Source organism: Nyctibius grandis, chromosome 22 (assembly GCF_013368605.1).
Source record: "Nyctibius grandis isolate bNycGra1 chromosome 22, bNycGra1.pri, whole genome shotgun sequence".
Classification (NCBI taxonomy): Eukaryota; Metazoa; Chordata; class Aves; order Nyctibiiformes; family Nyctibiidae; genus Nyctibius; species Nyctibius grandis.
In genome coordinates this window covers 2,568,308-2,640,396 of record NC_090679.1, presented here as the reverse complement: position 1 = coordinate 2,640,396, position 72,089 = coordinate 2,568,308, and positions in this window count along the sequence as shown.

Below are 72,089 nucleotides of genomic sequence, written 5' to 3'. Positions count from 1 at the left end.
CTTCTGCACATCTTTTTGTGTGACTGCTAAGTGAAATCTGCGAATAAAACCAATATCCGAACCAGAAACCTTTCCTCTGCCATCAGTCTGAGCTCTCACAGCAGTTCTCTGCTGGGCCACGCAGAGCCATTCTAGCACAAGTCAGGCAAGGGGCAGGCAGCAGCTCTTTGAAGGGCTGCTCTCTGGTACCAGCATAGCTGTTGTGGGGCCATATTGGGAAACAATCTGGATTTTAAAAATCCAGACATTCCTTTTTGCCACCAAAGTTATTTTTTTCTAACTGTAATAATTTCAGTCATTCTGGTTATGACAAACACTTGCACCAATGCAGTGGAGAGCAGGGTAAACGGATTAGCAGGCACCCCTGAAACAGAACTGTACCTGAAAATACCACATGATTTTGACTCATGATACTATTTCTTACATCTTAACTCTTGGATTTGGAGTTGCTCTTCCTCAGCACTGGAATTCAATCTCTTTGAATGTATCTATCAATCAACAAAATATTCTATTATCAAGTTGTCAGCTAATTCGGGTTGGATATAAATACTCTTAATCCTACTTCATCTCTTTAGGACAAAATTAACCTTAAGTGCACAAACTGCCTTTTATCTTTCATACAGCATAATCTTCAAATAATTTTTTCATTCACCACCTTCAAATAATATCTTTTAATAATTCTATTTAAAATTATTTATTTTTGTGTATTCTCTTCTTTATCACTGCTGATTTCCAAGACTGTGCATGTGCACTCTGTTCCTCTTCTCAACTAGAGGCACAGGGAAGAAAACAATGATTCTGTGACATCAAACTCACTTATGCAGTAAAGAACTGTGATGCTACAAATACTTGATTGTGGCAACCTGGAATGAGTCACAGCCAGGGAAGGATGATGACAACAGAAATGCTTTTTCTTATGCACACATCTTGGTAATTAGCTGCAGTGGACAAAGGCACGCAGCAGCAAACGTGATGCTTCTTTAGTTTAAAGGAACTTCATGAATTAAAATCTGTCTGGAAAAGCACACGATCAATAACACTGTGGTCATTTGCCTGGATACAACTAAAAACTTTACCCAAAACTTAGGATACAAGGAGACTGTGGATTTAAATTATTTGTTATGTAAACCAGTGTGAAATGGTTGCAATATAAATTGTTTGGCTTATAAATTTTAAGTCTGGAGCTAAGAACTGAATCATAATGTGATGTAAATCAGTCAAACCCCAAGAACATTAAAGGCTGATTTACACCAGCTTAAGATTTACCTCCATGTATTAAATCAGTCTTTGCACAGACTGATCTCAGAGTAGTAATGAACTCACAGAGATGAGAGAAATGAGCCCAAGTTAAAAGAAAACAAACCAAAAATGATGCAGGCACATTCAAAAGCTGTTTAATAGCTTTCACAAGAAAAAGGCAATGGGGAATGTCCTGCCTCTACTGCCATTCATCTTGCAGAAACTTACACTCAAACAGTGTAAAACACGAAGGCAACAAAACCCATCTACTTTTAGTTACTCTCCAGTTCTCTCAGTGACTTCCCGAAGGACATCTCCAGCTGCCAGCTTGGGTCTGCCCTGCCCAGGGAGATCACTTTGAAGTTAGTTACATAGCTGTTGTATGAAGAACAGAAGCACACAGGGAAAAGATTCACATCGGGTTCCTGGCAAACACTTTGTTTACTGTTACTAAACAGTGTCTACTTCAAGGTACAGAGAAATTACAGCCTTGATTTTACATACATATCCAAACCTCTGAAGGAATACAGGTGCTCTTTATATAAATGTTTGCCTGACTGCTAAATCCAGTGAGAAGCGGCTCCTTCTATTATTTGTGTCAGTTTTACATCTACTTCTACTGAGTAAGTGAGAGGCATACATTAAGAAAAATTCAAAATGCGAGGTAAACTGGAGTATGTGGTGGACTTGGCAGTGTCAGGTTAACAGTTGGACAGGTCTTTTCCAACCTAAACAATTCTATGATTCTATATAAATTACACCAATTACGAATCAGTCAAAAAAGGAGAGAGGGAACTGAAGTACTAAATAAGGGAGTAAAAAGAAGATCAAATAAATAAACCAAACATATAGTTAAGTATTTCTCTAACGTTTTTCTTGCCACTTAGTCTTGCCACTTCATTTATTCTGACAGTCTTACATCCTTCCTCTAACTCTACCTGAGTGTGAGAACAGATGCAATTGCTTTGCATGGCCATGAAAAAATTATTTCTAACAGTGAACCTTCCTTTCCCCCCCACCCCCAAAACAGGACAACCGTGCAGTCCCCAGATTTAGATGCAGATACTTAAGTAGAATCTCTTCTGAGTAACCTTAGATGAATTTCAAAACAGATGCATGGAAGATGTCACAGCATCACATTCCCCCCGAGTAACAGCAGGTGAAGATGTGGAGAGTTAGTTTATTTTGCTGCCTTCAGTGACTCCCTCTCTCCCCCGCTCCAAACCAAACACACAGATCTAAAAATCTCAGAAGATTTAAACCATTTCAACAGACCTGTTTCTACTAGACATTTGCTACTGCTCTTTAACTGATTTGAAATTCACCAAAGAGCCTGTGTCAAACTATTTATCTTTACATGTTATTTTCAAAGACATGCTCTTACCCAGGTTTCAGTTGTTTAGATCACTGCTGGCTTTAGACATAGCACACACCTCTGGGAATTACACTAACAATATTGCCATATTTAAAACTTCATGTGATACCAACGTGACTACATTTGTCTCCAAAAGCAAATATTTTCAGCTAGAGAAACAGAGAAAGAATGTAGAATGCCAAATCCAGAAACTGGGAACGCTGCTGTCTGCTAGCATAATACTAAAGATCCTGCAGTACTGCTTTCTGTATTTCTATAATTTAACAGTGGTTTAAAAATACAAGAAAAGCAGAAAGGAAACTGTCTGAAGATAAATGAAGAACAGGTAGTAGAATGATTCTGTGAAGGATCTCTGGATTGTGACCGTCAAAGAACAAAGAAATGTGACTATTGTGAGCAGTTTCAAACATTTAACCTGAAGTAATGGTTATTTCTTCTAGGTGAGAAAATGACAGCACACAGAGAGAAACCTAATTAACATATTCTATTTATATTAACATGGTCACAGTTCCCACTGATTAGTGTTGAACAGAATTTACTTCAACAACACAGAGTATTACAGTTCTCACTAAAGCCCTGTCTTCAAAGATCTTTTAATCTTATTTAGCGACCTTGCTTTTCTAAGGCTGTGGCCTACATGGAATTATTTCTTTGCCTGCCCAGAGATGATATGAACACGCCATGGTATATTCCAGCTACAAGATTGCTTCCGATAACACAATACAACTAATACATTTGACCTTGCACACCCATGCACTATAACCAAACAGTATCATTTTAGCAACACTAGTCAAGAATCGCTGTAGAAGCAGCCAAGTACTTTTTACTTTCCTTCTATAACTTTCAGTAAAGACAGCACCCAGAATTCTTAATTACTTATTGTTTCAGAGCTTCAAACATATTTATGTGGCATTTTGTTTTATGCTGGGCCACGTTCCCAAAAAGCATTCAGTGTTATTTATAAAAGTCCTACCATTCACATTACTTACTCGTGGCATCACGGCCACCAGCCTCAAGGATGAGGCAATCACTGCAACTGACACAGCAACGCAACCATGTATTAGATGTTAAAAAGGTTCCTCTAATGGTTTCTAAAATAATAGTGCAAGGCAGAAGATCTCTTCAGAGATAATATATGGTATTTACAGTAAGAAGGCATTTACATTCGTTATCTAACATAATAAGAAACTCAGTATTTATGGAGAGGAAGAAGCACATAGTATTCTGTACATCCCATACAGACAGTAGGTAATCTTAACTGCATCCTTGATGTATGTATCAGTATTCTCCATCTCATAGCTTGCAAATTGGCATAATTCCAGCAAGTGTTACAAGAATTACAGAAGTCAAACAAAGCTTCCTCATCTGAATGGTTACTGAACAGCAAGTAATTGAGGAAGGCTGAAAGCAAGCATTTGTTTCAATTTTAATGAACATCTACTTTGATCAAAATACAGTAAGAACTCAATGCTTTCCAAACAACTCTGAGTGAATCAGGGCCTGAATATCTATCTCTTTATGCATTATTATAACACACTGGTATGTGCATTCATAGTTCAAGTGGTGTTTTAAAAACTTATTTTCGGCATACACCTATATTTCAAATGTAATACCAATAAGACGATACATGGACAATGTTCTAAAACTGACACGATGTATAAAAAAATGACACAGAAGAATGGACCCCAATTTTACAGGAAATGCATCAAAATTCAGATCACAGTAAGCTTAAAAGCGTGATTTAATACTTGTATACCTAGCATTTACAAGCAGCTGATTATTTTTTTCAGTGTTGCTATCCCAGGTTATCAGATGGTTGTCTGCTACTATACAACCTATCAGGGTATGAGCTCCACTATAACCAGTAAAATAACAGTTTGTAGACAACTTACCAAAAAAAAAAAAAAAAAAAAAAAATTAATTTATATCAGACTCCCAACTGTGATTAGAATGTCAGTTACAGCTGCTGCCTTGTTATAACACCCCCACACTTCTTAGCTCACAAGGACAAATTCAATGACAGAATGCCCTGCATTCATTGTGTAATTATCAACCCCACACACCTTGGAAACAGAGTACAGCTCCAATATGTGTATGACTAAAAACATTACTGTACGATTACAGTCTGGAACAATAAAATCATTTCCTATTGTAGTTAATAGACTATTATAACAGGGAAACAATGGCAATATAAAACCTTTTCTTTATCTTGACTTTTTATAGAAAGATTTACCATTGGAAAAATGATATGATTCAGAAAAGTTGAAAAAAAAAAACAAAAAGGAGTCAAATGCTGGAAGAGGAGGGCCAAGAACTTGCTCGTGAATTGGCAGGCTGCCGAAAGCACCTCTGTTGGGGAATATTCAACTTTAATCTTTATTATGGAATGATCACAAATGGACTGTTTCAGAATACCATCTGTTCCCACTGAAGCATCGGATCAGCAGGCTGCATGCTTCAGTCTGTCCTTCACCTTTTATTTGGGATTTTCATCAAAGCTCTCATGTTGGAAAGCGAGGGGTTTGTTCAATGGAATGCTGGTGTAGTGCCTAATTTATATATATTTTTTTTTTTTTATTTCTATGGTGTCTGTATTTTGACTTTCCATATTTCTCTGAGGTAAGCTCCAGATAAAATCCGTGTAGTAAGAGAGCATTTATTTCTGACTTCCATTTTCCCTTTGCAAAAATCTAAGTGTCGTTACCAGCTGTAGTGTCCAGAGAAGCTCTTATCAGACATGTTCCCCCCAGCAACCCATCCAGTGTATCGCATTGTTTAGATGTCTGTATCTCTGCATCTACACAGCATGTGTATGAGCAGATCTGAATTTACTATTAATTCCAGATGTTAATGTATAAAACACAATAAAGAAAATATTGGCACTAATGGAATGCAAAAGGACTCAACTCAGTTCAGCACTACCCATCCCTGTGCAGAGGGCACTCTGCCGCACAGCTGGCTAAGCCACTGCAAAGTCATTAGCCCATCAGCAATTAATTGCTGATTCCGTTTCACATCTGGCCAGACATGCAATATTGCAACTGGACATGCTCATGGGGTATTAGCACTCCCAGGAGGGGGCAAACAGAAGAAAAAGGAATAAATCCTTTTGACTAAGCTAAAGATTAGAAAATCTTCGAGGGATTAAAAAATGGGAGAAAGGAGAAAAGATTTATCAGCAAAGCGAAACGTGACAAAGACACTAAGAACTGAAAACGATGTAAAGGTTAGCATAGCTTGGCTAATGTGTAATTTTCTCCTCCGAACACAACTAGTGGATATGTGGTGTGTATGTACCATGACGGAGTCTGACCATAGGGGTTAAATGTTTGTCTGCAAGTTCCAAACTCAGTAAAGACATTTTGCCATGAAAAAAAAAGTAACATTTTTATATAAATCATGTACTTGAGAAAATGAATAAATGTGAACATTCTCTGTTATGTTTCCAGTTTTGCCATTTTATTGAAGATTCAGGGATCACTAGTCTATCAGCCCACAGAAAAACCCCTCTTCTCCTACTCCTGCAACCTTCCTCCCAAATCAACATCACAGCAAAGGAAACTGGAATTCATTTCAGGAACAGATTATTGATCCAGTGGATAAGCAAAATTACAGCCTACCTTCACATTTCTTAAATGCAAAAATCTTTAGAAAAATAATTCCCAACAGAATCACATTTTTATTCTTTTTTTTCCTTGTGACCTCAACATCTAGTGTTTCATGCATACTTACTGCTGAGTGTAATTAAATTCTGACAGCATTTCTACCATTTTCTCTTACTAACTGAGATTGGTGTATTCATTAAGACAAACTTTGGAAGAAATAAAAAGCATGCTAACGAAATCCTAATTTGCAAAGGCGATAAGAAATTACTTTAGTCTCTTGCTAATGTGATTACGAAGGATGATGTTCTACGTATGTTTTTTTTCCTCAAAGAGAATTTTAAAGTAGATTCTTGTTTAAAGCTGGGAATATTGCTCGTCTGAAGCTGTCCTTGTGCAATGCACACAATGACAAACAGAAGCGGCCTGGGAGGGAGGTGAAAGTATTAAGTACAGGGAGTGAAAAAGGATTTCAACAGATTTTTTAAAAAAAAAAGTTTTAAATTTACAGTCCACATTAAAGGATGCAAATCAAGCAATAAAGCAGATTTAACTTCCTGTTCTTTTAAAATTAAAAGAAACATGTAAGTTGTATTTCTCATTAGCTATACCATTTATAGTCCATCTTAATTTAGTACACAGACAGCAAGATTAGAGGAAAAGTCTTGTCTTTATTGGTGTAAATGGCCATGTTTGCTGTGGCTTCAGTCAGTCAGGGTTATACCTGACTTCAATGATGTACATAATGTCAGACTGAAAATTTTTCCTTCATTGCCACAGCAATTCACCTGTTATAGGTTCTGCAGTTTTGGGGAAGGCAACTACTCAAACATCCACTCAATTCCCCCAGAGCTCAGTGACCGTGCTCAACATTTCTGAATTATTAGATGAACCACGACACTCACTACTTTCTACCAGCAAAAAAACGCAGTGGCTTTCAAAGGAGTGCACGAGTGGAGAGCGCGAGCAGCAATCTGCATGGCAGCAGGTCTGATCCATCCTAGGCACTGACATTATCAGGAAGTTTGTACAAAACATGCCTGAATTTAAAGTGTCTTTTGTAATGCTGCTTTCAACTATGAACTTGTTCCTGTGGCTACAATACTGGGTGACTCACATTAAGTTACCTTGTTTTCTGTGTGAAATTACTATAAAGCAGTTGAGAGAACTGAGAACATGATAGGAATTAAAACCAGACTAATTCTATAGAAAATCTCATGAGATTATCAGATCTCAGGCAAACAGTAGACCAGAGCCCCACTGCTGTGAAGCGCACGTCATACACAGCCCCGCGGCCACGCACGCACCGCCGCAGCACGCTCCCTCCGGAAGGAATCCAGCCCAGACACAGACAGCAGCGCGCTGTCGCTCTGTGTCGAAGGAAACCGAGCTGCCTACTATGAAATGTAATTTGGAGCAGTTTACAGTGGTGATACGTTGAAACTGTTAGAAACTGTGGTAGGAGAAAAAGCTAACTGCTGACAAACTAACCTGATACGAAGTAAACTAGGATGGGAAGCCAATGCATGATTTAAACAATAGGTTTTCTTAAACAATGTCATACAAATGCCCTAGAGTACAGAAAGGAATCTGCTTTGCTTTCAGAAACACCCAAAGGCATTGGCCTTTGGTGTAAGAGCCAGCATTTATGTGTAAACTTAGGGGAAGAACATTCTTGCATTTGACAATGCCTTTTTAAGGTCTTGCTATCATTGAAAAAGATAAATGAATAAAAGAAAGCTTTCTGAAATTAGATGATGCTAGATCATGTTTTATCTAGATTAACTCCCTTATCCCTTTCATGACACAGATGCACAAATGCTTGGAGTGGCAGAGAGTAAAAGTCTCACACGAAAGGCCAGCTTGGAAAAAAGAGAGGAGAGGACACATACTACTTTTTTTCAGTAGCAGTACTGAAACTACGGCCTAAGACATCTTGCTACTGAATACATCAAGTCCTTTTAATCTTGTGTAACATATCTGAAATCAGTCAGAGGTAATGCTGACTATCCTTGAATTCATCCTGCATTATGCTTATGGAAGCTTAATTAAATTAACTGTTTAGTGTGCACAAGCTCATTACAACTTACTATACTCTGTGTTTAAAAACCAAAAAGAATAATTTTCGTTTGGAAACACATGCTTTCATCAGCTGCACTGGTGATCTTCAGAATAAAAAAAATTTAGCAGATTATTGACTATGGTTTTATAAGTCAGTTGCGTTAATTTAGAATTCCAAGAACATACAGAAGTGCCCTTAAATTAATCACATGGGTCACTACTGCGTATGTTAGAATGCACACTCCCTTTTCTCTGATACATGCCTCTGCACCTCCATCCCATAAGAGACAGATAGCTTTTCACCTCCATCAGGATAATACACATGCATTGCCATAATATCAAACCCAAATACAGGATTTGTTAAATATGCTTCTTTTAAAATTACTCAAACTCTTTCTCATCCCATTTAATCACTGCATTCTTCTTCACAAAGGATGAATATAACTTCCCAGCTTCTGCTAGTCTGGAAATAATACTGGACAAGTTTCTAAGTAATTGGCTGGGGAGTAAGCTTTATTTTTCCATCAGCAATGTTAATGAGAAAAAAAAAATAAAGGAAAAATCCTGCAATGCTAGCCTTTTGTACATTTCATGCCTTTTTGTTAGCTGTAATGGTGAAAAAGGCTGAAAAATTTGTGGGGAGTGTTTGCATGTCAATTAGAATTAAGAAGAGAAGAAAAACCAGATGATTAATTATTATTCTTACTATACGTCTCTGAGCCAAATTTAAGCAATACAAAGTGAGAAGTAGAAACAATATGGCTTTAAGGAATACAACGGTTTAGGAGCTGCCAGAAGTGTTTTACATCCCAGTATACTCACTTGCTTATAGATCCTTCAATTCTGCAGGTCAAAGATTCCCGGGACCCTGTAAATTACACTTATCCTAAGCATTGTACATTCCTAAGTGACTACACATCTACAGCCTCTTCACACTATTCACTCTAGCTGGTGCTAAATATTCCACTCATAGGCCAGCAATAACGGCAAACATCTCCCCAGAAACCTGCAGCTTGCTAAAACATGTTTGCAGGTGACACACAAGCCTGCAAAGCCACTTAACAAGAACATTCCTTGCTCAATAATGACATACAATGTAATTTAATTACATACAATGTAATTTAATAGAAGATTGCAAACTGGTAAAATAGAAGGAAGAGTGCTGAATTTCCCTTTCTCTACAGATGGTTTGCGGGGAGCCCAGCAGAGTACTAAGAACACGTAACTTCCTGCATGATGCTAGAACTGCTTTCAGCACATGAGCTCTTGTCTCTGCCACAGGAATATCAATGGCAAGACAAATTGTTTTGACCAGCTGAAATAATCTAAGCTTTAATCAACAGTGCTGAAGGACAGTTATAGGCTTTGCTTATCCTCTACATAGTTTCAGGCAGTTTGGAAATAAGTGCTTAATATTAAACAATTAATTTCTTTAAAACTGTCACATAAAAGAGATGCACGGGGTCTTATTACTTGAACTTCCAGGCAGCAGCATTGCTGAGGTCTTGATTCAGCCCCATGGAGTTACAGATAAGGACAGACACTGAAGACTCATTAAGAGAAGCTTTGCCTGCCCTGTTTTGAATCACATAAAATACCTGCTGCTGCAAAAGAGTTCTCAAGACATCTTAACTTGTCGGTTTTGCTTACCCACTCACGCAGCAGATGCTACTGGTTTCCATTAGGATTGGACAGTGTCTCCTGTCACTAGACAGCAGTCCTTCTGGCTGATTATAAACAAATGGTGCTGATGGGCTCTGAAGGAAGTTTCATTAGTCCTGTCGGTACCAGAGGAAAGTTTAATTCTTTCTGAAAAGTGTTTTCTAACATAGCTGAACTGTGTTAGCAAAACAAATTAGCTTGTCCTCAGCACTCCACTAACTGCGTTCAGGGGCACATTCTCTTCCCACTGAAGTCAAAAACAAAACTCTATTGCATTCCAGAGATCAAAACTTAACTCTAAGTGTTTCCAAGAGTGTTGTCAAGGAGAAGTGTCTGAGAAATGTATTTCACTCCACAACGCCTACTCCGACACCTAAAAGAGCGAACATACCTCTTGAGGTATTTGCTGGGTTGCTGCTGATGTATCAGAGGTGCATAAACTTGGTCCCAAACTTCATTCTTGGCAGAAATCAAGATCATTTGTATACTGCAGCAGTTACAAAGTAGAAATTCAAACCTCAGAGCAGAGGTGGGTTTTTATGTCTCTGTGACCGAAGCTGGAGTTTGGAGGCAGTGAGAAGCAAGGGAATTTTGTGAACATAAAAGATTTTGAACTGTACCAAGTTATTAGGCAATCAGCTTATTTCTTACATTTCCTTGGCACAATAGTACTACTTCCAGTGCAGGTACCTCTTGGAATGCCTCTAGAATGACACAAAAGGATAATATCCCAGAGGAACAAACACAGGACAATCCTCAAGAATTTTTTTTTTTTTTTACAAACTGACCACCTATATGAGTGCAGTAACATTCCAGAAACATGGGTTATTGTCTAGCTGATTTTCAGTGATATATTTCTGTAAGGAATGTATAATTCAGGTTTATAAAATGTAAATGCATTTTGAAAAATAGGGGTTTAAAATAAAATACTAAATTATCTTGGTTGAATTTTATATAATAATTTAAGTATAATCATCGGAATAAAATAGTGTTGACAAGATCATATTTACAGATTGTGTATATAAACATGACCATCTCGTTCAGAACTGCTTGTTTATTGGCTACTCCAGAATATCTGCCTGAGAAGGACCTCTAGCTCACAAAGTGATGTAGGAGGATTGAGGTAATTTAGAGAGTTTGTCAACCCTTCTCTATTCCAAAACTTAGAAAGAGGAATTCTGCAAGACAAAAGCATTTGTGCTATTATCTCCGAACGACAGGAGACTCTGTATTGATCTCCACCTTAGTAAGTCTGAGAGCTATTAGTGGGCAATTCCATCTTCCATAACTCAAGAAACACTTCATTTTTTTCCAAGACCTGTTTTGTTTCAAGTACAATGACAAAGTACTGGTGCCAAAGATTTACACAGTGTATTCAATTAATACAACATCAAGCAACTAGCAAAAGATGGAGGTACTGTTTTGCACATGTGCCTGTCAAAACCTATGTTATGCAACAGCAAGGTGAAGCTCTCTCAAATCCAAACTTGATATATTTAGTAAAACATATAACATAGATGTGTGAAGCAATATGCCGATCTCATAAGGATGATTCAGAGAATGGACTTCCTGTATTGGTCATAAACAACAGATGTTTCTGGTAAGTGTCCACAAAATAAACGAAAGGCACAAATCCATGGCAAATTTTATGACCAACAAAAGACTAACATTCAAAATCTATCTAGACTCTAAAATAAATAACAAACCTCCCAATTCTTTGGCAGGGTTAAGATTTCAGTCTAAAGACTGATTTGTAGATCATCTCTGTTCAGTGAGACACAAGGTTGTGTGTCAAGAAGAAGAAAAAAGATGAAAAGAAAGAATGGGACACCACCTAAAAACTTTAAGGCCTTCTGTGATTTCACAGTAGCATGGAGAGGAATGCAAATATTCCTCCTGAAAGAAGAATAAAGACAGTTAAATAACAACTCAAAGCCCTCTAAGTTATTGCTATTTTAACTTGAACTCTTTGTGAAGGGAGATGAAAGAAAAACTCTGCTAACTCATTCTCTTCATTTTGTGGATTCACATTTTCCTAATCAAGGCAGAGCTCAAACAAGAGTTTCCCAATACTGTGAAAAGAATAATATTTTCACAGTAAGAAAGGTATAGTTGACAGAAATCATGAAGTCTCATTACACAGCCTGTTCTGGGAAGTTTTCCAAACCAAGTTTTGGAAATGAAAGTCATATACGTAATGATTTATTTCGGAAATTGTGGTTACTGACCGTAACTAACTTAAGAACATTTGTAAGTCACCTGTCTGCAGAGAATACTGGCCTGAGACAAAGCTTTTGGAAAAGCAGTGACCTGCTACCTCTTCTGTTTGAAAAGGCTAACAGATAGAAAACAGAAAGAATAGAAATTAGCTTTAATGACTGACTCAGAACTAGGAGAGTAGTAATGAGTAAGGTATTTTTATAAATACACTATACAGATACACACACACATATATATGTGGAAACTTATCTACAATTACATAAGTATATATACACCCAGAGGAGCCACCACTCTGGCTCTTTCTCTAATGATACTCAATTCTTTAACACTGCTTACACCAGTATTACAAAACATTCAGAATTCATGCTAGTACGAAAACCCAGGACTTAAAAAATGGAAGTTCCTCTTAGGTCAGTTGGGCAAAAACTTAAAACAATGTGACATTATTATACAGCAGCGGGCAACAAAATCTAGACTGACTCACAGCACTCAAGAGAACTCTCCAAATGCTACTGTATTTGGTGAATGTTTAGCTTCAGTGCAGAGCTATCCATTCATTCTGGTTATACAATATCATTACAAAGTAAAATAACATAGGTGAAACCCTATGAGAATACAGCATGCATTTGAATGCAAAATAAAAATGTATGTACTACTCCATTCAGATTTGCAGTAGTGGCAAATTGTCCTAATAAATCAGTATTTCGGTTTAAAACACATAAAGCTATACCTATCATAAGGAAATACATTTTGTTAGTTGTGAGAAGTGTCTAGCTATGCGTCTAGCTTCAGTAAGCTTTTAACGCGCTTCTGCATATCAACGAGGGATATAGATTACCAGATTTTCATTTGCCAGTTTGCTGCAAAGCAGACATATGATTCAATCTTTAGAAGGTGGCTCACTTTAAAATCTAATCTCACATTCACATAGCAAGTCCTAATGAGCCCGCTAGGAGTAAACAAATTAGTCTCCAGGATGTATTATGCATTAATTAATCAGACTAATAGTATTATGAAATGTGTAATAGATGAAAATTAGTTCCAAGTACAGTACTTGCATTGAAGAATGAACATAGAAGAATTAGAGCATAATATAAGTATTCTCAAATTTCTACCACTGTCAGCTAAATCAACTACACTTAATTAATGGCATATATTTCTCTTCCATTTAACTGCGTGTTTTGGTGAGACAAATTAACAATATTTCATGCTGGTTTATTCTTGACTGTCATGTTAAATTCACTTTTTGAAAAATCACTGTTGGTAATCATGGTGAGATATTTCACCTTGCACTGACCCAACTATAACAGCTCAGCATGCGGCATATAAAGTCACTTCAATCCAAAAGTGTGGAAACAAGGGAGTACCACTCTTACTGCAGTTCTTTAACAGAAGACCTTATTTGGCCCTGAGCAGAAAATCTGAGAAGTGTACTTATTCCTCAATAAAACGTACACAGTACTGGAAAACCTGGAGTTTCTAATAGAAACTGGAAGCTGGAGAAGCTTGGGTCCTTAATAGGGAAATGCACTGTATTTGTTCCTCTCTTCATCCTTGATTGTGAATGATCTAACTTTTAAAAAGATATTGAAAAAGATCCCACAGGAGAGATAACATCATTAAACAGATACATTGCATATACGTGCAACTATTTCCATTGACGTGTTGCCATCTTTTACTTGGTGTGATGCTAATGCCTAACCACCCAAGCCTGTGAGGGCCACGCTGTGCCAGGTTGTATTCAAATGCAATCCCTACTCTGCTGAGCATGGCACCCAGACGGACGCATCTGAGAGCAGAACAGTATACAGGCAGAGACATACAGCAGTTTTCCTAATGTGAAAGTGTTAGGGAAAAAGCCAGGAAGCACTAAACTCTGCGTACTAAGGCAGACAGGCACATCATGTGAATGTTTCACTAAATAAACATGTGTATGGGCCAGATAAATTCTCACCCTGAATGAATATGGTGGGAAAACCAGGGCAGAGGCAGTGTATATCTCTAAGATGACAGGCATTACTATATTCATCAGGTAAATATTTTAAATTGTGATCAGTCAGTTTTGCAATACTTCTGCTGTTTTCAGTATTAACCACTTCTTAAATAAGAGTCTTGTTAACCTGCATGTTGTTTCTTTCTTTAGTAATACGAGCTAATGCCTGTAGGAGACAGGATGAAGAGAAACAAATGCTCCAATCATTAATTCTGTCCAGAGCTCTCTAAATGTAAATAAGTCTCCTTAACTACCAGCCAGCCCCAGACTTCTCACTTCAATAGAACTTGCTCATAGCTATGACTAAATCTGGCTTACGATTACAAATCAAAAAAGTAAATGAATAAAAGGCCAGCTCCCGTTCTAAGCCACTTCAAAATTATCATTGGCTGCAGAAAGGGATAATTCAAAGCAGAAATGTTAACTGTGGTTTTCTCTTCAGAATAACTTGGGAGTAATATGCAGACCAGCTTTCTTACTTGAGCTTCCTGAGGTGCTTTCAATATCCACCTCAGTCAGCACTTTCCCTGCAGGTAGCTGAACTCCAGCAGAATTCAGGTTGCCTATAACCATCATCTCTCCGCATAGCAGATACCATAATACCCCTTTAGGAAAGACTGTTTGTCCAACTACAGTGAAATGATACTGCCTTTCCTAAGGATAGGAGAGGTGCACAAACCAGAGTCCTAGGACCTTTTTATACGTGTCAGATTTTCTCAAATACAGAACAAAATCAGTTTTTCCCCAGGATTTTCTTCCAGACTCCATTCCCAGTACTCCAGCAGTAAAAGCAACTGAAGTGAACCACCCCCCCACCTTGGCAGAGCAGAGGCGGGGCACCGCTGTCCTTCCCCATTCCGCCCCTCCATGTCAACACACAACCACAGTGGGAAACAAAATGAGCATCATGCGTCCACCTTCAAGAAAGGAATCTGGCCTCAAAGCTGTTTCAGCAGCCAATATGCATGGGCAGTGTTCAGCAACAGTATTAAACAGAACTTTCTCCTAGGCACAAGTAAGTGAAAATTAAGGAACTGAACTCCTATGTACTTTCAACAGGAACTGGATGCTTAACTCCCCTTACTGTCTCTAAAATTACCCTTCTCAGTGATGAAACTTGGCCGAGAATGGCAAATATTTCAGTTGCTGTTATTATTGTCTATGATTTTCTATCTTATTAGTCACCAGGCACACACATTGACCTAAACGCAGTAAAAATGTATAGCTGTAAATACAGGCAGACTTTAATGGTAGTACTTCATTCACTCAATGATTAATATGATGTACTATTGAACACTGTCATAATAAAGAAAACAATTTTACGTAGCACCCTAAAATATGAACTATGATTATTTCAAAATCCATGCAATTAAAAAGCCATTTAAGCCAATTAACATTTCACTTCCCCACTTCATTAGAACAGACAGCTATACTAAGAAGTCAGTTCAAAGAACAAAGAAGCATCTGTGATGGGGCAGAGCACACGGGCAGCACAGACCCCAAACACCCCTGGAAACACCCTCTTATACTTGCCTAACTCCACTGACTCCAAGGAAATTTTAGCTTTTTTACACCAGAGAAAGGACAGAATCAGACACAGTCACAAGCAGAGCTGTATGAACACAGGTGACAGTAGGTTCGGCCACTAAGCAATGCAGCAGGGCTGACTCCAATAAACAGAGAGCAAAATCAGGAAGAGCATGAAAAACTGGCAACCAGATTTAATGTGGCACCCTTAATTTAATGGAGAGTCAATACATTGATTTCAGGACCACAGCACAATGAGGTTTGGAGCAAGAACGAAGCCGGAGCTCAAACCAAGTTCTGGGAACAGCCTTAGTATTCCAGTGTTACATAGTCAACATACAAGCTTAAGTTAAGCTTTAGGGAACCAAAACGTATTAACTTAAACCCTATCTCCTATTGACTTAGGAGGGATGTATATTTGTGGAAGAGAAGACTTGTAGTACAGACTGAAATAAGCAGAATAACTCTTGCATTAAATCATCCTGTTATTTTAAGAAAAGGTTAATTTGTAAAACAAATTGAGCTTCATTAGGGACTAATTGACTGGAAAATTTTCTTTAAAAATGTCTTCTAATTATACAGGTGAAAAAACATCTTTTCAAAGTACTTTTATAATTAAAAATCATCCTTGATCAATTTCTTTTAACATTTAGTCAAGAAAAAAATACTACAGGAAAGTTTAGTCAAGAGTTGAGTGTGATAGTCCGCACCACTGCAATAAATACAACGGGATAAATACATCAGTAAGACAATATCTGTGCCTGCTGGGAATAATCTAGAAAGAAATCCATAAGCAAGATCAAACCATTGAAGGAAAACACAACATTTTCTGTGCTGGGGCTGGAGTGATTCAGCAGTGACTGAATTCTCTTTTCACAACTGTAAAATGAACACCCACAGCAAGAAGACACGTCTGACTAGGAAATACCCTCCTCCAAAAGGTGCGTTAGACTCCTCTTCACCATGTCTCCCAGTGCCTATGGCACTGAACAAGAAGACTTTGCTTGTGGTTTAAGTTTGGCTCACTGGATTCAAAGCAGCTGGTCAACAGTTTTCATTTTGGAAGAACTTCCAGAACAAAACCAGCACATGAAAACTGACTGCTTTCATTCCCAGAGCCTCAAGCACCTCTCCCTCAGCCTAAGTGAGGTCTGCTTCTTCACTGCTTTGCACTTTGCTTAGCCTCTCCCAAGGGTATGCAAAATGTACTGCTCTGAATACTTCGGATGATGAATCCTCTTTTATTTCTTTACCTAATTAGGACTTCGTTTCCTAGAAAATTTTCACTAGTACTTTCACTCGGAAATGCATAACATAGTATAGTAGGGTTTATTTCTACCATACAACTACAGAAATAATAACACACACTGATTGTAAAAATATGCTCCACTTATTCCTATTTTTAATAGCACTGAGAAATTCTAAATTCAAAAAGATTTTGTCAATATCTAAGGATCCTATTTTATATCATCCGTTGTACAATGAATTTTCCTGCCTAGATTTTAAAACTCTTTCAAGCATCATTAGCCTCCATAGGCAAGCAGATTGTCAAAAGCAGTGAGATCTATAATCATGGGGAGGTGGCTAGAAAGGCTCTTCATATCTAGTATCAATTTCAGAATGAACTTATGCTGTCTTGTTAAGAACTGCACCATGTTTTACAGTTGGAGCTTAGAAAGGGGGGAAAAGGGTAAACTTCCCCAACAATGCACAAAGAAGATACTACTATGTAGTAAGCTTCAATAATAGATGTAAGGAATTAATCCTCTGTCAAGGCCTTGTATCAGATTAAGAGATAGTAGCTTTGGGTAGGCTCATTAAATAGACACACACCCCTGCATCCCTCCTAAACTAATATGTTTTAAGGCATCAGCTTAAATATCAGGACTACGTCTTTTTCACTGCAACAAGAAAAAACAGGTCGGACTACTAAGCTTTCTCATTTGCACAGAAATCCTCAAGCAATGTGCTAGAAGTGTCGTCGGTCTCAAATTCATTTAGTGAACCACTGCAAATTAGTATCTTTCCTACGTAGTGGAATATCTAATATGGGCAGAGTCCTCTGTAAGAGAAAGGCATGGACACAAACCAAGAAAGAACTGTGAACACTCACCAGCTCTGGAAAATAAAGGGTCAGAGTTCTAGTCTCCAAAAGAATGGAATGACAGGAGGCTGCAATATTAATACTCAAACTAAAATAAAGGACAGAAGAAACAGGGAACATGCAAGATTTTGTGTGCAGTTATTAGCAGTAGGTGCTCTTTGTACGCCGGGAAGATCTTTTTGGAAGCTCAGGACCTACCAGACAACAGGCAAAGAATTTCTAAAAAGTAAGGCAGAAAGAAAAAGTCAGAGATTTATTTTATTTTATTTTTCTGCCACTCCTTTCTCAAGGTATACTGTATGTCAGACACTAAATAATCCAGAGAAGAATGTGTTTTCCTTCATACATAAAAAGCCACAGTTCTCTTTTTGTGTACTATTAAAGAAATTAATAATAATGATGAATAATGGGTCCAAGCTTACCCACATGGGTGAATCTATTTTCAGACCTGGAAAGTGACTGTGTGGATTCAGGCACAGCATGCAGTGCTTATCCACAATGAATCCACCTAGTTTGTTTTGGAATGTAACCTCATTCTTGTTTAATTAATTAATTAAATGAAAGCCTGTAAGTCAAAGCAGTACCTGCTTGCATCTGATTTTTGAAAAATTTCTAGACCTTTGAAGCTCCTAGTTTGTTGTTGATCATGTAAAGTATATAGTACTTATTTTCACATATTCTGTACCTGTTAGCTTTTACATATGTAGCCTTGTCTGCACCAATTATTTCTGAGATATTTAACTTTTAATCATTCTACTGAATTCACAATTATTGTCAAATGAAAGGAAATGTAAATAGATTCACAGAAAATCTGGATCTAATTCTAAAAATCCAATTTCTCTGACTGAACTTAAAGAAATGACTGAATGAAAAGGATTGGGAAAAAACATGGAAAAAATTAAGCATTAGGTACAATATTAGGTAACCACACCTTGAAATAGAATAGCAGGTGTCACCCTCTCATGATTCACAAGAACAATATTATTTGTGTTTTACTTTTACAAACCTGAAATGTAACTTGACTATTAGTCTTTGCTCACTATGTTTCTGAATAAAAATTCTAAAGGAAATTCTTTAAGTACAGGATTCTGGTCTCTCTGATACGCTTTTTTTTATACAGTTTTTCTTATTTGCATTGGCTCCCTGTCTGGGCTTATCTGAGCATCCCTGGGATGCACAAACACTAGTACCAGAACAAAGCACAAACATGACCAGGAGTGAGGGCAAAATCCCAGCAGCCTGGACTTAGGTTACCTTAAGGTGCAATGAATCTTTACCCCAATAGAAAACACAAATAATGTGTATAGAATTTATCCCTGCTATAGTAGTGTGAGGAAAGTCCTTGAATAACGACAGAGAAAACTTTCAGGGTAATTTTAGGGTAAGTGAAGTGTGTTTTTAAGTAAAATGATTTATTGCTTTGCTTGTTTTCATTTTTTCACTTACACCCTTTACAAACATTTGGGAGTTTTTGGATACTGTGAAAAACTTGTTTTATTTGCACTTGACTTTAACCTACCTCGAGTCAAGGGTAATTCCAAAATTATTAGGTAAGAACGAGGTGTTCCTCACCTTAAGGTGTGCAGATCTACAAACTGAGCACCAGGACACCCCCACACCAAGCACCCAGGGTCTGGGGTTCCTAGTCTCGTTTCCAGAGTATCAAAAAGTGCTGTTAAAGAAGCCTAATCGAGAATAGACAATAAAATCTACAGAAGCATCCTAAAAAGCAGGCTAAGACAAAGATCAAGCAAGAGGGAATTGTCTCCAGCTGTCAAGCTGTATCAAGAGAAAGCTTCCTCACAGCAGATATTGCAGGAAACACTTGAACACCAAGGGCATCTGGGGGCAAGACAGACATGATTTTTGTCATGCATATAACATAAGGAATGCTTTATCTACAAGAACACCAGTACAAGGGACATTGTTCTAAAGAACTAGAAGGATGTGAATTTACAGAAGAAAACTGCTGAACAGGAAAGATTGGTATAGTAAAGGAAATGAAAAGCTGGAACAGTATGAACTGAGAAATGTCTCTCTGTGAAAGACAGCTAAAACAAGTAGTTGGACTTACTTAAAATGTATATAGAATTCCATCAAATGGCCTATAATGAGCAGAGTGCTCCAAAGGGCTAGAAGGCATTTCAAATTATGCTAGATGAGCTGCTGCAAAAGCCTTTGTCCCTGAAAGAATGGCCTCAGGTTGGGACAATTGGGAATGGTATAAATTAGCCCATGACATGGAAACCTGGAAGTCTTGGAAGTTGACTGACCCAGAGGCAAAGCAACTCATCCAAGAGACCACGCGATTTAGACAGACTCTATTCATAGTGTAACAAAGGATTATATAAGTGAGGAATAAAAGAAGTCTATTTGAAGAATAAAATTACAGCAGATGATCACAGAGGTCTGCCTTTAAATTTGAAGGCGAAATTCTGTTTTCAGCCTCTCATGCTTAGAGGCTACACCAGCTTTACCATCTGCTTAACAATGATTTATTAAGAAAGAGTAGAATCTCCCAGAGCTGTACTCCCAGAAACTCCAGAACTTCAAGAAACAGGACAGATTAGTTTCAAAACATTATAATGCTTTTAAATATTAGCAGCTGAGGCATGGAATAATGAAGAAACTTATTCAGAGTCAGAAAATAAGACACAGAATCAACATATTATCCCTCTGCTACTTAGTTTTCCTCTATTTACACACCCAAGAATTACACGCATCCTTTTGCCCAGGATATTGCAATGGCAGCAGAGATTCAGCTAATTACTCACTACAATTCCCAAATATTATACAGTTTGCTACTTAATATAATTATCTATCTTGATGGGAAGGCTTGCACCAGGTGGGCCATGGGCTACAGATACGGCCATCTGACGAAATTTCAGAAATTTCTATTACTTCGTTTTCTACTACAGGTATCTCTGACTCTTGGCTGATATTCAACTTCATTTTAAAAAGGTAGTAGTTTAAGTGTATACATTTTTTTAAATTAAACTGGTGAACAGAACTTAGAAAAATTATTTTGTGTATATATCAAAATTACATGTGAAGACACATATTAAGAAATTGTGATGTCACTGAACACTTTTCAGTACTTCAAAAGCTGATTCTCTTTTCTCATCTCTTCTTTAGAAGTATAATTTCTAAATGATTAAATAAAAACACAGCTTGTTGAGCCAACAGTTCAACCTGAATGAAAGGAACGGGCTTGTCAGAAGTACCTGTACTGTGAAAAGTGCTCTGAATACCATTTGCTCCCTTCTGATCCTCACTGCAACTTCACGCATGGCATTTTACACTGCACTTAAAACATAGAACTAGAATCACAGGAAAATGATAATAAAACATGTTGAACTTCTGTTTTAATCTCTCAGCTTTCACCTTCTTTGTCCACAGATTCTCCAAATGACAGATGGACAACTGCCAAATGGACATCCTTTTTGTAAAGGTCACAGCTAGCTTCCTTCTCTTAAATGAGCAGAAGGTGGTTACACAGTCTCAGAGATCAAGACAATGGTAACTGTTCACAACACAAACCAGGCAGAAGTTATAAATCAACTGCACAAGGCTTATTTTTAGTAAACAGACAATGATGAAGCTAAATTTGCCTAGATAAATAGTGATTATATAGGGTGTAAGCCTTCTTTTGATGCATGCATGCAAGCTTCATTAATATTAATGAAGCTGCATATGCCTTGAGAAGACACAATCATTGTTCACTGAACCAAATGCTCTACCTAGTCCTCAAACATAAAGATACAAAGACAGTAATCACTTATTAGCTCATTGCGTATAGGCCGGTGGAAATAAAGCACTGCTATTTTAGCAGCCCTCTGATGGAATGCCCTGATTGTAATCTCCTGAAACAGTGTCCCCTGCAACCATTTCAAAGCAGTTAAAATCTTATTGGCATATTCGAAGTACCTACTGCTGACAGGGCTTGCTGTCACTAAGGAAGCAATGAAGTGATTTGCATTTGGAGTGTGATTGTGAAGCAGCAACATAATACACTGTGATTAGGAGACTGAGTGAACCACTTCCAAAAAGAAGAGACAGCACAGGATTAAAACTTAATAGGACATATATTTTGGGTTCACTTTTTCTGCTGCAAACTCCACTGCCCCAAAAAGTCTGGGAGTTCACTACCACATGTCCACTTCCAACACACAGCTAAGCTGATGGGATCTAGACCCTCTGCTGAACTTGACAGATCTACACTGATTTACATCACTGACAATCCGGCTCAAGAATCATAGCTGCTATGTGTTGTGAGTAAAGTTAACATGGAAGCTACTTAATTTCTGTTTGACTGTATGATTCAGCTTTAGAAATAATTACTTAGTTTTGGTGCTGATAAGAGCATATCCTTGTGAATGAAGCTGGTTTTACCCACAAGAACCATGGTAAAGACTTGACTTTATATGGTCCTGCTTTTTCACCCAGAGGAACAGTCATCAATGCTCAGATTCATAATGTGAGCTTTGTATTTGAATCAAAAAAAGCAAACAGTTACAAAAATTCATCGTTACCCTCTTTGTAGATCAGTCCTTTGACATGGACAGGACATGAACATTATGATTTATTCTCAATTAGCAACACTTTTAATGTTCCACCCCTTGATAGATGGCGTGAGTTTATTGCTTATTTATAACCCACAGTGCATCATATGCTATCCTCCCTTAAAGTGGGAATGAATGTGTGGTAATGTGGGGGGCCAGGCTACATTTTTCTGGCTTCTGCTTCTGGGGCAGGTGTAACCCACTGAAAGGCAGAGAAGATTGGATGGATCTTCCTCTGCATGCCGCTGAGATTGGGGGGTGGGGGGAATGCGTGACCATTTTTGCACGGGGGCAAGTGAGACATTCAGACTGGTAAAATCTATAGCAGAGAGGAGGAAATTGCCAAATGAAACAAGGAACAAAACTACATCTCAGAAGTAATAAGGATAAAGGGACTTTTCCAAAGAACGTGAACGGCTGTTATGAACTTGTTGCCAGTGAGTTGTTGGACTGAAAGCGGGGAGGAAATAACCACCCCTGCAAGGTACAATCCCGTGATTGTTACCTTACCAAGCTGATTGCAATTTCATTATTCTAGTGGATGTTTTAGTAGAACTTTGCCTCTGAGATTCAAGGTCCTTTTGGGGACACTTGCTTTAAAAGGAGAAGGTCCAGTGAGATCTATGTCAAATCTTCAGACGACTTTGGATCCTGCCATATCGGTCTTGCTCTAAAAGCAGCCTTCTCTGAAGCAGCTTTTACAGACTAAGTGAAACTCTAGCAGTCATGTCTTTACAGCCATTTTCACTGAATGACTGAGCTTGAGCCCTGGGATGAAATACCAGTATGTCAACTCCTATGTCAATGTATTCTACCCCTTATCATATTATGTGTTCACAGCTCACTGCCTCTCCTTCCTCTCCACTTGTAAACAGTTTCACACTAATGAGGCATCACTGGGAAGTGTTGCAGGACACAAGATGACAGGGCAGTGCTCCCTGAGGACCAAAGTTCAAGTGCTTCATTGTGTTTTCAGGCTTTGACATATGAGTACAAAGCGGTTTGAAATTTATTTTGGAGTTTGCAGATGTATAAACTGAAGGGTAGACTTTGCCATTGAGTTCTCATATTCAAGAATATGGTTAAATCCTAAATTATCTCTGTAAGATCACAACTATGCACATACACAAATGAAAATAAGTGTTTTTTCCTTACTACTACTGCTATTCAAAGTGTTAGCCAGCAACAAAGGTTAGGAAATACTAACAGCATTCACTAGAATGGGTTCTTGTCTCTTCTCCCTCAGGAGCATTTCCGAAAGAGTAAGAAATGTTCCCTTTACCACTATGGCAAAAGCAATAGGTTAGGATATATCACTGCTTTTCAATCTCAGCTTTACTTTCAAAAACTGCATAGGTAATTTCTAAACATTATGGTTGCACAGAAAATAATCAAAATATCCAAAAGTTATCTGTGTAACCAATGCCTGCTTGTGTTTGTAAAGAACCCACAGGAGGAGTCCGGACATGTGAATTCCCCACTGAGAAAAGTAGGTGTTAATTCACATGACAATAATATAATGATACCCTCTGGGAGCAGTGACATGATGTTTTCTTTTGGTAAAGCCAACAAGAAAAATTTCCATCCTTCTGCTTTTCAATGACTTTTTCTCACGCCTAGGCCAATTTCCTAGTCTTCAGCTATTTGAGGGGCTGTTCTAGAAACTGCACCACTGAAATGAGTATAGAAAACACCAAAAAAAGACAGAATAAAAGAAAAATAAAGGTACTGGACCCTTCTTAAGGAAAAGATAAGAAGAGAACTTTATATATGCCGGGAGTCGGTGAGAGTCAGCTGGTTCCACTGATGGCAGCAGCAGAATTCCAATTGACTGCACTTCTCCACCTTTTTCTGTTTGGGTTTTGGTTTTGTTTGTGTGTTTTTTAAACAGAACTGGCAACCAATTTTTACTTTCAGCTATGTTAATGTACCGCAGCATAGACTTGGTGAGCTGATGATGGAGTGTGGTGATAGTTACCTTGTAATGCCATGCGTGGTGTTGCTTTATAACACGATGATTCTGCGGAGACATGGCATAGTTTTAAATGGCATTATACCGTATTTGCCAAATTATATTGCTAAATCCTAATTCTATGGGCCTTGCTAAATTGCTCATTGCTGTAGCAACTGCAACAAAAACTACAACCACCACGTTCACTACATTTGGTTGTTGAGTTTTCTTGGGTTTTGGTGTTTGTTTTTTTTTAAACATCTGATCTTTTATCCACATGTAACACTGCAGGTGTTGAAAGTCTGGATTGGTCAAACTGGATCAGAAAAACATCCCATGAGGCCATTTCCTAGCCTCTTCAGTGTCCTGAAATTCTTGCATTAAGTTTCTCTATTTACTATGACATTGCCATAATTTTCAGGTAGTCTGGAAGATAGGAAAGGTGTACAGTGCTTATACAATGACACTCACTATCCCATTACAAATTATATTACAGTTCAAACACTTTGTGTAACACCACCCCAGGAGAAAATGGAAGGTAGGACAACAGATTTTTTAGAACTGACAGAGTATCACTATATATCAGCTTGTTATTAAAACAGAAAAGTTTATTTCAGAAATACATGGGCTAAAGCTTTTTATCTTTGTTCCTTGTACAGCAGCAGGCAGCTCTACATCTCAGGCCAACTATCTACCACCACTCTTCAGAAACGGTTAAACACTGTAATACGTTGATGAAAAGTGTAATTGCATCTGATTTTAAAAATACATAGTTTCTTACTGTATCATTACAGGATGGTAAATTCCTCAATAAAAGAACTGAAAATCTTTCTGTTGCAAAAGCAATACCCCAAACAAACAGCCAGTAATTCAGCATCATAGTAACTTTTTCTGTCAATACAATGCAATAAGTATTAAAAAAAGAGCACAATTATGGCAGTAGTTGAGAGTAAGACGAAGGTCCTCACCACACACAAAGGCATGAGTTTAAGGTCCAAACTGCAAGATGAGTTAGGGAACATACACTTATTTTTTGCTGTAAACTGCTGGACTTTCCGTGCAAAAAATAATAGCCAAAAAATCCATGCAACTGTAAAAAACTTTTTAATAAATAGCAAACAAAAAGAAATAGTCAGCAAATAAAATAAGAAATGATCTTCCATTGCCAAGCCACAGCATAACTCTCTAGATTAATACTTTTTCTGGCCCTTAAAAAGATTGAAGATATAGTCCAGACAGCAGCAGTGGAGAGTTGAAAAAGTCCGGTACAAATTTTTAAAAGTGAGAGTTTGATTCAGAAAAAAAAAAACTATCAAAGAATATATCTACGTTTCAATTATTTATATATGCCTGAAAGAATATTACATGCATATATATCCATCCTAAAATATATTAAAAGAAAAATAGCAATAACCAAGGAAGAGATTCTGATTAAAATTGACTTTTAAGTTAAACTTTAGTGTTTGAGAGTGTATCAAATGTGTATCAAGATTTCAAAACTGTTCTTTCAAATGTAAATTCTTTTACAGGACTGTTATTGCTATTTAACTTTCAAGTAAAAGGAAATATAAAGTTATTATAATTATATATTTTAAGGAGGGGGAAAATATTTTACTTCCATTTGTTCTATGACTTCCCCACAGAAAAGTAACACCACAGATAAATAAAATATTAACTTGTCTTTTGTAAAAATACTTCAGTTTCACAGTTCAACAGAGAATAAGCCCATTGCTCAGAAAGGCAAAGGATCAAAATTAGGGAACCACCATTTTAAAAACTGCTGGTAAGTCCAAACTAGTCTGTAGTATTCTTTTAAGTGCACTTTTATTTTTTTAAAAATTCCCATTGAAAGACTGCTGTCACCATCACTCGTGGTTTAGATTACAGGTCTCTGAAGTGAGATGGAAAAGGATAGCAGCTTTTTGCTGTTTTGACACAAAATGTAACATCTCTTCTATCTAGGACTGGAAGTTTCTGACTCACTTCTCAGTGTTTCCCAAATGGCATTTAGTGCTTCAGCAACTTCTCCTGATAGCAGAGACCATCCCCTGAGGGACTCCTTTCTCCACCTCCTCCTCCCTTTCCACCAGTGTTTTATGAAAATTATCCTTCCAGAATATAAAAGTACATTAACAGCCACACTGATTACTTCTGTATCCCTTTATATGATTTATTCTTGCCTCTTTCTCATAATCTCATAATACCAACCATAATCTACTATATTCCATTCAGACAGGAAAAGAAAGGAAATAGTGCCCTACTCTATTTTGTGCTCAGCTGGGTTTGAAACTGCTAGTCATGGAATACTGCAGTCTTCTGCACAGACAAGCTTCTCAGGATACTGAGCCTAAAAAAAAAAAAGTTATAGTGGAGATGGACAGCAATAAGAGCTTCTTGGATCAGGGTTTATGATAGAAATCACTGACTTGGAAGAATGTGTGTCCTAAACATGGAAATAACACCTGTTTTCTCCCCACTGGATTTGGATCACAAAGCAAAGAATTAATGTAAATACACTGTTTACTTCAAACATGGCACACCACCTTGTCACCACTCCTTTCAACTCCTTCTTCCAAAGCTCCCATTACTTTAAATACACAGAAATGCTGTCTCAATAACTAACAGTAAACTGGTAATTCAGAGTAAACCTTGAGAGACTGCAGGCTAAAGGAGTTCAGTATAAATGGAATACTGTTGGAGAGCTGGTTAGCTTTTAAGTAGGAGTGATTGCAAATTTTCTCAGAGACTGTTGGAAAAATAGATAATTGCGGATTTTTGAGAAAAGAAGTCTTTGTTCTTTTACATTGACAGACTTCATGAAAATATATCAACTGGAAGGAAGTTTCACTGCAAAGAAATATCAGACCAGAACGTTCCGCCCTGAGATCATGGATGGTCCAGAACAATTTTTCAGGCCCCTTCCAAGCCTGTACTCTGTTTACTGTCGTTCTGATCAGAAGAAAAGGTTTCCATCCCGGTTCATAACTAATGTGATAGTAAATTAGTAACTTAATGCAGATAAAATTCTATCTCAACCTTTGCTTTTATCTTCGTGGAACTAGATCACATAATGATTCTTAACAGGCCACTTAACACCTTTTACTTGTTTCCACTATATCAGCATTGTTAATACTGAAATTTGAATTAAGCAATTTTACGTTTCCAACAGAGTAGGATTTTTAGCTATTCATTACTCCTAATGATACTGAGTAGAATTTGATTAATTCTCCTATTTAATTTATTTAAACACATTAGAAGCTTTAGTGGCAATGTGAAAATTTTATTGGCAACAAACTGCTTCAGAAAAAGAACGACAGCAGAATGTTATTGATTCCCGTGTTTTTTTGGATTAAATATTTTTTTTCTTGGAATACCTAAGCAAGGAAACACTACAGAATTTCCTACAATTATTCTAAAAATGGCTGAGAAAGGAAAGATAATGGTAAGGAAGCAGCAGTGGCCTCAGGTGCATTAACACCAGAGTTGTCTGAAACATTTACTATCAAAACTAAAAATATCTAAAAAGCACAAAATTGGAAGTCTTACCATCTCTTTGTAAAGTATTTAGATGGATGCTACTTAATGATATTCCTTGGATATACCAAGTACTAAATTCAGTCTTCCTCCTATTTCAATGTTGGACTGAATATTTTGCTAGTGTTTGCACAGATGTCTGTAAAACATGCTGATTTGGCAAATTAAGCATAGATTATGAAATAAGAAATTACTCTGAACTGAGCCACCTCCCATCAAATGTTCAAAGACCACCAAAATGGGTCACTTTGACAGATGCCAGGCTTCTTCAAACCATTTGTGCAATATCTTCTAGCAATTGAAAACATTTCCAAATTTAGGTTTGAAACAGTCTTTTTCATTTACTCCTTTCTCCTTCAGACTGTCACTTTTGATGAGTAAGTATTTTCCTACAGAAAAATATTCTCCAGAATATACCAGCCTACCTCTGCTTACCGTTCTCGTGAGAAGGTGCAGAAATCCAAATTTGAGCCTGCTTCACTTAGAATTTTTAAAAAGTTCCAACCAGGCAGAGCCTACCCACGGATCTGAAAGTCTGCTCCGCTGCAGGAGCCCTATTAGAGTGAAATGCTCTACAAGTCTGTATAAAAATCCTGACTTACAGACACCGCGTTTGTGAAACACTTCCAATCGCATTTGCCCTGTCTGAAATGTAGCTGCTTGCTGCAGACAGCTTTCTGCAAACGCATAGCATCTAATTCTGTTTAGCATGTGGCAACTGTTTTAATCTGAACTATTCTTTCTAAATAACCTTCTGTACTTGTTAACTATATTTAGGATGTACTTCACTAACCAATCATTTTCAAAATGTTTAAGATGAAGCAGCCCAATTCCTGTGCAGTTCTGACCACAGAAATGTCTTCAGCCTTTTGATCTAGTAACTTTGTTCAGCAAGATGCAGGGAAGTCTGTCACTGATCCAGCAACGTACACGAACTCCAGCTTCACTTCTGATAGATGAGTAACTCTATGAAAGCCAAAGACTATTTATACACTCATAGCTAGGCAGAGTGCAAGCTTTTAAAGGTTTCAAAGGCTCTTAATTGAATAGCTGTACTGCCACACATAATACCCTTGAAACGGGAGTATTCATTTTCATGAGGACTCTCCACAGAACTGAAAGTTTACAGAAGTAGGCTGTTCTCATGAATTTTATTTGTATATTGTGCATAATGTCTATTAATAATATACTCTGCTTAGTGCGACTGATATAGAAATAAGAGCTTCTTGTATGAATGAAGGATTGCAGAATCAGGTCCTTCCTTTTGTTGTGTTGTATTAGCAGATGAACAAGAGAGAAAGAAGTTGTTTTCTAAACCAGTGTGGAATGTGATAGCCTTTCTTTTTAACCTTGGATTTATTCACTTTGATGTTGAGTGTATATAAGATTAAGAAATGCTCAATCTCTTGACTATTAAACTCTCTGCCTACTTGTAGCTGATGATTCATGGCTTATTGTTTCTCTAATAGTTCCCAGTTAATTGGTACAGTGAAGAATTAAAGATTAACTGTCAAAACGTAAAAGTGTCAGGGCTTTTTTTTTTTAAGAGAAAGAACAGAAAATAACTGCAGACGAAGACCCACTATCTAAATAACCTCACACAATATCTGCACAGCTACGAAATCAACCTTTATACCATCGCAGAAGCGAGAATGCTTTTAAATAAGGCAGTTTCAATTTTATAGCATCCCGTAACTTGCAATCAGCAGCTCTTTAATAAAACTGAAGTAAGCACCTCACAGTCAATGGGTATTTCTTATATTTTTTTTCACAACCAAGAATAGGATTCACATTAAACTGAAAATTGGGTCATGCTTCACCACACAGTAATTTGACCTAAAGATAACATTCCTATCCTACAGTTATAAGATGTGCTTTTCAGACAATGATAACATTTAAGAACTACAATTTTAAGTAATTTGTACAATGTAAAAATGTCTGTCATGCTCCTAGAATCCAAAATATAATGAAACCTTTAAGTCTTGGCTGTATGTAGCACCCCGCTCCCACAGAACAGACAGTACTATTGTATCATGGCATAATGCTGGCATACGAGAGAGCACACACAGGAAAAATGACATGTCTGATTTCATCTGATGGTTTATTTCTTCCTAATAATCGGCAGCAAAACTGAACTTAAAATTCGTAGGAGGTAAGACAAGTGTTTATTGGTGCCTGGTTGCACCATGAGAAAAGTCCTGAACTCTTTGATCATGGCAAACTTTGTAGCACCCTAAAGGCATGTTTCACTTAACTCAGGTAGATCAGGGAGTATTCAGACCAAGAAACAAATCATAGGCCATTTACCAGGTACCAATTACACAGGGCTGCAAGCCAGTCGCTGACATATTTAGAGAAGAAAAACTTAGGGCAAAAGAAAATGAGGAAAAGGGAAGGCAAAAAACCCCAAACTCTATAAGAATAAAGGTGCAAGGAGAAATAAGAAAAAAAGGACCATTAATATTACAGATAACAACAATGCTAACATCATTTGGCTATAATTTACCATTACCTTCAGTTTACCATTTTCAGCATTTAAATCAAATCCCTTGCAATTAGCTCTTCCAGTTGCAAATTTTAACAAAGTATAGAACCTGCTGTCCATAAGTATCAACACAGAGCCATATCTTATGAAAATGATAACGTCCTGACAGCCGGGCCTCCCTCTGCTGCCTAGTAATGAGTGAGTTGGACACCACCTGACAGTTCAACCTCAGACAAATATTTCAAACATATCACGCAAGAGATTCACAGATCAATCTCCACCTCTAAGAAACCAGTGGAGTGAGACAGAAAGCCATTTTGAACTGGTGCATCAGAGCGGAACACAACCAGCAGTTTTCATTGGGTTTTTTTGGGAGGAGAGGTGTGTTGTTTTATTTTAACCTGTGCCAGAGCAGAGTGATTAAAGATAACACTCAGATCTGTGGATTTGACACCTCAACACTAGAACACATCCTGGCACATAAATAAATATGCACAGTAAACTCCCATTACATTCCCCGTATAAAGCTCTGACATGGAAGTAACATACTCTACATCGTCTACACAACCACTTTGAAATGGCTTCATAAAAACCGCCAGACTTCTGAACCTTTCTGTGATCCTCTTCCTTCCATATACAAGATGGGCACATACTGAAAAACAGCAATCAGAGACTAATATTCTCCATATATTTCTCACTAGGTTTGAAGTCCATGAAATAAGCAAGTGAATTGTCTTTTCAACACCTCTCTGAGGAAGGGAATTTATTTACAAATATGGAAAATGGGTAACTCCATAGTTAAATACTTTGAACCAGTCAGTAGCAAGTCTGACAACAGAGAGGAAATTAAAACCATTGAAACACTTTCCAGATACGATGGAATACGCAAGCAAAACTATGCTCAACAAGGCTGAAAATCACGCTTTCATCCATGATAGAAATAAATGGCTCAGCCACATGTTTACCCACCTACACAGCTGAATTCATGTGAGTATTCAACAGAAATCACGATCTTTTAGGACAGCAAAGAATCACGGACTAAAATTAGTCTGTAGGCCAAAGGACTCTCATGATGGATAACCACATACTGAATCCCAGGGCCCATCATACAATTTTCGGACATTCTAAATAATGACATCCATCTTGTTGGCTATGCCCAGGGTAACTACTCCAACCAATCTTCTCCCCATCCCTGCATAGAGCACATACCTGTGAACTATGCCACCAGCACTGAATACAGCCTTCTGCACATCAAATTTATCCTTCTGGAAAGCTCATATCAGAAAAGACGTAGCAAACGTGGACCCCAGCAGCAGCTCATACTTTTTACAGGTTATGTGAGGAAGGATAACAAAAAAAGTTTCTACAAATACATCAACAGCAAAAGGAGGGTCAAGGAGAGCCTCCACCTCTTGCTGAATGAGGAGGGTAGTGTAGTGTCAGGGGATGAGGAAAAGGCAGAGGTGCTCAATGCCTTCTTTGCCTCGGTCTTTAATGTCAAGACCAGTTGTCCTCAGGAGACTCGGCCCCCAGAGCCTGAAGTTAGGGACAGGGGGCTGTGTGAACCTCCCGTAATCCAGGAGGAGATGGTGAGTGACCTGCTGTGCCAATTGGACGTCCACAAGGCTATGGGCCCGGATGGGATTCACCCCAGAGTAATGAAGGAACTGGCAAATGAACTTGCCAAACCACTCTCTATTATCTACCAGTAGTCCTGGTTAACTGGAGAAGTTCCAGCTGACTGGAAATTAGCAAATGTAATGCCCATCTACAAGAAGGGCCAGAAGGATGATCCAGGGAACTATAGGCCTGTCAGCCTGACCTCGGTGCCAGGCAAGGTGATGGAACAGATCATCCTGAGTGCCATTACATGGCACATGCAGGACAATCGGGGCATCGGGGCCAGCCAACATGGATTCATGAAAGGCAGGTCCTGCTTGACCAACCTGGTCTCCTTCTATGACAAAGTGACCCGCCTAGTAGATGAGGGCAGGGCTGTGCATGTAGTCTATCTAGACTTCAGTAAGGCATTCAACACTGTCTCCCACAGCATCCTCCTAGACAAACTAGCTGCTCGGGGCTTGGATGGGTAGACTCTTCGATGGGTTAAAAACTGGCTGGATGGCCGAGCCCAGAGAGTGGTGGTGAATGGGGCAAAGTCCAACTGGCAGCCGGTCACTAGCGGTGTTCCCCAGGGCTCAGTTTTGGGGCCGGTGCTGTTCAATATCTTTATAGATGATCTAGACGTAGGGATTGAGTGCACCCTCAGCAAATTTGCAGATGACACCAAGCTGGGTGGGAGTGTCGATCTGCTGGAGGGTAGGAAGGCCCTACAGAGGGATTTGGACAGGTTAGACAGATGGGCCGAGACCAATGGCACGAGGCTCAACAAGAACAAGTGCCGGGTCTTACACTTCGGCCACAACAACCCCCATGCAGTGCTACAGGCTGGGGGAAGAGTGGTTAGAAAGCGGCCCGGTGGAAAGAGACCTGGGGGTGCTGATCGACAGCCGGCTAAACATGAGCCAGCAGTGTGCCCAGGTGGCCAAGAAGGCCAATGGCATCCTGGCCTCTATTAAGAGTAGTGTAGCCAGCCGGTCTAGGGAAGTGATCGTCCCTCTGTACTCGGCACTGGTGAGGCCGCACCTTGAATACTGTGTCCAGTTCTGGGCCCTGCACTTCAAGAAAGATGTTGAGGTGTTGGAGTGAGTCCAGAGGAGGGCGACCAAGCTGGTGAAGGGTCTGGAGGGTCTGACCTATGAGGAATGGCTGAGGGAGCTGGGGTTGTTTAGCCTGGAGAAGAGGAGGCTCAGAGGTGACCTTATTGCAGTCTACAACTACCTGAAGGGAGGTTGTAGTGAAGTGGGAGTCGGCCTCTTCTCCCAGGCAACTAGCAATAGACATGAGGACTTAGCCTCAAGCTTTGCCAGGGGAGGTTCAGGTTGGACATTAGGAAGAATTTCTTAGAAAGGGTCATTAGACATTGGAACGGGCTGCCCAGGGAGGTGGTGGAGTCACCATCTCTGGATGTGTTTAAGAAAAGACTGGACATGGCACTTAGTGCCATGGTCTAGTTGACATGGTGGTGTCAGGGCAATGGTTGGACTCGATGATCCCAGAGGTCTCTTCGAACCTTATTGATTCTGTGATTCTATGTGATACATCTACTTCCCAGCTTGGCTAGGCTGCTCCTGAGATAGTATCTCCCCACAATACTGCATATGTCAGCGTGTTTGGAGTTAGATTAGGAATCTCTGCACTTCACTCCATTACACTACATAGACAGATGTGAAGGAATTTCCTACTCCCTTTTAAAATCTGCTTTAAAATATATATCATCTTATATTCCTAATTAAAAATTAGACATGGTCATTTATACTGCACAAATTAGGAACAGGGTATTGCACTGGCAATTAAACAAACTCTTATAATCAATGAGTAGTACAAGAAAGGAAAAAAAACCATGAGGGTGTAAGTTTTAAAAAAAAAAAGAGAAGATAACTGAGACTAATTATCTGTATTTAAACATGTGAAGATCTTACTGAGTCTACAAGGTTGAGATTTTGTTCCCTAATCAAGTGCATCAAAGGCATTCCCCAAGGCTCACAGCAAAACTGCAGAACATCCATACAAATCATTTTTATTCAGGAAAGCCCCTAAAGTGGAGTGAGTTTTCCTCTTCTCTCTGTCATACTGCTACATAGCACTGTGCTCCTGGAGGTGTACAGTTCTATACCATAAGGCTTTGCAGATTCACAGTGACCTTCGGAATGAGCTCTTTATTTTTGTTCTACTTTAGTTATTAATAGGGCCAAACTCTGCCCTGATTCACAACCTCTTGAACATCATTGACTCCAGAGGGTAAATTCAGTCAGATTTTGGCCATCATTTGGTAAGCACTTTATAATTTAATGTTCTTCAACCTTGAGAATGATTGAAGGACTTAATTCACTAATAATTAACTGCATGAAGCCTCTTTGAGGGGTGATATTGAGTTTAGTTCTAGTTTAAGGGGCTAATATGTAATACATAAGTAGCCGTATACAAGCCATGTACTTTCAACCCTTTGTTCTGACTGTAAGAAGTCAATTGGACTCATTCTGGTTTTGGTTCCCCACCTTTTATTACTGCCTCAAAAACCATGCTGTGAATTTGTAGCTGCCATAAATGCTTAATGTAAGAGCTAATTGTGCAATGCTGTCAGAATTCTGGTTTTAATACTTTTTAAAGCAACATTTTACTTACACTTTTTCCTTTCTTGTATCAAAAGAGAGTACAGACGTCAATGTGACAATCATAATAAATGCATAGTAACTTGCAGAAAATCATAAGGAGCTGTTGTACCCTTCCACTTTTTCCTTTGAAAAAAGGAAAGATGCATAACATTATTCCCAGCAGGGGAAAAAATGTCACTGTGGATAGGAGTCATGGCTTATTAGAAATTTGATTTAGAATCTTCGACCTCTACGTTCATTTAATTTTTTATAAAGAGAGTGAGTCAAATAAAAAGATAAATAACATTATCCATATTTTCTTTCAGTTATCATCATGTTACGGAATAATCACTTAACAAACACAGATTGCTCTTCTAACACATAATAATCAGCTTGCACAATCAATGCTTGATTTTTTTCTTTTAGTCTCTAACTTAATAAGCACAATTTTGCTGTGCCCAATTCTAGAACAATTAATAGCACTCAGCTCTATCTAGCTACCTACAGATCTGGCACATAAGACAGCAAAGTGCTACCAATTCCACACAGAGCTAAAAACTTGCATAGAATCACTAAGACAACTGGGGTATGCAAAAAATTACGCCTAAAAATTAGTTATCTGAAACACAGGCTCTATGGGGTGAATACAAAGTTTCTGTAATTTCTTATTCTTATTTCTTCATGTAAAAGCTACTTTTACTTCTCAGGAATGTAAAACAAGCCTCACAGCTCTTCCTTAAAGCGGAAAATATGAAACCTGCTGCCACTAGGTATCTTGGTATTATATTATGCTATTCTACTGACAGCACTGGAAAAGTCTAACATTTAAGTGTAAGAAGCCTGAGTTATGTTGCAGTATAAAGCACAACTAAAACATTCATTTGACTCAAGTTAGTCTTCATATGGAATAAAATAACAGATAAAGATGTGTACTGGATTTGGCTGAGATGGAGTTCATTTTATTCATAACAGCTCATACGGTGCTGTGTTTTGGATCTGTGGCCTGAACAGTGTTGATAACACAGAGAGGTTTCAGCTTTTGTTGAGCAGCACAATAGCACTGCCCCACCCTGCCCCACCAGCGAGTAGGCTGGGGGGCACAAGAAGATGGGAGGGGACACAGCCAGGACAGTGACCAAAGGGATGTCCCACACCATATGGCGTCATGCTAAGCAATAAAAGCTGGGGGAAGAAGGAAGAAGGGGGGATGTTACGGTTTTTGTCTTCCCAAGTAACCGTTACGCATGATGAAGAGGAAATAGCTGAATACCGCCCTGCCGATGGGAAGTAGTGAATCAATCCCTTATTTCGCTTTGCTTGCACATGCAGCTTTGCTTTACTTATTCAACTGCCTTCACCTCAATCCACAATCCCCATCTTGCCCAGGGTGAGTGAGCGAGCGGCTGTGTGGGACTTAGCTGCCTACCGGGGTTAACCTACATCAGGAGCTCACAAAGCTTAATCCAATAACCCTTTAACTACTATGAAAATCTTTTAAGTCTATGAAGCTATTCATAAGAGTAACAGTTTGTGGGTATAAAGGCACACAACTGCCTCTGAGAGTGTCTTCCATGCTACAACTAGTAGCTCTGCCAACACGCCACAAATGCGTGTGGCATTGAAACTTGCTCTTCAAAAGCAAGTGAAGAGTTGAGACCGTCACTGGGATGAAACCAGATCACATTCTGTGATCCCATGAAGGATGAAGGGAATCCACCCACATTATCCAAAAAGGGTGGGAGTCTCGGCTCCAAGCGACACTGCAATCTTCATCACAAAGTGAAATCCTCGTGGGCTTAGCTCCCCAGTGAGATCAAAGCGAGAGTGGGATTGGGGAGTAAGACAGCCAAAAACTGAAAGATAGCTCAAATCTCATTAATTCCCCGTCTAAAAGTATCCTGCTTTTTTTTGGATTGGTTGTTTGTTGGAGCAGGGGTTGTATTGTGAAAGTTTCAGCTGTTCTCGACAGTTCTTTTTAGGAATCAGAAATATGAAATTAATATAGTCATGCCCTAGGGAGCTTTAAGGGAGGAAGATCCACAGATTTTCAAGCAGGAGCCAAATCAGTTCTTAATTCACCTATATTTTGAAGGCACCCAAATTGACTGGATATTTAATTTCCATTTCTCTCTCTCTAATCATCTAGCTAACAACCGGAGACTGAATTTCCCTATTTATTTACATATGTGATGCAGGGAGGCATGATGCAGACTTCTACATTGTTTGACTACTTTAATGACGTGAACGTAGTTCAATGGAAAATGCACTCTTTGATGTCAACATAATCTGCGTTTCAGTCTGATTGTACCTGACTGAAGCCTGCTCCACTGTGCTATGTGTGCTACCAGTGGTGTTTCAATACCATATAGTTATTCTTTGTGAAAAAAACTGAGACCAGTCTTGTATCCCTAAGCCCTACAAAATCCTTGAATAAATTTGACGGTGAAAGCAAATGCCCAAGGTTTCAGATACATATAGATATACTACAGTCTAAAAACTCTCTCTTTCAAGTAGGTACTATTGCTAGCTCTTATTCATACCTTCTGAAAGATCTGTGTAAACCAGTATTAGTAACATCGAAATAGCAAAGGGAAATACTCTTCAGAAGAAAATGTTTAAAAGATGTGTAGACGTATACATAAAACTCACCTGAAAAACTTTGAAAAATTAAAAAACAAGGAAAAAAAAGTCAATACATACACACTAAGTCAAATATCCTTAAATACCCAAATCACCTTTTCTCTGCAACAATGTATTCTATAATTCTTTTTACTGAGGTATATTTGTTATTTCATAGAATCATGCACATCATTTTTAATACAGCATTTTTTAAGAATTTGCTCTCTAACATATAGTAGTAAACCAAATTGTTATCAATACGTCCAAGTTGAAAACATGAGGATGACTTGTGTAGTTCATGGAGCTATTTGTTCAGAACCACTGCAAAAGCTTGAACAACCTATCTTTAGCCATACTTACAAATGCCGAATAAAGAATTTAATAGCTCCTGTCCATGCACAAGTACATAATTCTTAAAAATATTTTCTTATTTCCTATTACTTAACCTGATTGTGCAAAACAGTTAAATCTCTAACTATATTGCAAATAAACAGCAACTTATTTTTTTAGTTTTTTTAAACAATCTTTCGTCCTTCACACTCCAAAAATATTTGCATGATCCTACAGACAGCCATCATTCATACTTCATTTTCATCTTTGCCTCCAGCATTCTCTACAAAACAGATACATCCCATGGTACAAATGGAAAAACTGAGGGAGAGAGATAACAAATATTTTCAACGTTTACAGTAAATCCGGAGACCAGTTCAATTTTATTTTGTTTTGGGGTAAATTTCTGGAATGCCAAGAGATTGAAGTTTGAACATAAATCAATGGGAACTGTCGAAGCTCAGCATGCTAAAAAAAAAAAAATAGCAGAGACTTATAAACTGGTCAAAAAGTCCCCCAAACTAATTGTTGTCCAAAGGAAGGCTTAGGGAAGTACTTGAAGGTTACAGAACTCATCACTGGCAGTCATGATTTTAAATCCTATTAATAAAGTCGTATTGTCTCAAAACCACAATTTTGTGTGTGGAAACACCAAATAAAAACCCTGCGCAGCTGTTCTGTTTTACTTCATCGCTTCTTCCCATGGAATGGGGAAGGGGTGGACACAAAGAACAGGGATACAATGCATTGCCTTGTTTAGTACCTTCAGCCACATCCCAGATTTTCTTACCCTTTCATATGGAAGACTCAATCATGGTCATTTCTGTCCCCCATCATAAAGGAACTAGTGAAAATAAGCTTTGCAAAACTGTAAACAAACCAATACCCCGGTCTCTTGCAGCAGTGTTCTATGCAAGAAACTAAAAAAATTATTTTAAAAATATTTTTCTTACTCAGACAAGCTTTGCTGTAGGCACTCAAGTAGAGCTAAATAGGAAAATATATCGTCATATAATTATGTGCTGGTCCACTAACAGCCTCTGCAAATGAACACTAAGATCTGCAGTATGATCTAATCATAATTGTAGAGCTAATTTTGTGAGTGAAGAACAAGTTATAAATATGCAAGTCCTCTGAAGTTTTTCCCCTTACTCATCTATTTCTTATTTGAATTAAGACAGATATTACAGAGAACTGCCTTACTTCGTTCAACTAACAATTTACTCTTAAAAGAATCTTTTTATGATGAGCAAATATACAACTGTTGAACATCGGTTTCTTAACTCATAGCTAAATTACTTACTTGATGGATACGCACATGTTATGGCTCTATGTTTATAAATTTTAAAATTATCAGTCTTCAGAGAGTGATCATTATCTTGCTGAAGTCCTATAAAAATAGTTAATATTTGAAGCATAAGAAAATACAAAGAGTTAAATCCACTTTAAAGATATGGTTGGCCTCATGTTATTTATAAATGTTCTTTAGTAAGGAAGCAGACAGTTTTTATGAGTCTTCAAGTGCACTCTCTTTTTACTCTAATGTAATTTAGCTAAAATAGCCCTTGTCTCTTCAAGTAAAAGAATACTTTTGCTTCACAGAATTATTCATATGCAGGTGCACATAGTGGTCCTTTCACGTATATACCACACTCACTTGAATGAATACTCAGGTGTTAAATAGGAAAAAGCTATTTCACCTTCACAAACAAGAGTTATAATTGCATCCTTGCTTTATATTTTCTTAGCATTTTTATAATGCACATACGAGAGTTAAATTTTTATTTAATGCATTATCTAAAAAGTGATTGTTTCCATATGCAAAAACCTAAATGAATTATATACTGTCTTTCAAGGAGTCTGCAGCTTTCTATTACTGCAATGTGGATTAGACGTGCTGCTGGCCAAGCGCAACTACAGAAGCTGTATCCCAGCCAGCTGCCATCCAACCTGCAGCATAGCTTTTGAAAAAAATCACCTTCTGCAGCTGGGTGTAGCAGTGTTTCAGCACTGCACATCAGTTAAGGACTGCCCTAAGCTGCTGATGGACCCGTTCAAGAGAATTGCCTGATACCAGCATATCAAGCAAGGGGCTACGCTCTTAAGTAAAGAGGAGCTTCCCTGAGGAGGTAAGATCAATTAGATCAGCCAGTCCCACACAACTACAACCAAAGGGGTTGGGGGGTGGGGAAGCGGATTTTTTTCCCCCTTTTTAATTTCTAAGATTTGGAGCTCATTGAGGAAGAAGCTATAGCTGAAGCTTTACATATAGTTGGGAACTTACACTACTACTGCAGAAAAGTACTGCAACTTAACTGAATTCTGCCCTGCCTTATTTTCTACTCATTTATGCAGTAAAGTAAAAAACCAGAGTATGATATTTGCGGCATCTTACAATATGCAACAACCTAGAACTCAGCTGCTACTGGAGGCTTTACCCTAATTGTAGGGTTTCCCAGGCTGCATCCAATTGCTGCTGCAATTCCTGAATGGTTTGTTGCAAGGCTTAGCAAGCACACATGAAACTAAAGATAGCAGGATTCTCAGCTCTAAAGAGATGAAAGAGACCGAGGCCAATATAGTTGTTGAGATTCCGAAGCAGTGCAATTCCATTGATTTTAGCGGCTTTCTTATTGGGGGTATCTTTACCCACCACTTATATACCTACTGTGAACACAGCATGCAGAAGAGAAATATTCAGACCACTGGGATTTGAAACCTGGTGCAATTGTGATTATTTTGATTCATTTATTGCTGATTAACTGTATGCTTTTCTTTATAGGTTGATTTTTTTTAACAATATTCGAATTATTTTCCAACTCAGACTTGATCTTGGTTGGCAAGCAGGCAGGAAGGAAAAGTATGGAAGAGCGGACTTCTGCCCCTTAACTCCCTCTCAAATCTGTTAGTGTTTATCATGTGCTATTGCCCTGGGATCATTTTATGTCAGAAAACAAAATGACACTGTCATTTTAAATATCCAGGAAAAAAACTGTAATAGGAATATGATATACTGTCCTAGTTAAGCACTTTCAAATTGATTTTGACACTTTCAGATTGATTTTGTCATAAATGTGTAAGTCTGATCAGTGGGATTTCTGGGCTTGTGGAACAGGCAGGGTTCAAAACCTTACAACCTGAATGTCAGGAGTAAGTGAAAATATCTTCCCTTTCTTTCCATCTCCACTGCCTAATCCTGCATCACAACTCCTGCAAGAATAAGTGTCCCTGAAAATGTTTACTGTAGGGACAGGAGAGATTATAAAACACTAACCTCCAGAATTGTGAAAACCATAGAATGAACTACGAAAAATGCTCAAGTATCCTTTATTTCATGTCAAAAGCTAGGCTCAGCAGATGAGGATCAAGTGACTAACGCTAGTCTCTCTGTGTTACCAAAGGACAGTATATCAATAGCTTCTCTTCATAGGAATGGATATTCCCATCCACAGAATATTCAGAATTAAACTTACAAATTTATAATTGAATTAACATTTCAATTGGACCTAGCATTTTCCAAAGTAGTAAAAGCAAACCCTCAAAAAACACCCGCAATCTAAATGTTGCTTTAGTTACAAAGACAAACAAAACAAAACTGTGCTGAACCAGACTACGAAACTGATGTTCTGCTGAAAATGTAAGTCATTAAGTAACCACATTGGAAGAAAAAAGGAAAGAAAATCTCAGCAGCAAAGATTAAAGCTGTTACGGCTGATTTTAAAAATCTTTTGTTTGTAACAAGGTGTTATTAGTCTCCTAGGCAAAACACTTAGAAAAGTGTGATTTTTATTTTGATAATATCACTTGCTGTGTCCATGTAGGAAATATTCCCCAATAGTCATTTGCTAAAGCTATGTGATGTGGGCATAAATAAATACATCATATTGTAAAAGCTGAGATAGTATCTGTCTGTCCACCTACCATAGAATTCACCTGCTGCTTATTCAATATAAAGCCTGCTTCTATGATTTGGCACATCTTTATTCAGAAAGATGGGCTGATTGCTGACAACTTTGACGCAATAAAGACTGCTGCAGCATTACTGGAAGAAAGTCATTTGATAAATGTATATTTTCCATTTTGCTTAAAAGGAATCTATTATAAGTGCAGCTGCTTTCCGAATGAAATTAATGCCGAAGTGAAGCTTCATATTACAAAGTAAAATGGGACTCGCTCTCTAATATTAGGACTAAAAGGCATTGTAATGCAGCAGGAGGACTGAACTTTGACTCCCTCAAGAACACTGATTCCTATAATAAAAAGGGGGGAAAAGGCTTTAAAAATGCTAACATCCTCTTTTCAAAGCTTAGCAAAGCTGCTGTCCAGAAAACAGAAGAGCAAATACAGGTTGTGCACATCTCCAAAGAAGATATACCCTAAGGAATATCATAAGGAATCCACATAACAAAATTCTCAAGACTGTTTTGAAATTTTTGAAAGATATTGAAACATACAACTGAAACATACAACTGAGAATCTCTCATACTTTTTGCAGTCAGTGGTGATAAACATTGCTTATATAAACGGGTTTTAACCAAGCTATACACTGTTGGATTTCAGCTAAGATTTACCAGTCCTTTATGATTACAGCTTCATATGTGAGAAGTTCTATCACTGTTTTCAAGATTATTCCTGTTCAATGCTGGCTATAAATGAGATTATTTTTTTTTACTTTCTATTTCATGTGTGTGTTTGTCTCTGAAGCAGACAGAAAACAAGAAGCAATGGGGCTATCTGCTGGGATGTGGGTTTTCAAGGACGCTCCTTACCACTCTCTGCACTCATAACCGGTAGGATTGTGCTATGGAGGAGTTCCCTTTCTGACCCAATGACCATTTAATTTGTTACAGACATTCGAGTGACTCTGTGATGAGAGGCCCAGCACAAGGGAGCCACAAGGCTTGTGATCACTGTACGCGTGAAAAATATGCAAAAGGATCATGTCAGAGAATGTCAGAACATGTTTAGCTTGGCTACACCCCCGAGACGTGGCATTTTTTGTTTTGAGGTTTTCAGGCTTAGAATCTGACAGTGCTGTTACACCTAATGTTTTACCAAAAGTAGGTACATGGCCCACTGAAAAAAATCAGTTGTGAAAAATCTGCTTTTATTAAATTAAAAACTGTACTAATTAAGACAGTTTATTTGTTGACCATGAAGCCTCCTGTCTAAATACGTTCTGGAAAAGTCAGAGGCCCCACCTGTGAGGCCCTACAAAAATAGAAAGTCATATACAATGCAGCCACGGCTTAAAAGATGGAACATTTGAAATATACTATATTCATGGCTCTTCTTATTTGCTGTGAGATTAAGGCCTCTGGTGTTCACACTTTTAATCTTTCTTTCTGCAACCACAAACAGATCTACGTGGTGCAATGCTGTGCTGTGTCCAGGTAACTGAACAGCAAATCCCTGTGTTAGTGCCCCAGGCTGCCTAGACTATCCAAATGAGAAGCTGACATAACTTTACAGCACTGTTTCTAATACTTCAATGAATTTATTTAAACAGCTTTACTATATGCTTACCTCATTTACATAGCTTGAATACTGGTATCTGACATTCCCTTGACATCTCCCATGAGCAAGGGCCCTTGAAAAACTTCACTTGCCATAAGCATTGGCAGTACACTGAAAATTGGTAGGCATTTGCCTCATTCATTCAGATGTCTGTGATGTTACATAAACGTATTTCTTAAGTTTTTCGAACAGAAATAGCTTTCACTACATAATTGACAAAATAAGGAGTAAGATTTGTACGTATAAGCATTTTAATAATTAAAAAAAGTCCTGTCATATCACTAAAAAATTTAAATATGATTTGTTGAAAGCGAGGAAAAATAACACATTTCAGGAAAGATGTTTTCTTGATAACAATATGTAAAACTGTTCATTTTGTATAAAACGTTATTTACAATTGTCTTCAAATTATTTAAAAAAATCTCTTAAAATCTTCAGTTACAGAATATTTTTCATAAGTGAAAAATTCTTTGAACAAGAATTTTTTATTTTTTTCTGAAAAAATCTTAATTAAGGGTATTGAAATACGTTGGGAGAAAAAAAATTAGAAAAGTCTCACTGTTTCCAAAGAAACATGTTTCTTTCCAAGTAATGCTCATGTTCTGGGAGAAAACTTTGCAAGTGAAAAGTAACAACCAGACGTACTCTGTGGCCTCAAATTAGAGCTGATATGCACCACTACCTCTTACTCCAGCTTAGAAACAAGAGTAACTTGCATCCTCTGTAAAGAAGAATTTTACACTGACACAGTTAAACTAATGCCTTCAAACCAAGCAACGATGAGGAAGACAATATATTTTGTTGAAAATCCAGATCTTATGCAAATTGAGGAAGGTTCTGATCTCAAATATTGTTAATGTCCTTCTCCAGATTAGTTTTGGTTTGCAATTAAAATAACAACTAACTCCTCTTTGGCATAATTATTCAAACATTGGAATAATTTGCCTAGAGAGAGAGACTGTGGTATCTCCTTCCTTGGAGATATTCAGAACTAAACTGGACAAGACACTGAAAACCTTAGCTAACTCAATCCTAACTCTGAGGAGCAGGATGGACCAGACAACCATTAGAGGCCCTTTCCAACATGAACTATTCTACCCTTCCAGAAGGAAATTGAGATTTGTTTCCTCAACATAGCAGAAAGGAATGGGACAGTAAATCCTCCACCCCATACATTCTGGGGCACCATATCCTCTTTCATACAAGTCTCACTAATGTGATTTTTTTTCCAGGTTTTAATTAAACCACTGTTTCTTGGAAATAATAAAAGCCTTTCAACTGCTCTCTCCTCCTTTCTGGTAAAAATGAGGCAAGAAGAAAAGTCTGTCGCCTATTTTATATACAGATTTCATACTTCCAAATGCTGCATGTAGATTTGAGGTTCCTGTTTCTGCTAAAGAAACAAACTCTAAATGTCAAACTGATATTTGGATTTGGACTCAATTTTAGACCCTCGTTACAGGCAGAGATGAGAGGTGTTGTTTCAATGGTGAAATATGTACAAATGTCTGGGTTTTGCAAATTTTTCCTCATCTCATTTTTTCTTTAGAGACATTAAGGTAAGATTATTTGGATCATTTAATCTGTCTCAATACTAAAATATACTTCAAGTGTTATACTCCAACCCCTTCTACTTTACTGTCCATTCTCTCAGTATTTGCTTCTTAAGCCTTCAGAAATAGAAGCAGCATGACTTTTTCTCAGCCTGTTCTATCACAATTTCCTATTTATCAATATTTTAAACTTTTGAGCAATCTAGACATGATATTGTTTCTGTGCATTCTTGCTTTTTGTGTCTGTAAAATATTTTGGAAGCAGGGAGAAGTCTTTTTAAAAGAATACTCAATATTTTGTCCTTATTTTGCAAGAGAAAAGCTGTCTTATATGCCATCAAACAGTCCCTCCTCCTTAAAAGACTTGTTTGTAAGGTCACAAGTCCCAGTGAAGCCACCTCTTTCCAAATGTTATCTTTTGTTTCCCTGCTTGCTTTGTGTTTGCGCTTGCAATAGTCTGTACTTTCCTGCTGGATAGCTGGGTAACTCATTTCTAATATTTAAACGTTTTAGGTTTGCTCTCATCATGACCCTAATACAGTGCATTTACACTACACTCAAAGGAGATGAATAGCAAGCCTACCAGATAAATGGCCACAGACTCAGAGCCTTCAAGAGACTTATTCACTGGAGTAACAGTATTAGCCCTCAAGGGCACTTTCAAAAGCTTTTCATGTCTTTCTATATTCCTGCTTCCAATCTCTGTCATTACTGGGTGATGTTGCTTTCAGATGGTTAGGGCTTTTGGTCACTGCAGCTTGGGAAAGATTCATATTTATGACCTTGAACTGAAAAGCTTCCATTGCACTTCAGCTACTTGTACCGTTCCTTCCACCTCACCACTCACGTAACATTCAAACTCATTTCCTTTCCTTTTCAGCTTAATCACTCTGTGCTCTTACTTTTTGGTCCTTGTGGCTGCCTACAAATACAAGGGAGTCACCAGGATTGCAGAAAACAAAAGGCTACTGTTGTAGTTGTTAGTGGCTGTTTTTAATGGCACCATATTCTGCGCTGTTCGAACCAAAGAAGAGAGTACTCCACCCCACAGACAATTCACAGCCTAGGGGTCATCTTATCCTGTAACTCATAGACCAGTGACTCGCACTTACACACATGCTTGATCCTACTCTTGACCTTAGTCCAGTCCTATGTACATACCCAGTATAAAATCGGAGCATTTTATGTTATTGTGCCCTGCTTTACTCTTTCCCCACAAGATGCACATATAAAGCTCACAGTGATATGCAGGAAGGCAGGGGAAAGAAAAAGGTTCCATAGTCAAATTAATACTGAGTCTGCATCATTATGCAAGGCTAATTTACATCAGAAGGGTGCATACACATTTCTGTCATATTACCCAGTGTTCACCATACATCCAGATTTGTGATTTCCCACTGGCTTTGCTTTGGCTGTGAAAGAACAGATGAAATCTGAACTGATATTAAATTGCTGCTACAAGAAAAAAAAATACCTGACATGTAAGGACAACTGGCTTAACAGGGTATCTGGTTAAAGACTATTCAGCATAAAAACAAAGACAAAAGAGAGAAAAAAGCAATAAAGCACACCGAGATACACAAACCCTAAGAAAGAGGAGCTAATGAAGACAATACCAAAGACAGAACTCTCAGGTCCCTGAATGATGGGACATTGAAGGAACCATTCAAAGTTCTGAAGAACTGACAAGGGGTGGAAACAAGATTACTGAGTTTCATAAGAATGACTGATTTTATTGCCGGGGGGCTGTAGGACTGTGCAAAATTTATGGGATATTTTAAGCAGCTATGGGAACACTCAAAGGAATGCTTAAGATCAAGGTGGACTGGGGAGAAGCAAGCATGGGAAGATGGAGAGGAGGGTTAATATAAAAAGGAAAAAAAAGGGTTGGTTGCATGTAAATAAGCTGCTGTTCAGTATACCTGTCTGGCGAAGCCCTGTGCCTCGTAACTGCAGTCTTATGAAACTCCATCCATCTATTTTCTGTGTAACTTTGCTCTCCAATGTGTTTGTATATGTGTGATTCACTAGCAAACTTCAGGCTCAAGAAGCCCATAAGTCCTGGAAAGATGTGAGGCTGGAGATGGAGACAGGATAAACAGGGCTTATGTTCTGGGCTTGGATTCTGTGTGGACTTACAGTCCAGTGTAGGGCTTAAGACACCCAAGGAAGTGAGAACTTCAATCAAGCTGCAGTAGCTGGCAAGCAGGAAGAGACTGGAAACCGGAAAAAACCCAGGCTGGAGATGGAGGGGCTGAGAATCAGAGCATTGGTTCTGCATGGTTTTATAGCCGAGGTCTGAAGGCTCTGAAAATATGAGAGTGACTGTGAATCAAGACAGACAGAGTTTATAAATATATATTTTTGTGTATACACACACACACACTAAATAGTCAACTTCCTAATGATTTGGAGAAAAGAAGCAGGAGTGGGCTGTGTTGTTCACGTTCATGTAAGTGCTGTGGGTGCCAATAAAGGCAATGCTCTGTGTTGATCTATGTATCCGAGCATGTGAATGGGGAGTGTGTGTGTACGTGCACATGTGCATCTATATCTTATCGGGAATACCTACACAGCCTTGCTATTGGCACGACCTGCAAATGGGAACAGCAGGAAACAGACTGGGAAGGAGAAATCCAGGCTCCCCCAAAAGCCTCAGCCAATTTTGGGTCTTCGTTACAACAATGTAAACAGACAGTAACTCCTTGGTTTTCTGAGAAAAGGCAAGAGCCTGTTTACACTCGTAGCAGCCCCCAGAATTTTTCCTCATATTCAATTTTTTTCTCACTACACAGTTGTAAATTTTAAAGTTCAACCTTTCTTGTTTGTTGATTTGTTCTACACCTTCTATGTTCAGCAACTCTAACAAGATGAACTGGAAATAAAACAATCACACTATGAAATTAATCCCTTTGTTACAAAGATAGCAATCAAAACACATTCCATTGATAAGGCTATAACTAGGGAAGTGAAATTACTAACTCCTGGAGTCTGTGCCAGGTATAACATATCACAAAATCATAACAATTTTTACAAGGAAATAAAAAAGGAACCACAAGTACCATAGCATCAGTATAACTCAATTACTGCTCCACAGTCCAAGTTGCTGGAATACAACAGGTTATTTTAACCACTTGCTCCCTTTTTCTATCCTATGCCAGCATAGCAGACTATGTCAAGCCAAAGTAAGGTTTTAAAAGGCGTAATAGTACCAGAGCAAGATGAGTGTGATTAAGATCTCAAACCCCATTCTTCCAGCTCTGCCTCCATTTTGAGACAACAGTTACAATGCAACTATGAAGAGGCTACTGTTCACAGCTTGCAAAATATATCAGAGATTAATTCCCAAACATCATTACTCTATCCTGTGCAAGACACAAATTTTAAAAAAAAAAAAAAAAAGTGAAGGAAAGAACAGCAGCAGCGATGAAAATGAAAATACCCGGCAGGAGTTCATATGGCATGATTTCAGCCGGACAGCTTCTGCTGTTTTCCTCCAGCTCTTTTTGGGGGTGATAATATCTGTCTTCTTCACTTCTGGTATTTTGCCTTACTGTTGTGTAATAGCATCTTTAGGGAATGGATATAAATAGCTATTAATTCCTTAACTGAATATATTTAGAAATGCCTTTTTTCCTGTGCTTAGGAGGAGACACTTGAAGACAACGCAATCAAAGTATAGAGCGATGTGATAAAGAAATGACAACGCAGCAGCTGTACAGTCTTTTTGACATGAGGAAAACAGCATCTGTAAGGAAAAAAGCTGTGTGCACACGTGTGCACACATGCTCACACACAGTTTCAGGGCTCAGCAAAGTAGTTGGTTTGGCAGCTTTGTAAGTTCAGTAAAAACATATGTAATAAGAGTGAAAGTATCTTTGCAATTCCCCTCTGTGACAGGCTCTTCTCTAAAACTGCAATGATGATTCAAGCCAACCAAACAAACACTTTTTGGCTTTTCTCTCTGAAACTGGCAAGACTGAAGAGGAAGGTATGGCGGCGGGGGCCCTGCGAAGGTGCGTGTGCACCTATGGAAGCCAGCGGGGACTCAGAGCCACCCCACGCAAGGAACACAACCCCCTGCACCTTGCAATCACTTTATGAGTCTCCTAGTCTGGACTGAATTTGACTAAGCAGCCCGCAGGTGAAAGACTGCTGGTTTTATTCCTGTTCCTTTAAGTCAGATTATGTGGCTACATGACTTTAATTTTTTTTTTAAGACATAAAAAGGCTCAGAAAGTGAGGGAGCCCAAGGTTTCCTGTTGCTTTGTTTGCTTTTAAGATAAATCATGTCTACAAGGATTATAAGTGTAATACTAGTTTTAGTGCAAGTGCAAGTTCTGATAAAGGTGCTTGAAAGAAAATAAACATCTTCCATTCACTAAAAATCTTTGCCTTTCTCAATGTAGTCAAACTAATGCAATGACATTCCCTACCCCAATATCAATAATACATGTTCAGAGTAAACATGGAATTGTACATTCAGAATTTTACTAAAATACATAAATAAATATGATTGCATTCCTAGGTATAAAACAAGTATTTAGCATCCTATCTCAGAACTGATTTTTAGAGGTAATAAGAGTGTATGAAATTTTTCTCAGCCTGTTCCTAGTATGTACCTTCCCCTTCCATAAATGTACCAAGGAAATTTATTATTAATCCAGTCAGTTGGATCATCCTCCCCTTCACACTTGAGAAAAACTTTATGAAGAAGAGTGGCTAACCCAGGAGTCCCCATGCATTGGAAGACATTGGTTTTATTATGTTTTTCCCTTTGGTATGGATTATTATTTTATTTATTTATTTATTTACTTACCATAAATTCACAAATTAGTTTAGTCACAGTATTATCAGCACTATGCATTAATGACTTAAGTTTCAATTTCTAGAATAGCTCCAGAGACCAAATCTAAATGACTGGATTAGTCAAAGGACAAATTCGCACATGTATGGATTTTTAATAGCTTTTATACCTAGATGGCCCCCTGGCTCCTGAAGAGACTGTGATAGTTTTGGCATCTCTGTGCTGCAACAGTCACTGCTGAGCCACAACTGACTGTGGGGCAGTGACACGCTGCAGGGCAGTCACACCCGAGAGTGGCCTCAGGTCACACAACAACACAGAGGGAGAAATGAGAAGGCAACCCAGGAATGCCTACATTTTACCTCAGTTCTGCTACTTCTCTTTCCTTTTTTTGCCCTCTCTTTCGATTATAAGCAGCACGTGTTACAAGCTAGCTGCCCACAGGAGAGACCAAAGAGCAGTGTGGAACTACCACATGCAGCATTAGAGTTAGTGAAGATGACAAGCTCAGCAGCTTTCACCGGAGACACTCTCATGCATCACCCAGAGCTGTACAAGTAAATTTACAGTGAGAAAGGGATGCTGTAGCGCAACAGTCCCTACTCTGCTCTTTCTTCCATATGCAGAAGTTAGGGAACACCAACAAACAGAACTACCAAATTCTGCAGTCTTTGCTTACGCCTATTTACTAAATAATATTTTTCACAGCTCCTTACTTCTAAGTTCTTAATGAATATGATTTCATTAATCCTCTATATTTTACATTGAATGAGCTGTAGAGAAATCAAGGGACAGCAAAAGCAACAGACACAACACTCAGGAAACACAAAGTTGCTTATTAAAATTGTTTAAGACTTTTATCTTTTAGGGCTCTCCTCAAAAAAGAAATGAGCCTTCCACAATCTTTACTGAAACCTAATGCAATGTGGGAGATGTGTACTAGCTACTTCTGTGATAAGTAAATTAGCTAACAGAACAAAATCTTTCATGAGAGCCTTAAGAAAACATGCGGTTATACTGTCAAATATACCTGGCTAGGTAATTACACTGTTGTGCATAAATGCTTTAGCACAATATCAACCGCTAACAGTGCGCACAGTTCCCTTTGGTACACCCAGGCTTTTTTTTCTGACTATGAAACACTAAGTGGAACTGGGCTGCCCAAGGGTTTATTGTGTTTGTGACAAGATGTAACTAAAACTGATGGAGAGTTTCCTCATGCTGGGACACCGTGCTCTGAAGAAGCTGCAAGCTAGTCTGAGGTGCACGATGGATAAGCCACATACCCTTACTTCTATTTATTCATTGCATCTGCTAAGCTTCTCAATCTGCATTTTCATGAGTTTTCAGTAAAATGATGGAATCCAAATGGAAATGATCTATCTGGGCAACAACGGTGCACCAACCAGCTAATTGTATAATCTGGCGGAATACAAGTAAGAAATGGCTTTGAGCTACAGCACAATTCAAAGTGCAACAGTGAAGGCAGGAAAAAAGATAGTTACAGCTGATCATTTATTGCAGTAGTGTCTAGGCAGTAAGAACCAACAGCAGCAGGGAACACACTAATCCCCAGAATACCCCCTAGCAGGTTAGTTTCCCTGTAATATTTTGGTAACAAATCACAAAGGTGTTAATAATACTGTGGAAAAAAGTACATGTAGATAATGCAATGTAGTTAAATAATCTTCTTTTGACAATGGTAATTAAAGGGTGATATTCCCATTTCCAACAATCACATTCTATTACTTAGATCTATTCTGCAATAATTGTTTTTTTTCTCCTGTAAAACGATTCTCAGCTGTAAAAAAATTAAGCAGATTCATGTAGTCTGAAAAGGTCAGAGAGAGCTGAATCTGAATGCTCTTATTTTTATACTGTTGACCTACAGGGTTAAGATAAAAGTCAGTCTCCATGATGATATTCATAGATGACTTTTTAAAGGTAACTTTGTTCATAGTGACAGAAAGATGCAGTAGTTTGAATACAAACTCCAGGAATGAAGAATGAGGACAAATATCTCCCTGAGGAAACTGGGCCTAATCCAAGGTCCACTGAATTAATTAGCATCAACATTGGCTGTGCCTAAGGGGCTAAAGCCTCTTTTTTTTTTCTTGCCCAAGCTGCATATCACAATGTGTAGGCTGGCAGCCAAAACCACACTTCAATCATCTTTGTTAGCTAATCCATTTATGTATCTAACACTTAAAAAGAAAAAAAGAAACGGCATTTATAATGCTGGTATAGTCTTCTCACATTTGATCTCACTGCCTTCAATTCAACTGTTAACCACTTTTAAGGCAAAATACAATAATCCCTTGCAGCAATCTGAAACAGGGAAATATCTGTAGGCTATTTTCACTATTACAAGAAATTTTGTACTTTCACCAATCCAAATGTAACAAACTTAATCCATGCTTGAATGAGAATGTAGTATCACCTATCCACGTAATTTGCATTAGCAACTACAAAAGTGTTTAAATGATAAAGACATGAAATAGAAACTGCTCATATAAACATGACAACTGACCAACAACTCACTTGTAATTGGGGAAAATACCAACAACTGATCCTGCAAGGCACCTGGCCAATGGAGCGTAGGTCAGCTAGCAGTGCCAGTGGTACCGCTGCCACTGTCACATTCTGTAACTCCTTTCTATGTGACTGTTTTCGATCTAGGCTACATGAAAGCTGCTCATAAGATTCTTTAACTTTATTCAACTGCAAAAGATACAGTGATTAAAAATCAAGTGTAAGGACTAACCTATTATGTATCAAAGTATCTCCTCATCTCTCAGGTGACATTGGTCCACTATCTCTGCAATGGCCCTAGGAAGCTGTGCTCCTCCTTCATCAGCTTGATTTCTGCTACGCAAGGAGATAAAAATAAATCTAACAAGCAGCTATCCAGAACTGTAGGACTTTATTAGACAAAACTAGAATTTAAAGGTCTACTGAGGAACATACAGGATATCCTTATATCACGAAGCCTGACTATAACATCCATAAGACACAGCCCTTTTACGCAATGCTTGGTTGGAAGTTTTCCAAATCATCTTCTAGCACAGAAAATTTCAGCATCGTTGGAAACACACAGAATGGTAATGTCTGAGACAAAGTGCCAAACCTTAACAGGATCAAATTAAAATATAAAATAAACTAGCAGTCATTCAGCTACTTTCTGAATATACTGGTGGTTCAATAGCAGGCCAGCACTGCAAAATTCTCTTCACTGAAGACAAAACTGGATGGACAGTGCTGGTCTAAAAGATCAATGAAAAATGGTAACTCTTTCATTTGCTTAATAAAATCTCAACAAACTGATCACCTACCATCCTAAATGTAATCTTTACCACAAGCATCTGAAATCTAGTGAACCCCATCAATCTTTTAAGACCGACTATTTAAAAAAAATAGATGTTTACTTGACATGAAGCAATATACAGATCCAAACTTTCATCACTAGTAGTTTGCAGTGATTACAAGAAGGTAATGGATTAGATTTTAAAGGTCATTTATGTGGTTATATATGGGTATAGAAACTTTGCAATTACAAGAATCTAGCCATATCTTCCTTCCAATCTAAGACTGGCAGCCCTTTTTCTTTGAGAAGACTACCAATAGTAGCAAGACAGAGAACATGCAGGAAGAGTAAGGCTGTATTCTTCCATTCCGAAATTTGAAATTATGTGGTACAGCATAAAATGGTATGAATTACAGGCTCCAGGGCTTTGTTGTAGGACAAACATTTCTTCATTCAGTGGCTAAAACATACCACTATTATGCTGGCCATGAGTTAAACCAACAATTCTTGTACAGAAAGGACACTTTCAGTTCCCTAACTGTACTGGTCGATTTTGTTCGCCTGTGCCTCTCAGATGGTCATTCAGTACACAGTTTGCAAACCAGGGTTTCATTTGAACAAATAATTGTACAAATTTAGAAACTTTCCCCTAATCTGATTACTGAGCATCACTTTTTTGACTACCTTAATCAAGAGGCAGACGAAACTATGCAAACAGCAGCTGATGCCTGGAACTCCCTTTACTGTTCTTGCTTCAACAACCTACACATTTATAGAAGCGAGCGTCCTCCTACAGGGCAAGTATTATCCTGCTTCTAAAGAAACAAACTAAAAATAATAAATTAAATCTTTTTGTCCAAACAACAAAATACTGATGGCAGAACTAGGACTGAAATTTTTAACACTCTGTGCATTACCTGGAAATACTTAGCTGTTTTACCTTTAATTTTGGGAGGAAAATGGGATTGTTCCAATAGTGATGCAGTCCGCATCTGAGTTTTTATGTTTTACTTACTGCTAATATTTAACATGACAAATGTTTTGCACAACTGCAAGAACAAAAATAATTTGTTGGCTATGACCTCCTACAGCCTATGACATCTGTGAAATTCCTGTATCATCTTGACTGGTTATAACATAGATACAACATCTGGGAACACGAGAAATGAAATTTTGTGCTCTTGGTGCTGGAGTGCCTGGCTGAAAATTTCAAAGACAATAATTCCTCAATAAGGGGAAGGTGACCATGAAGCACTAGCCTTTGTACAAGCAGGACCTGCTAACTAGTATCTTAGAGAAATCATATGCATCCTTCTCACAGCTTTGAAAAAGCCTGCTTACACAGGGAGCACTTTTCTTGCTGGAGTCAAATAGTCTCACTTAACTGTCTCTTGGAGGAAAAGTGAATAAGGAGCACCTTGAAGTGATTGATGACAATGCTCAGCGCATTTGTGGGACAGCTCATTAGATACTATAAAAAGGGCCCCTCACAATGTACATTAAAGAATCCGAGGGGAGCACATTCTTGATAAGTTTCAGATCCCAACTCAAAGGCACCACACCAGCTTTCTAACAATGGGGTGAGGCCAATGTGGAACACTTCAGAAGGATTTACACGAATAAGGTGTTCAACCATGTATCAGGGATGATCAATGAGGAAGAAGAGAGAAACTTCTCTACTGATGTTACAGACCAGATAGAGAAGACTGCACAATATGATAAAAATAAAATCAACCTTCTAAGTCAGAAGATGATAACTTCTGTAACAGTCACCCCTGCCATCACTGCCTCTTTTTCATTATTTTTCTTTTGATACACAATAATCTTCTATACCATCTGAAAAATAAGTCTGGGTCTGGTTACTAGATCTAGCTTAACAAATGACCCAACTTCTCCAACTGTCTTTTCCAGTGATGAATCATAATTATACCTCATTTTTCAAGAGTAGCCCACAAGAAGAATTCAGCCACTCTGAGGAATTTTATTCATGTCAGAATTTAGTTGTATATATACATACGGAAAGAGACCACATTAAGCATAATTCTTAGTAGGGGATGGAAAAGTAACTAATCTTTGTGGTTGTACTCTGTTTTTAACTTTAGCACTTCCACATGACTGAAATCAGAACAATAAAAAGCTGAATGACACACAGTGTGCAGTGTGAAAAGATGTTAAACAGTATCAAGACAATTTTTGAAATCTAAACAGACATTTTTCATGAGGTAGCTGCTCATAACTAAACTTTAAGATGCTGACACTCTTACCTACGCATTTCCATTCACATGTTTTAGTGAAAGGAGAAAAGCATCAGGAAAAGAGTAATCCTGGAGCACTCCCCCTCCGCAGAATGGTTTCCTGTCTAAACACAGGAGACACTTCCACCCCTAAAGCTTAATCTGTCAAACTAATTGTTACAACTTCTATTTCTTCCAAGATATTTACATTTCCATCAGCACTCATTTCTCTGTCAAGAACAGTAAAATGTCATACCTGGAGATAGTTCAGTGGAGCTGAAGTAAAGCAGGCCTGCAAGCTCTACAAATCAATCTCCGTGTATAAGTCGCTTCATGCTTTTAAGAAACCTTTTCCCCAGAATTAATTTCTCCCTAGTCTGATAGTCCCGACAATTCTGAAGTATCTGTTACCTCCTCTATGTAAAAATCTATCAAAACCAACTAAGAACTACATGTTCTATACTTTTTAATCCTTTTCTGATTTGGTGATGCCAAGAGTAAGTGCTTTTAAGAGAACTGAAACACAGAGGGGGTTTAGATCTGCTGGGTGCATTAGGAACAGACAGCAGGGCCTGGTGTTACATCACAGCAGCCACCGTTAGTATAACTCAGTTCATCGCACCCAAAGGCAGTCACTTACAAAGTACAGGAATATCTGATCTACAATTTTCCTGTGATTATCACAAGTGCACAACATTAAGCTTCAAAGTTGGAGGCTGCAAATGGAAGTTTATTTGGTGACTAATCCACTCATTAAAACTTAGTACTAGTGAGAGTCACAAATAAAGTTCTCTCAGGGCTCTTGTGCCCTTCTGAAATGGGATTGAACAATATCCCTGCTATTTTCATACGTTATGGACAGAAATTTCAGTAGTGGCATGGCTTTAGGATTTGGGTACCAATCTTGAACTGACCCAAACAAGTATGATTTACAGAGAAAAGGTACTCAGCACTTTATGAAAATCTGCTTCATTACATTATTTTAATTGTCAGACCCAAATCTCTACATTCTCTTGACTGTGAGATATATACTTTATTTATCCAGTCTACAATTTAGCTGTGACAATGCTACTTCAAAGGTTTGATTATACTTTTTATGCAGATAGTAGTGGAATATGATGGAAGATTTTGTTCTCCCTCCCCCTCACTGCCCTCTTTTAAGGCAAAGGGCATTGACAATACTTCTAACATTGCAAGACCAAAGAGACTTTTTACATTAGAAAAGAGTGCAGTGATCACTACCAGCATAACTTAATGGTTTCATCTGAAAATGGGTCTTTCAAAACTGATTTTATCCATCTGCATTTTACTTAATATTGCACAATAATAAACATATAGAAAGCTGATAACCATCACAAGTGGTTTTTGGTGACAAAGTTAAGGAAGAGAAAAACACGCTTTCATATTATACAAAATGGTGTTATATTAATACTGCCATACACTGATTACAAGTATTATACACCCTTTTGTTGATTTTGTGAAACATTATAGTCCAAGGACTTTTACTTTGTATACATTTGTTTACAAAATATCTTGAAACTAACTCCATGTTGTATGTTTACATGCCTCAGGATGATAACAACCTACTTAGAGCTAAAACACAGAAATGCATAGTCACAACACAGACAGGCCCACTGAACTAATTTAGACAAAATGTAATGTAAAAATAAATGATACCTGGGACTGTAAGCCCTTTTTCATCAGCATTTCTTTACTATAAGGTAAAAATAATTGATGCAAAGTCCTGCAAAAGGTTTATGAAAAAGCCAGAAATAACCTATAGATCTTCCAAGCCCTATTCCTCCGATCTTCTTCCATACTGCTTTTAGTCAAAAAAAAAAAAAGAAAAAAAAAAAAGGAAAGAAAAGAAAGAAACCCCACGGACTGAAATCAGAACTTAACTTCGGAGGACAGTTGATATAAAAAACAACAAATAAGTGTAATTTAGATTTAGTGATGATTATGGACTGATCTTCAAATTCTACTATGTGGTCACTGTACTGACAAAGCAGAACTAACCAGATTTATATTCTATGAAGACCTGACCCAAAACTCCAATGGAACTAAAATTTCTGACACCCCTTACTCAGTCGCTCATTTAAGATATAGCAAAGCAAACCTACAAATCTTTTTCCCTGTGTTCCTATTTCCTGAGTGCTGGTCTGTGTGAAAGCGGGAGAGCACAAGTTTAACAGCCCATACCCAGTCATCCTTGACAGGACACCGAACAAGTACATTAGTATCAATTAATCACTGTCACAAGCTGACCATGTGTCAGGACGTCCTATTTAAGGTCAGAAAATGAAGTCAGTAATTCAATACCACAGATGTTAGAGAAGACATGAAAAATGTGATTTTTCATTTGAAGATGTAATATACAATTAGCAGGTGCTTCTCATACTTCAGAAGTTAGCTGTAAAGTATTTCCATTTACTGACTGATTTCAAACAATTGCTGCTAGTAAACAGTAATCCTTTGTAGTAACACCACATCTGTAAAATATTTTTATCAATGTACAGAGTATTAGTTTACTTCTTTCTCTGGGTTTTTAATTTCTTTTGCTTAACTTTCTGATTAACCATTACTATGGTGCACATTGTGGAACAGCAAATCAAAATTCCTCTAAAGCAAGACTCAACTTTAGAGCAAAATATCAGCATGAACAGCTAGCTAGGGTCATATAAAGCACAGAATTCTCAAAGGCTTCTGAAGCTGGATGCTGACTGAAGGTAACTTGCTGACCTAAGGCCTAACCAAGCATCACAGATATTGCATATGCCTCTGAATCACCAGGGACTGGTCAGTTAAAGAAATCTATGCCAATGGATTTCATGGCTTGATCTGTTAGGCAAATCCTATGTTTCAGATAACGTAATGTCAACTTCTTCTGCTTTGATAGCATGCAATAGTAAAGGAAAAATTACTCTGAAAATCAAAGTCATGGATGCATCTGGAAGGAACTTAAATATTACAAGTGTTTATAAGAACCACATAGGAGTCTGTATATGAAGTAACATCTGAGTGATACAGCAGAATCCTAAAATAAGTTTTTCTGTTTTTATTGTCAGTGAAGTTGGTACAGGTTTGATCAGCGTTTCCAAGAACACAGTGTGCTTCTGTATCTCAGGGGTACCTGCAACTTATAAATCAGGTTCCTGGAAACTGTAAAGTTGCCCCTGCTTCTGAATCATGACAAAACGGAACCATTCTGCATTTTCATCTGTGTAATTATTCAAAAGGTCCTTTTGCCCCTTCTAAGTGAGTTTCTACACCACAATTACCTGTTACTCAACTTCTCAGTGTTTCATGAAAAACAAATTTTGGCCTTGAAGTTATACAAGAATATTCAACAGCATCCACCTCCCTATATATTCATCCATCTACTGGTCTATATCAGCTGAGTCAACTCCAACAACCTTCAGCTCAGTCTTACTCTCTCAGTCTTTTGCAGCATTTTTATCTCTGACGTACACATTACTCAAGGGGATGGGGAGTCAGCAAAGAGAAAAGGCTAAATGAAGAGAAAAATAAAAAAGCTTCACATGAAAATATAATAAATATGCAATAAGTCAGCTGTCAAAAAGATAATTTCTTGTATTAGGAAAACATATTAAGGCCATTTCAGCTGAAGAATACACATATATCCATTTCATGAGGACTTGCTTCAACGTTCCTAAGTATTCAGGATTGATAACATGAAGTGTCTTCTGTAGTTCTGAAACTATTTTGTCAGGGAAGTGATTGAGAACTTGGCTACATAGCATTTGGTCTTGAAAGCTGTCTCATCTATAGCACACTTCCTTGGAAAATGCATGAACTAAGTTACAGTACTGGACAGGAACAAGTGTTCTCATTTTCATTATATTTGCATACAGACAGCAGTTTTTCAAATATAAGATTATGAACTGCTAATACACTGTTAAAGTTCTTACACTGCTGTATTGAAAACAGTTCAGTAGACAATGGACCATTTCTCATCCATTTAGTAGTGCTGTATGAGTACTGGGGATGGTATTTCACACCCCGGGCCCTCCTTTTTTTTTTTTTTGGTGGTTTCTCAATGAGCATCAGTGTTCCAATGGAAACACTGCTCATTGAGCATGGATGCTCCTTGAGAAAACCACACACACAAAAATTACTTTTCAAATGGAGTATCATTCTAATCTCAAATTTAAAGCACAGTTAATTTGTTGTGTGAATATACAAAGCTGCTTTTCATATAATGTTTTAGATTTTTAATCATCAATAGTATCCTGAAAAACACAAAATACTATTTAGCTTACTGTTGTAATCAAGCAATCTGTATTTGTTCTAACAGGTAAGACTACAGTAGACTTTTGCGCAAAATTACTGCAGTTTCTGTATAATTCTTCATGTGTTCAGATTTCTTAACAAAGAAAATGTACCATGAAATTTGTTCTTAGAAGGTATGCTAGAACAGTTTCCAATAATCTGTCCTCATCTTATGTTGTCAGAACAGTCCCTGTATCTTCTGCATAAAGTAGAAAAAGCCTTATGGCAGTTATCGAGATCTTCACTGATCCACGCTAGAAAGTATAAACCCATCTCTTCTTAAGAGATTACGATCAATACTATAGTGACTTGTGTACATCTGATATAGCTGGACTAGGTACAATGGATAATCTGAGACTTCTTTGTAGATCATACTGACTCAGTACTGCAGCATTTGTTTATGGAACCCAGGACAAAGTTATTATGCAAAATATGTATACTGAAAAGCATTTTCAGAAACCACCTAAATTTTGCCACTGTGCATTTCACTAGCAGTTGAGTTCAATTTGGTGTGAAGTCTGTAAGTAAATTAACTCTATGACTTAAAAGAGTCTATCAAAAGTTGAGCATCTATTGAATACGGGTCTTGAAAAACATTGTTTTATTTTTGTTGAAATGAAATGGCCATCAGTATAGATTAAAAAAAAAAGTCCTTCAAGTGTACTGATGGCTTACAGCATTTCTATCTTTGTCTCACACTGGTCATGTTCTTCAATTTCTGAGCACTGAGTCTCAACACAAGGTCTGAGGGAGTGAGTTTTAACTCTAATCGTGGGAATCTTTAATGCTCTTGGTTGTCTTCTGAAATTTAGTCATCCTTCCTGAGCTCAAAAAGACCCTGTTTACCTTCCCAATTCCACAATATGGCTTTGAAGCTCTGCCCAGCATTTTTCAGCAGCTCATCCGAAGTACAAGCTCAACAAAGCTGTTGATGGCTGGAAAACTTCCTCTGCAAACACATCTGCTGCAGTGCCTGGCACTGGCTGAAAATTTCAAGAGCTCTGCTAAGACTGATGCCTAGCACTTCTAGGAGAAATTTGGTTTACTGTCCCATCTCAAAACCACCCCGACAGAGGAGGTACTGAGCCATAAAAGATACCACTGTCCCGATGTAGCAACTGGAAGATGGTTGCTACAGTTAACAAAATTTTCCAACTGTTTTCTTCCCTGTATACCAGCTTACACGTGCCAACACAGAAACCTTGGTAAAGCTTTGAGTCAAGGTCTCAAACATGGAATCACCCCTGCACTTCCTAATTTATATGTATACCACAAAAGGTTGCACACTTTGTTTTTTTTTTTTCTTTTTGTTTCTTTGTGTGGGGGGTGGTGTTGGATTCTTGCATTATTCTGATTAAAAACCAAAATCTCTCCAAGCAAGTTTGGTTTTTTTGCTTGTTTCTGTGTTTTTACTACTGGCAATCTGAGAAAATGTGATTTCTTAATCAGAGAAATAATTTTTTCACAGAACAAGACAGAATTTCCCAAAACATTGTTATTTCTTACATTCAGGAAACTGCCTACATCCTTACTGCATTTTCATTGTTCACACTGAATTTGTGAGAGTTTAGAAATCCTGACATAAATTCAAGTCCAAGCTCAAGATTCCGATAAAAACATGACCTAAAGCTGACGAAAATCCACTTCTGTGCACTCTGGCCTTTAATGTTTCACACCATTTCCAGTGAAACTGAGGGTGGTATTGCTGGGGGGTATTTGGTAAGAGCACAATTAAAACTTTGAGGGTTAACCTCAGCCCCAATGCAAAGAATTGAATTTTACCAATAACTGTAGTAAACGCTTCACCACATTCTTTTCTAGGGTTGCATCCATGTAGTTTAAAACTGGGCATGTCATCTTCTCCCTTGGGACGCAGTAAGGCAGAGTGTGTGGGCACATATTTCCAAGCTCATTTAGACATTCTGACCACGATGAGCTCAGAAAAGCACCTCCCTTTCTGCTAGTCCAAATACCAATTGCACCGTCTTGCTTTCCTTCTCTGGGATGTTTAGACAGACAAAATGATAACTTGCATTAAGGTGCTTATATTATGATACCATAATTAGGATGCAAGACTTCTAATGCTATGACTTTGTTTTCAAGTAATGGATGAATTTTCATATAAAAGTCTACCATTCATTTTTGTAGAACAGTATTTTCCTTCAACTCATCTTTTCCATGTAAACAGAAACATGCCTTTAGATTACATATTTGAAAGACATCCTCACTGTGACAAGAGTTTGAATTGACCCTGCTACTGATGTCAGACAGAGGTTATATGTAGCTAATAGCACAGCACAGGCCAGATATTATTCATCCAGGATTTGCTATAGACATTTGGTTTTAAAATTCAAATTAGAAATACATATTCATACAGTCTGGTCTTTCAAATATATACTCACATAACCTTGTTTACAAGAAAACGCAAGTGAGACCATTTATGACGGATTTCGAAAACTAAGCAAATGCTTAAATTATTTCAAGTCAAAGGGATATGAAAAGCATAGTTAAACACTAAACTGAATATCAAATGGAAATTATGGAAGTCATTTATAGTTCATAGATGGACTATGCATGCATTACTGTTTCAGACTTATAGGACAAACATTGGTACATACAGTCCCTTCCCCTGCAGACTCTTCAAGGCAAAAACTCTGCTTTACCATTTCTCTATAGTCCTTGGTTATATTCTCACTACTGTGCTATTATTGTAATAAATAATAGGAAAACAGAGAGGAAGTAATAAAAAAAAAAAGTCTCCTAATAGAACCATTTATTGACTTTATTAATAGCCTAAATGCTTAAAGGTTTTATATTACAAACTGTGCAGCATAGAGACATCTACACATACCCTAATTAACAGCAATCACACACAGTAATAGTATAACCTACTGCTTAAGTAAATGAACATCCTTGCCCCCTGCTGCCTTGAAGGGGCTGATAGGCATGCGCTTTGTTGACAAAGTAAGCTAATTTACAGAGAGATTGTCCAAGAGGGAACTGCTGTTTATTTGTAGAGTTTTTCCCATTGAACTTGCAGGGCAAACAACGCGCTTAAATTGTTAATTAAAATATCAACAGCTAAATGTAAATACTACGGTCTCCGCAAGTACAGTGACACATGTTTATTTAGAAAGAAAGAAATACTCCTGGCAGTATCCTGTTTTAAAGAAATGCTGTAAATCAAAGAATACTACTACCACAGGGGAAACACAGGGACCCTTCTCTGTTTCTCCAGTAATCACTGTCAGTGGTTACACACCCTGAAGAGCCCAGAGACTTACAGACCCATACAGGGCTTAATACCACTTCACAGTTCCTTTGAAGATACCTTACTGAAAAACTAATGAGGCAGGCTGCTTTTGGCAGAAGTAAAGTCTGAACGAGACATGATGGTATAAACTTTTGTGGAGTTTTCAACATACAAACTAAAAGCCCACTTGAGTCTGCCTTTTCTTTGGCTGAGTACTGAACCTTTTCTCCCTAGCTAAGCAGGATAATGAACGAGCAACATGAAATAATATTTAAATGGACAAGGCATCAAAACCTTCTACTGCATTCTGTGAAGTAAATGAGGTTATCTTTTGGAAACTGGTCTGGAGAAAAAAAAATGAAAACAGCCTAATATTAGAAGGTAATTTATTGATGAAGTATCAAGTGAGCAGAAACTACTCAACTGTTTTAGCATGTGCTTCTCTTGAATGCCTTTGCTGAAGTTTTTATATTTAGTTTAAAAGCTATATATTGGAGTACTGACTCAGGCTTGGGTCCTTCTCCTTCTTCTGATAAGTGTTTGAAATTATAGACTGTTATTCACTTCTCCAGAGAGATAATGAAAACATCATCATTTGTAAAAGTGATAGTTTCAGTAGGAGGATTAGAACTTGGATCTCAAAGGCAACACAGATACCTTCACAACTGGACCAGCAGATACACTGAGATTAACATCAACTTCCTCTTCTGAGATTTCCCTTTCTCAATAATTTCCAAGTTCCTACTTCTGAAACTATCAAAATTAAAACAAAATGTTGTGTTTCATGTCAACTTAAGTGTCTTGCCTTACCAAAGGTAATTTTTGCTGGCTGGTAAAAAATAATTTAAAAAAATTGTTTCAGGACAATCAAAACACATTTACAAACAAATAAATATTGTTCAAAAAAACTTCTATCTGAAGCTAGTAATTACATTACCATCAATCAGGAAGATAATGCTCTCTTCTTACATATTAGATTAATGCCTACAAAGGAAGAAATAATTTCTCGATGACACTTACTTTGTCACTTTAGACTAAATGTCGCTTTTTCTGTGCAGTTAAACCTTTAAGTGCATGAAAGACAAATCTCACTTCATGTTATTGCAACGAATTATGATCAGCTGAGGTGGTATTTCCAGAAAACGGTCTTTAATATGGTTTCTGTGCCAATCCATGAGTCCAACCTTATTAGACTTCTAGAAAAGTGTAAAGCCTGTAAATCTACATCCCTAAATTGCAGATTACACAAGCCAAAGAGGGTGCCATGAGGAGCTTTAGATTAAATGTTATTTTTTCTGATAAGCAGTGTGTATCTTTAGAAAAGAAAAAAAGGTACGCTACCCGTAAATGGGGAGGCATAGAATTATTAAATACCATTTTACTGACATTTGAGTAAAATATCGGAAGACGAAAATTAATGTTGCAAATTACTAAATAAAGCACAAAGCATTAAAAATAACAAACAAAAAGCAACATGACAATCCTCTCAGATTATGTATACTAGCTATTACCACTAAAGAAAGTGATTTGTATTTACTGGAGATGCTGCTTTGAAAATGCCAGCTCTGGGCTTGGGGACAGTCAAAAAGAATGTCTGGAAAGAAGAAATAAACTTGGAACAAACCCTAAATACATCACTACACTGCTGTGTAAATCCATGATGGATCTATTTCAGATGCTGATCCCCCATGTTAAAAAAGAGAATTAGAATGTATGCCACAGATTTCATGGGAGAAAAGATGAAGCGACTAGAAGTTTTCATCTTGAAAGAGATGACCTAAAGGAAATATGAAACGGGTCTACAAAATCATGCACAGTAAACAGAATGTAAAGAAAGGTTATTCACTATTCCTCATGAAACAGGAACTAAAAGGAAAGACAAAGAAATGCTCACACAGGAAGTTTAAAATGGTAAAACATGCAATTTATATTTGAAACTGTGAAGGTAACTGCCACAGAATGCCATGGGGGCCAAAATACAAATAGACTGAAAAAGTGCTTACATGAATTCATGATATATTGATAGCTATTAAACATGATGGTCTGAATTCAAATTCCAGCTCAGAAAGCTACAGATGACTAGCAACTGGTGAAGTATAACAAAGAAAACACCATTCCCTCCTCCCTCGTTTCCCTAGGCGTCTGCTACCATCAAGCCACTGTTGGGTGAGTGGATACAGAGTTAACTGAACCTCCAGTCTGAATCACTGCTGCCATTCTTACCTTTCTATATAATTGCATCTCAACACACCCATTTAATTATTCTATGACCATTTGAACAGTCTAGGACTTGGTATGTGACGCATTTGCAAATGAGCTCTGAAAGACTTCCATTTTGCAGTGGGTGTTTAGAAAAAATTTTGCAAATTTTCACAAATTTTTACCTAATGCTGTTAACTTTTGGAGAAGGGAATGTATGGATTTAAAAAGCAGTACTTGGCTGAAGCTGTATGTTACAGCGCTGTGAATGATTTCCATTCAGGTTACATACCTTTTCATAGCATGATCTAACTTCTGGGGGGAAAAAAAAAAACAACCAAACAAAACAAACCCAGCTATATCTGGATAAATTTGAGATTTAACACGTTATTGCTCTAAGAAGCACAGATGGATTTCACAGCTTCTATTTGCATCTGGTAACCAGTTCATACAGTCTCACAATACTATTTTCATATGTAACAAAATCCATGTTGGTAGGTTACATGCCTCTGAAGAAACAGCTGCATCTCAGAGATTTTTTTTTTTTTCCCCCATAGGCTAGAAAGTCTTCTGGGGACATGCTAGATTTCCCAGTTGTTTAGTACTTAACAGATCAAGTGAACTCCATTTTGAAGATGTTTGCATGAGTAATGGTGAGTGACATCTGAATTACAAATAGATCTGCATTGTAATTGAACCACTGCGCAGACAGAAGTGGAGTTCCAAGATTTGCACACTTAAGGAAAAGGAAGTATTTTTTTTAATCACAAACTTTATTAATCACTTGTCACCCATGCAACCATAGCAGCTATTAATCATTCACACACAAGAGCACTCCTGTTGGTATGCTAGCCCAGGTATAAATTATCATGTCAAAGATTAACCCGTTTTGTTTCATTAATACTTTGTTTTATTTCCTTCCACCCTCCCATTTTCTCTTGCAGAAAAGGCTTGAATTGTCTTTTCGGACAACCGGAGTCTGAAAGATTAATCATAGGGACGGAGGGTTGACCACAGGGTCAACAAACAATGAATAAAAACATAAGACACAGGTTCATTCCAGGTTATACTCGTGTTTCATTTCAGAAGTGAGAGAACAGCAGGTTCTTTTCTTCAGAAATTACTGCCTAACAGTCAGAAGGCAACCTTAACACAACGCATGTGCGCTTATTTCCCACAAAAAAACCCAGAGCCATTTGTTATTAGAGTTGCTGTGTAGGCCACCCAATCTGGTGGAACAACAAGCTTCAGCAATTGCAAAGCACAGTTAAATGCTGACGTCTCCAGGGCTTTGACTACTGCAAACAAAGCTGGCAAGAAAGCTACAGAAGCTTTCCCTGAAGTGTGATATAGGATCATAAATACAGCGTGATGGCTATTATGCTCATAAGTTGTAGTCAGAAAATCTTATAATCAAAAGTCCTCAGGGTTGTACTGCCAGAAATAAAAGAACTGTGAAAGAAAACAAAATGTACAGAATTGGACATTACTGATTGACTAATTATGAGTCTTATGAAGACTTCTAGCAATTCTTAGGAAAAAAAACAGGATATAAATTACATTGCAAAATTCTGAAAAGAATAGATTTTTATAATATTTAAGCAAATGTAATTTTTAAATACATTAGCTTCTGAGACCAAGTATTTAGTGACAGGTAGAATAGGGTCTAGTTCTGGTAAAAAGCAAACAACAAAAAAGGTAACAAAACTATTCCCTCCTCAGTGCAGTTTAAAAGGAAGTATTCATTTTGATGGTCATGAGAAAGTTTTCTTCTGTTGGACCACGAGTCTAACAACGGTGATATATTCAGCCCAGTGGAACAACCCTATCAAATGACTCAAAATCCCTAGCAAGTTTCCAAAGTCTAATTTGCAAGAGTAAAGGTCTAGAGAACGATGCTCACTCAAAACTCTCCAAGAGATGAAACTCTGTAAAAAGCTCTTGAATAGTCTTAATTTCTGTGGTGACACCTCACTCTTTTTTTTTTTTTAAACGCTGGCAGAAACTAAATGGGAAAAAATGAAAAAAAAGAGGAAGTTTTCAGGTGATAGCAAAAAGAATGGGTAAATTCTCAGAAGACAATATGGACTGTTTTTCTACGGCTTTCATATATAATCTACACTCTGATGGACAAAACAGCTACCCTGTGACTTTCTCCAAAGTAATTGTTTTCTCAACAGGCTGAACAACTCATATGCATATCTAAATTTTCAGTGCTCACTCTGAAAAAAGTTGGGAAATGATTGCTCACACAGTTGCCACTTCTCTAATTTAAACTTGTCTTTGGAGTTAATTTTTTAAGATCTTAAAATTCTGTGAATGGGAACTCCAGCACATATAATTTTTTACTCCTTTTTAACCCGATATTTGAGTTGGGCAGAGATGCGGCTAAAAAAAGATGCAAGTAGATAATTCATTTTGTCAAAAATCTTTTAGAAATAAACACACTGTAAATCTAGAAATCAGCTAAACTCCTTAATGCAACATTACACTAAGCAGAATATTGGTACAAATGTTATTTGTACTCTGACTTCATTTCTCTAATGCTACTATCGGTGTCCAACCATGCAGTGGAGACCAAAAATATTTATCACATCTGTCAATCTCTGAACACTACCTGCCCTCTTGGGTAGCATTTTTTAGCTCTAAATCTCAAAGCACGTTACAAATATCAGCATCAGCATTCCTGTCTTAGAACATGGAAACTCAGGTGAAGAGAAGTGCCCAAATAACAGAGCTAGGAACCAAACCAAAGCGATCTAAATGCTGAACTGCATTTTATTCAGTACAGCCCCTTTTCCTAATGATACTAACCACAGACACCTTTGAATCACCATTTGATTCACTCAACAGCAAAGGGGTGCTATGCAAGGACTATAATGGTATAGTTTATACTGTATGCAATACTGACACATCAAATAAAATTACCAGCGTTATCCACGTACTGAAAGCAGGACATGGATTTCTTGGAATACATGAGCTTATAAATGCTCGTTCTCTTACAGGCCCACTGCAAACAACAGCATTTCTTCAAGAGTGTGTTGGCATGCCAATATTTTCATATTAAACAAACCCAAACAAACCAGCTGATAGCTTCTGACACAACTTTACCAATGCAGTCAGCTGCAAAATAAAATATTAAATAGAACATAGTTGAGAAAATGACAATTCAAAACACACAAATAGGTTACTGTGAAGATTTGTGTAACTGAACTTAATTTCAATCATCATTTAATTCTTAAGTGTTCTTCTAATCACTTCATTTTGCTTTGTTTTATAACTCCTACAATTACGACGAGTCTTTCCAAGAAGGCAATTTTTGCCAACCAGTTAAATGCAGGACTCAGGAAAGATCTCTATATACAATCTGTCTGATCTAGCCAGTCACCTGAGAGGATAAACAGGATTTACACTGGTCTGTAGGCATTAACTCTGAGAGGTTTAAAATCCAACCTGTTCTCAGAGTGATTGCCCGCCCAGCTCCACCGTATTACACTGCATTCCTCTGAAGTGCCGAGACTTCTGATCACCCTGAGTGCTGTGCAAACAGGACTTTTTCAGGGTTCCATAAAAAGGAGGGGGCTTTTTGTTTTGGTTTGTTTTTTTTTACCAGGTCCTCGATAAAAGTGAAATTATTTTCCCCATACTTCTGCTCAGCAAAATTAACATGGAAGTATTTTGTCTTGAAAAGAAGTGGCTACTTTAATTCCAGATGATACTTTCATTTTCAAAGTTTTTCTCTTTTAGAAGGTTAAACGTTACAATTTAAAAAAAAAAAAAAAAAAAAAGTCTGGCAATGAAAACCTGGAAGTTTTAATCTAGAAAATGTTCAAATTAAGTCTTTCACTTTTCCAGAGAGTTTTGTCTTTCATTTTCATTTTTCAGATGAAACAATATAATACAGTATATAAAATCCATATTATATAGCCATGGATACTTGAATAACCTTACCTTTTGGGCAAGTAGCACACTCCTTGGAAAACTTAACTCAGTTTTATTTAACATATTTTTTTAGTAACAAAGAATTACTCAGGATGTTATTTCATTACTTTTCTCAGAGAAACTTCTGCTTTTAAGTTCATTCCATGAAATGTGAGGCTTTGACCTCCAGCACAATTACTCTATGTTAAAATTTAGTGTATTTCATAACTTAATTAGAGACAAATTATGTTTACGTGAAAAGTTGCAGTTTTTAAGCACACATTCAAAGGAAGTGTGAGTTCAGTGTTTTCCATTCTTCTGTGTCCCTGGTCAACTTTTCCCTGCTTTAAAATAGAACTGCAGTGTTTAAGTGAAGTTTAATTCTGAGCCTTGAAGTCTAACGAATAATTATTAGCCATTTGCTTAAACTAATTGTTTTGCACACCTGTTGACTGGTGTATTTTATATATTTTTAGACATAAACAGAGAGTTAGGACCCCAGGGAGTATCCAGTATTCTCAATAGCAGTTAGGCACCTGTCTTTAAAAATATCCTTTCAAATTTATTAATGATGTTAATCTGAAATTAAGAATTAAAGATTTCACGAACCTTCCATCTGGGGAAGGGAAGGATTTCTAACTTGAGAGTCATGTACGAGAAGTGTGACGATGCTTTCTCAAATCTGCGCTCAGATTTGTGCTCAGAAACCACAGGAACATTTAGGCAATGTTCAAACACATACCTCACAACAAGCTTGTAAGACGACAGCACTTAAGCTGCATCCAACAGCCTTACTCAAGATGTCCATCCATGCAGGAGATAAGACTGCCATTTTCAACACTGCAAGAATCTATTCTGGAAGCCAAAGCATTAGAATATAACCAGCTGCTATTTGAAGGTAAATACGTTTGCCATTTAGAGGGAAAGGTGAAGAAATGGTGGTCAATCAGAAAATATGAGTATGGCCCTCAAGATCGATGGGTTGCCAATAGCTCTTGCTGAAGAGGTATAATGCACCTTGTGCACACCATCAGGGCGGAGCCAGCAAGTTAGAAAATGCTCAGCAAAGGAATCTGCTGCCCCTTGTACGCTTCCTGCAGTTCTTAGTCATGAATGTCCCATGGAGAAAGGATTGCTCATTTCTTGTCTATCCTCAAAGGAGTGCAGAGGTGCTGGAATTTATGGTGGATCCAAGGGTGCTCAAATTCAAAAACTACTACAATGAAAGATCACACTCTCTGCATATCCTTAGTGGTGCTTCAACCATAGATTGACTTGATTTATGACATTATACCATATATTCATTATCCCTTCATTTACTTTTATGTGGGGAAAAAAGGAGAAGACAGGTGATTTTTAAAAAAAAGTAAATTCTGAATAGTTCTGAACAAGCTCCATATAAACAAACTAACTTGAGGGAGAAAAAGCACATCAAATGGAAAATATGTCTTCAACCTCTTGCAAAAAGCTCTCTTGCAAATATTTAATAAAATCATTCATTATAATGTTCCTATATTTCATTGATCACTACAGAATATTGAATTTATCTCATTCTAGCAATAGAGGGAATAGAAAACTATACATCAAACCAGTTGTGAAAACTGGAGCAGTTACACAAACTAAACAAATAAAATTAAACCAATTTTAGTTGTCTTGTGCAAGGTTACAAGGTGAAGAGTATGAGCTATAAAACAAAAGCTGCTCCCAGTGGTAGCTGATACCTGCATGTCAAAAAGCCTGTTCAAATTAAAAACTACAAGACCTGCAGGTTTACTTAGAAACACTGAAATAATTTTCAAGCCTTTTCATGAAAATCAGCAGTGTTCCATTGGGATCATCGGTCTTTGGAAGACCTTCTGTCCTACATTAAGCCACAGGTGTAAGCAAAATTGAAGAGGCTGCCTCAGGAGAAGCAAAAACATTACATTACACAGGATGACATTAGTAATTCAGATGATAGCATAAAATCCTAATTTATTCAGAAAATGACATTTTATTTAGCGTAGCTCTGCAATTTGAAAATTTTCTGAAGATGCATCAATACAAATTTCTTGCTAAGAAAAGGTATAAGCATCTGACATTGCTGCCTGCTGCCAACAAACCACTTTCAGTATTCACACAGGATTTTGCAAGCAGCAATGTGTTGGAAAACAAGAGGGAAGTCCTTTATAATGAAATGCCCATTCATTTTTCATGTTACACTGTTCTGCCCATTCTTTCCTTCTCTCATATATCATGCTTTTAACAACACAAGTTTTTTGCCACTGCTCCATTAGCTTGGTATCCTTTTTCAAACTGTTGTCAACTTGTTATTTTTCAGCAGTTGACAACCTGCCTATGAAGTGCTGTACCTGGAGGAATATTGCTTGCCGGATTCCTACAGAGATTACATAGGAATAATTTTGCAATGTAGTATTGAACTACTACAAATTCTGCATGAATAACAATGAAAACAATGGATTTGTATTTTAATTGCTCTCCCAAATAAAGCCTGTCAGAAAATGTCAACAAATTTTCACTGAAAAATCTGGTTCCATCAAAATAAAGACGTATTGTGGACTTGGAAATACTAAAGAATCTTCCAATACCTTAAATAATGTTGAAGCTGTCTTTTATTTCTGATTTAATTATTATTCCATTATTTTATATTATGTATACACTATAGATAAAGTGTATACATAATATAAAATAATGGAATAATAATTTATTTAGATAGGAAGGACAGAACTCTTTTTTATGGAAATAAAGTCCTAAAGTCTTAAAACTACTTTTCCCCCCCCAAGAAATTACTTTAAAAATTTGAAATATTCTTAAATATTTGATTTTTATGAAGTTAGTATATAAAAACTGTTAAATAAGAATTTTTTCACATGATTGGAAAAGGTATCTTCATCACAGGTCAAAGCCTTTGGCTGTACTAAAAGTGTAACAGCAAGAATGGACTACACAATATTGAGAAAAAAAAAAAAAAGAAAAAAAGACAGCTACAGTGACGTGAGCTTAACTATGTTATGTTGCAGATGTTGTCAAACAACTGTGTATGAATGACATGTCCACAGTAAAAATATCCACAATTCACTTCAGTCCTATATTACTGTTAAGACATCCTGTGTGGGGATTTTCCATGGATGAAGTCTGGAGTCCCACATTGCACAGCTGCACAGTCCCACTCTACCTTTACCTGTATCTACCCATGATTTTTTTTTTTTATTTTAATAAAAAGTATGCATAATTGCTTAAACAATATATGGAAGATTGAACTAGAATTGTTCAATGAGAATTAAAACCAGAGCAAATGAAAATTTTAGAACTGTAACAAATAGTAGGAATAATTTATTCCTTCAGCACGAAACTGAAACGACTGCACACAATAAAAATGTCTAACTCTTTACTGACATGAAATTTGAGGTTTTATGAGAATGCTCAGCATATACAGAGTACTTGGAACATTTCGTTTTACATTTTTCTACACAAACAGCACTGAGTAGGGATAAACTTTCCTCACATAACATCCTCTCTCTAACCACAAT